Source organism: Globicephala melas, chromosome 12 (genome assembly GCF_963455315.2).
Source record: "Globicephala melas chromosome 12, mGloMel1.2, whole genome shotgun sequence".
In the NCBI taxonomy this organism is placed as follows: domain Eukaryota; kingdom Metazoa; phylum Chordata; class Mammalia; order Artiodactyla; family Delphinidae; genus Globicephala; species Globicephala melas.
This window is the reverse complement of record NC_083325.1, coordinates 25897149-25963326: the sequence shown is the minus strand read 5'-3', so window position 1 is coordinate 25963326 and position 66178 is coordinate 25897149. Positions and strand designations below refer to the sequence as shown.

Genomic DNA, 66178 nt, shown 5'->3' with positions numbered 1-66178 from the left:
CTGCCCGTGTTTGCTCGCCAACACCCTCCCCGCCAACACCCGCTTGAGGGCCGGCCCGAGATCGCCCCAAGTCCTTCCTGCGAGGCGCTGCCCGTGGCCGTCCTCCCCGCCTGCGGCCCTCAGCCCTGCTCCTACCCTTTTCTTCGCGAAGGCAATGGCGCGGCTACCTGGCCCTTCCGGCTCTCCACGTCCGCCTGCACTGCGAGGGCGCCGCCCTCAGGCCGGGCGGCTCATTGCGGGCGCCGCCTCAGGGTCCACCTCAGGCTGCACCTCAGGCCCGCCTTCTTCAAGGCCTGGGTGCCAGGGGAACAACCCTTCCTTGGTGCTAAGGTAGAGTTTTGGATTTCTGTTGAGAATATTATGCTAAACCTGACATTTCGTCAAGCTACCCCTGCCCCATGAAGCATTCCAGTGGTACCCCCATCATGTTCCTGGGCTTAACCTTTCTCTTCCACGTCATTCATTCACTCATTCAGTCAGTCACTGTTTTTTTCTTCCAACTTTATTGAAATATAATTGACATACAGTACTGTATACGTTTAAGGTGTACAGCATAATGCTTTGACTTATATACATCGTGAAAGTTTTACCACAATAAGTTTACTGAACATCCATCATCTCACATAGATGTGAAATTAAAGAAATAAACAACATTTTTTTCTTGTGATGAGAGCTCTTAGGATTTACTCTCTTAACAACTTTCATATATAACATACAGCAGTGTTATTTATATTGTACATTACATCCCTAGCACTTATTTATCTTATAACTGGAAGTTTGTACCTTTTGACTGCCTTTATCCACCACCTCCCACCCCCACCCGCCTCCAGCTCTGGTAACCACTAATCTGAGCTCTTCTCTATGCGTGTGTTTCTGTGTTTTGGAAGTATAATTGACCTTCAACACTATGTTAGTTCCTGTTACACAACATAGTGATTTGGTATTTCTATACATTTCAAACTGAACACCACAATACATCTAGTTACCATCTCTCACTGTAGAAAGATATTACATAGTTATTGAGTATTCCCCACACTGTGCATTTCATACTTGTAACTCATTTATTTTGCAACTGGAAGTTTCTACCTGTTACTCTCCCTCACCAATTTCTTTCCATGCCCCCCACCCCCCTCACCTCTGGCAACCACCTGTGTGTTCTCTGTATCTATAACTCTGTTTCTGTTGTGTTATGGTTGGTTGTTCATTTGTTTTTTTTTTAGGTTCCACATATAAGTGAAATCATAAAATGTTTGTAATTCTCTGTCTGACAATATTTCACTTAGCCTAATACCCTCTAGGTGCATCCATGTTGTTGCAAGTGGCAAGATTTCATTCCTTTTTATGGCTGAATAATATTCCATAGTATATATATGTGTGTGTATATCTATCTATCTAGATAGATAGATATCTATATATGGCATCTTCTTTACCCATTCATCTGTTGATGGGCTCTTAGGTTGCTGCCATATCTCGGCTATCGTAAATAATGCTACAATGAACATAGAGATGCATATATCTTTTCTACTTAGTGTTTTCATTTTCTTCAGACAAATACTCAGGAGTGGAATTGCTGGATTGTATGGTAGTTCTATTTTTTCTTTGTTGAGGAATCTCCATACTGTTTTCCATAGTGCCTGCACCAATTTACATTCCTACCAACAGTGTATAAAGGTTCTCTTTTGTCCACATCCTTGCCAACACTTGTTATTTGTTGTCTTTTCGATAATAGCCATATTGATAGGTGTCAGGTGACATCTCGTTGTGATTTCAATTTGCATATCCCTGATATTAATAATCTTTTTTAAAAAATAAATTAATTAATTTATTTATTTTTGGCTGCATTGGGTCTTCGTTGCTGTGCACGGGCTTTCTCTAGTTGTGGTGAGTGGGGCCTACTCTTTGTTGTGGTGCGTGGGCTTCTCATTGTGGTGGCTTCTCTATTTGTGGAACATGGGCTCTAGGTGCATGCTTCTGTAGCTGTGGCTCGAAGGCTCTAAAGCACAGGCTCAATAGTTGTGGTGCACGGACTTAGTTGCTCTGCGGCGTGTGGGATCTTCCTGGACCAGGGCTCAAACCCGTGTCTCTTGCATTGGCAGGCGGATTCTTAACCACTGCACCACTAGGGAAGCCCAATATTAATAATCTTGAGCATCTTTTCATGTGCCTGTTGCCCATCTGTATGTCTTCTTTGGAAGAATGTCTATTTAGGTCCTCTGCTATTTTTTTTTCTCTGCCCATTTTTTAGCTGGACTGTTTTTTTTTTTTTTTTTTGGACTGTTTTTTTGATATTGATTTGTATATTTTGAATATTATTCTCTTATCAGATATATTATTTCCAAATGTCTCCCATTTAGTAGGTGCCCTTTCTGTTTTGTTAACACTTTTCTTTGCTCTGCAAAAGCTTGTCAGTTTACTGTAAAAGCTTTTCAGTTTGCTGTAGTCCCATTTGTTTAATTTTGCTTTTGTTTCCCTTGTCTGAGGAGACGTATACAAAAAAATTGCTGAGATTGATGTCAAAGAGCATACTGCCTGTGTTTTCTTCTAGAAGTTTTATGGTTTCATATCTTATATTTAAGTCTTTAATCTATTTTGAAATTACTTTTGTGCATGGTGTGAGAGAGTAATCCAGTTTGATTCTTTTGTATGTAGCTATCCAGTTTTCCCAGCACCATTTGTTGAAGAGACTGTCTTTTCCCCATCGTATAGTCTTGCTTTTTTTGTCATAGATTAATTGCCCATATAAGTGTGACTTCATTTCTGGGCTCTCTATTCTGTTCCATTGACCTATGAGATTGTTTTTCTGCCAGTACAATACTGTTTTGATGACTGTAGCTTTGTAGTATAGTTTGAAATCAGGGATCATGATATCTCCAGCTTTGCTCTTTTTTCTCAAGATTGTTTTGGCTCTTCAGGGTCTTTTGTGATTCCAGACAAATTTTAGAATTATATTGGTAGGGATTGCATTGAATCTGTAGCTTGCCTTGGGTAGTGTGGTCATTTTAACAATATTAATTCTTCCAATCCATTAACGTGGTATATCTTTCCATCTGTTTGTGTAGTCTTCAATTTCTTTCATCACTGTCTAATAGTTTTCCATGTACAGGTCTTTTACTTCCTTAGTTAGATTTATTCCTAGGTATTTTATTCTTTTTGATGTAGTGGTAAATGGGATTTTTTTCTTAATCTTTCTGATACAGTAGTTTGTTCTTAGTGTATGGACATGCAACTGATTTCTGTATATTAATCTTGTATCCTGAAACTTTACTGCAGCAGTGATGAGCTCTAGTAGTTTTTTGTTGGCATCTTGAGGATGTTCTATATATAGCAGCATGTTATCTGCAAACAGTGACAGTTTTACTTCTTCCTTTCCAATTTGGATTACTTTAATTTCGTTTTCTTGCCTGATTGCTATTGCTAGGGTTTCCAATACTATGTTGAATAAAAGTGGCAAAAGCAGACATCCTTGTCTTGTTCCTGATCTTAGAGGAAATGCTTCCATCTTTCCACCATTGAGAATGATGTTAGTTGTGGGCTTATCATGTATGGCCTTTATTATGTTGAGATATGTTCCCTTTATATGCACTTTGATGAGAGTTTTTTTATAATTTCTTTTTTCAGTTTATTTTATTTATTTTCTTAATCAATTAATTTATTATTTTTCAATGAGAGTTTTTTAAATCATGAATAGATGTTTACTTTTGTCAAACTTTTTCTGCATCTATTGAGGTGATCATATGATTTTTATTCTTCAATTTATGAATTTGGTGTATCACATTGATTAAGTTGTGAGTATTGAGTTATCCTTGCATCCCTGGAAAAAATCCCACTTGATCATGGTGTATGATCCTTTTATTGTATTGCTGAATTCAATTTCCTATTATTTCATTGAGGATTTTTGCATCTATGTTCATCAGTGATATTGGCCTGTAATTTTCTCTTTTTTTGGTGATATCTTTGTCTAGTTTTGGTATCAGGGTGATGCCTGATTTGTAGAGTGAGTTTGGAAGCATTTCTTCCTCTGCAATTTTTTCGACTAGTTTGAGAAGGATAGTTGTTAACTCTTCTCTAAATGTTTGGTAGAATTCTCCTGTGAAGCCATTTGGTCCTGGACTTATTTTAGGCGGGAGTTGTTTTGTTACTGATTCAATTTCATTACTGGTAATTAGCCTGTTCATATTTTCTATTTCTTCCTGGTTTACTCTTGGGAGATTGTACATTTCTAGGAATTTGTCCATTTCTTCTAGGTTGTCCATTTTATTGGTGTATAATTGTTCATTGTAATTGCTTATGATTCTTTGTGTTTATGTGGTGTCAGTTGTATCTTCTCCTTTTTCATTTCAGATTTTATTGATTTGGGCCTTCTCTCTTTTTTTCTTGACAAGTCTGGCTAAATGTTTACCAATTTTGTTTATCTTTTCAAAGAACCAGATCTTAGTTTCACTAATTTTTTTCTTTTTAGTTTCTATTGCATTTATTTCTGCCCTATCTTTATGATTTCCTTATATTAACTTTGGTCTTTGTTTATACTTCTTTTTCTAGCTCCTTTGGGTGTTAGGTTAAGTTGTTTATTTGAGCTTTTTTTGTTTCCTGAGGTAGGTTTGTATCACTGTAAACTTCCCTCTTGGAACTGCTTTTGCTGCATCTCATAGATTTTGTGTTGTTGTGCTTTTATTTACATTTGTCTCCAAGTTTTTAAAAAATTTCTTCAGTGATCCATTGGTTGTTTTGTAGCATATTGTTTAGCTTCCATGTGTTTGCATTTTTTTTCTTGTCTCATAGCATTGTGGTCAGAAAAGATGCTTGATATGATTTCAATTTTCTTAAATTTACTGAGGCTTGTTTTGTGTCCTAGCATGTGATATACCCTGGAGAATATTCCCTGTGCACTTGAAAAGAATGTGTATTTTGCTGCTTTTGGATGCAATGCTCTCTATATATCAATTAAGTGCATCTGATATAATGTGTCACTTAAGGCTAGTGTTTCCTTATTGATTTTTTTTGGAGGGTCTGGATGATCTGTCCATTGATGTAACTGAGGTGTTAAAGTCCCCTACTATTATTGTGTTACTGTCAATTTCTCCCTTTATGTCTGTTAATGTTTGCTTTATGGATTTAGGTGCTCCTATGTTGGATGGATATATATTTACAATTTTTATATCTTCTTGGATTGATCCCTTGATCATTATGTAATGTCTTTCTTGTCTCTTGTTACAATCTGTTTTAAAGTCGGTTTTGTCTGAAATAAGTATTGCTACCCTGGCTTTCTTTCTCTTTTTTTTTATTTAAGTATATTTGATTTACAATGTTATGCCAATCTCTGCTGTACAGCAAAGTGACGCAGTTATAGACATATATACATTCTTTTTAAAATATTCTTTTCCATTATGGTTTACCCAGGAGATTGGATATAGTTCCCTGTGCTATACAGTAGAACCTTGTTGTTTATCCATTCTAAATGTAACAGTTTGCATCTACCAACCCTCAATTCCCAGAAAGATATGGAACGCTTCATGAATTTGTGTGTCATCCTTGCACAGGGGCCATGCTAATCTTCTCTGTATTGTTCTAATTTTAGTATATGTGCTGATGAAGTGAGCACTACCCTGGCTTTCCTTTAATTTCCATTTTCATGGAATACATTTTCCCATCCCCTTACTTTCAGTCTCTGTGTGTCTTTAGATCTAAAGTGAGTGTTCTGTAGGCAGCATATATATTGGTCTTGTTTTTGTATCCATTCAGGCACTGTGTTTGTTGATTGGAGCATTTAGTCCATTTACATTTAAGGTAATTATTGATGAGTATGTATTTATTGCCATTTTGTTCATTGTTTTTGTAGTTCTTATTTGTTCCTTTCTTCTTCTTTTGTTCTCTTGTGATTTGATAACTATCTTTAGTGTTGTGTTTGGATTTCTTTCTTCTTTCCAGGTGTGCATCTATTATAGGGTTTTGGTTTGTGGTTACTGTGTGTGTGTGTACACACACACACACACATATATATATATTCATTGTAAGTTGCTGATCTCTTAAGATCAAACACATTTTAACAACCCTGCATTTTTACTTCCCCCTCCATGTTTTACAGTTTTTGATATCATATTTTACATCTTTTTGTTTCATGTATCCCTTAACTACTTATTGTGCATATAGACGACTTTACTATTTTTGTCATTTAACCTTCCTACTAGCTTTATATGTGATTGATTTACTACCTTTACTGTATATATGCCTTTATCAATGAGATTTTTCCTTTCATAACTTTCAAGTTTCTATTTGTGGCCTTTTCTTTTTCTCTTAGAGAAGTTCCTTTAACATTTCTTATAAAGCTGGTTTTGTGGTGCTGAACTGTTTAGCTTTTGCTTGCCTGTAAAACATTTGATCTCTCCATTGAATCTAAATGAAAGCCTTTTTGGGTAGAGTATTCTTGGTTGTAGGTTTCCCCCTTTCATCACTTTAAATATATCATGCCACTACCTTTTGGCCTGCAGAGTTTCTGTTGAAAAATCAGCTGATACCCTCCCACCCTTTTTTTTGACCAGTAAAGAATTTTATTAAGGTAGAGGCCAAACAACTTGCTTCTTTGAAAATTTTCACTTAGGAGACCAAAATTTAAGAATTCTGTATATGAAAATTATTTTTAAACAATAGGCCAAAAAGAAGAAAATGAAGAAATAGTACTTTCAAATGGAAAAGGCATTTGAAAATTGCCATTTCCCCTCTTCATATAATACAAACTCATTTAAAATATTTTTCCAAATGTTTTACTATTAAAGATGTATATAAATTGCCTAACACATTTTTAGTTTTTTTTGTAACATCTTTATTGGAGTATAATTGCTTTACAATGGTGTGTTAGTTTCTGCTGTATAACAAAGTGAATCAACAATACGTATACATATATCCCCATATCTCCTCCCTCTCGCATTTCCCTCCCAGCCTCCCTATCCCTCCCCTCTAGGTGGTCACAAAGCACCGAGCTGATCTCCCTGTGCTATGTGGCTGCTTCCCACTAGCTATATATTTTACATTTGGTAGTGTATATATGTCCATGCCACTCTCTCACTTTGTCCCAGCTTACCCTTCCCCCTCCCCATGTCCTCAAGTCCATTCTCTGTGTCTGTGTCTTTATTCCTGTCCTGCCCCTAGGTTCTTCAGAACCATTTTTTTTCCTTTTAGATTCCATATATATGTGTTAGCATATGGTATTTGTTTTTCTATTTCTGACTTCACTCTGTATGACAGACTCTAGGTGCATCCACCTCACTACAAATAACTCAATTTCGTTTCTTTATATGGCTGAGTAACGTTCCATTGTATATATGTGGCACATCTTCTCTATCCATTCATCTGTCAATGGACACTTAGGTTGCTTCCATGTCCTGGCTATATTAAATAGACTTGCAATGAACATTGTGGTACATTACACTTTTTGAATTATGGTTTTCTCAGGGTATATGCCCAGTAGTGGGATTGCTGGGTTGTATGGTAGTGCTAGTTTTAGTTTTTTAAGGAACCTCCATACTGTTCTCCAGAGTGGCTGTATCAATTTACATTCCCACCAACAGTGCAAGAGGTTTCCCTTTTCTCCACACCCTCTCCAGCATTTATTGTTGTAGGTTTTTTTGATGATGGCCATTCTGACTGGTGTGAGGGGATACCTCATTGTAGTTTTGATGTGCATTTCTCTAATGATTAGCGATGTTGCGCATCCTTTCATGTGTTTGTTGGCAATCTGTATATCTTCTTTGGAGAAATGTCTATTTAAGTCTTCTGTCCATTTTTGGATTGGGTTGTTTGTTTTTTGATATTGAGCTGCATAAGCTACTTGTAAATTTTGGAGATTAATCCTCTGTCAGTCGCTTCGTTTGCAAATATGTTCTCCCATTCTGAGGGTTGTCTTTTTGTCTTGTTTATCGTTTCCTTTGCTGTGCAAAAGCTTTGAAGTTTCATTAGGTCTCATTTGTTTATTTTTATTTCCATTTCTCTAGGAGGTGGGTCAAAAAGGATCTTGCTGTGATTTATGTCATAGAGTGTTCTGCCTATGTTTTCCTCTAAGAGTTTTATAGTGTCTGGCCTTACATTTAAGTCTTTAATCCATTTTGAGTTTATTTTTGTGTATGGTGTTACGGACTGTTCTAATTTCATTCTTTTATATGTAGCTGTCCAGTTTTCCCAGCACCACTTATTGAAGAGGCTGTCTTTTCTCCATTGTATATTCTTGCCTCTTTTATCAAAAATAAGGTTACCAGGGCTTCCCTGGTGGTGCAGTGGTTGAGAGTCCGTCTGCCAATGCAGGGGACACAGGTTCGTGCCCCGGTCTGGGAAGATCCCACATGCCATGTAGCGACTGGGCCCGTGAGCTATGGCCACTGAGCCTGTGTGTCTGGAGCCTGTGCTCTGCAGTGGGAGAGGCCACAACAGTGAGAGACCTGCGTACCGCAAAAAAACACAAAAAACAGAAAAACAAAACAAAAAAAAATAAGGCGACCATATGTGTGTGGGTTTATCTCCAGGTTTTCTATCCTGTACCATTGATCTGTATTTCTGTTTTTGTGCCAGTACCATACTGTCTTGATTACTGTAACTTTGTAGTATAGTCTGAAGTCTGGGAGCCTGATTCCTCCAGCTGTTTTTCTTTCTCAAGATTGCTTTGGCTATTCGGGGTGTTTTGTGTTTCCATACAAATTGTGAAATTTTTTGTTCTAGTTCTGTGAAAAATGCCCTTGGTAGTTTGATAGGGATTGCATTGAGTCTGTAGATTCTTTGGCTAGTATAGTCATTTTCACAATGTTGATTCTTCCAATCCAAGAACATGGTATATCTCTCCATCTGTTTGTACCATCTTTAATTTCTTTCATCAGTGTCTTATCGTTTTCTGCATACAGGTCTTTTGTCTCCTTAGGTAGGTTTATTCCTAGGTATTTTATTCTTTTTGTTGCAGTGGTAAATGGGCGTGTTTCCTGAATTTCTCTTTCAGATTTTTCATCATTAGTGTATAGGAATGCAAGAGATTTCTGTGCATTAATTTTGTACCCTGCTATTACCAAATTCATTGATTAGCTCTAGTAGTTTTCTGGTAGTATCTTTAGGATTCTCTATGTATATTATCATGTCATCTGCAAACAGTGTCATCAGCTGATACCCTTATGGGAGTTCCCTCATATGTAACTTGGTGCTTTTCCCTTGCTGCTTTTTTTTTTAAGATTTTTTTTTGATATGGACCATTTTAAAAGTCTTTATTGAATTTGTCTCAACATTGCTTCTATGTTCTGGTTTTTTGGCCCCAAGGCACTTGGGATCTAGCTCCCCAACCAGGGATTGAACCCACATCCCCTGCATTGGAAGACAAAGTCTTAATGACTGGACCACAAGGTAAGTCCCTCCCTTGCTGCTTTTAATATTCTCTGTTTATCTTTAATTTTTGCCATTTTAATTACAATGCTTCTTGGTGTGATCCTCTTTGAGCTGATCCTGTTTGGGAGTCTTTGTGCTTCCTGGACCTAGATGTCTGTTTCCTTTCCCAGGAAGGGAAATATTCAACTATTAGGTCTTCGGATATGTTATCTGCCCTTTTCCCTCTCTCTTCTCCTTCTGGGACTCCTATAATGTGAATGTTACTATCCTTGATGTTGTCTTAGAGGTCTCTTAAACTGTCTTGACTTATTTTTATTCTTTTTTTCTGTTCAGCCTCAGTGATTTCTTCTACTCTGTCTTCCAGCTCACTGATCCATTCTTCTGTATCACTGAATTTACTGTTGATTACTTCTAGTGTATTTTTCATTTCAGTTATTGTATTCTTCATGTATATTTGGTTGTTCTTCATATTTGCTAACTCTTTGTTTAAAACTTTTAACTTCTCATTCTGTTCATCCAATCCTTTCCTGGGTTCTTTGAACATCTTTATGATCATTACCTTGAACTATTTATTGGGTAGATTGTCTGTCTTCACTTCACTTAGTTCTTCTTCTGGGGTTTTATCTTGTTCCTTTGTTTGGAACATATTCCTGTGTCACCTCATTTTGCCTAGTTTGCTGTTTTTATTTCTGTGTATGTGGTAGGTTGGTTATATTTCCCAACGTTGGAGAAGTGGCTTTTTGTAGAGACCTCCTATGCATCCCAGCAGCAACTGCCCTCTGGTCACCAGAGTTATGCTCTGGTGTGCCCCCTATTTGTGCTGCATGGGTCCTTCTGTTGGGCAGACTATTGTGGGCATCCTGATAGGTGTGGCTGGCCCCCACTCTAGTTGGTTGCCAGGCTTGAATTGTGCATAGGTGGCCACTGGTGGGTGAGGCCAGGTTCTGGAGTGGGTGGTTGCAGGGCTGGAAGGGGGGGTTCCTGGATCTAGTGTCAGCCTGCTGGTGGGTGGGGCTGGGCCTCAGGGGGTCCCAGGTCTAGTGCTGGGTCACTGGTTGGTGGAACCAGGTTCCTGGGTCTCTGATTGCAGGGCCCTGTTGGTGGGGGGGTCCCAGAGCTGGTGTTGGGCTGCTCATGGGCAGGGCTGGATCCTGGAGTGGCTGACAAAAGAGCCCATGATGTCCCAGTGCTTGTGTTGGCCTGCTGATGGGCAGGGCTCGAGTCCAGAGTCCTGGGGCTGGTGCCTGCCTACTGGTGCATGGGCTGGGTCCTGATATGGCAGGCTGAGAGGCTGAGTTCCTGCACTGTGGTGGGTGGAGCCAGGTCCTGGGGTCTCTGGGTTCAGGGCTTTGGGTCCTGGAATTGGTATCAGCCCACTGGTGGGCAGGGCCAAGGCCAAGGGGTCCTGGGGTTGGTACCTACCCACTGGTGGGTGAGGCTGGCCACCGGGCTAGTGCCAGCCTACTGACAGACAGAGCCATGTCTCAGGGTCTCTGGCTGCAGGGCCTTGGGGGGTTCTGGGGCTAGTGCCGGCACACTCGTGTTCAGGGCCTGGTCCTGGGCCCTCTAGTGGACAGAACTGTGTCCAGGGGTGGCTGCAGGCTCAAAGGGTCTTAAGGCAGCAGGCAGGCTGGTGGGTGGGGCTGTGTCTCCACCTGGCTAATTGCTTGGCCTGACACATCCTAGTACTGGTGCAAAAAGGCTGGTGGCTGGGGCAGGATCTTGGTGCTAATAAATTGGAGGGCAGATTCCAAAATGGCACTTGGTAGCACCAGTGTCCACATGGTAGAATGAGCTCCTCAAAATGGCTGCTGCCAGTGTCTATGTCTCCAGTTGCCTCCAGCATCTCAGGGAGGCTCTCCAAGATCAGCAGGTGGGTCTGACTCAGGATACTTTCTTTTTTAAAATAATTAATTGATATTTGGCTGCATTGGGTCTTCATTGCTGTGCGTGGGCTTTCTTTAGTTGTAGCGAGCAGGGGCTACTCTTTGTTGCAGAGCACGGGTTCTAGGCCTGCGCACTTCAGTAGTTGTGGCACGCAGGCTCTAGAGCGCAGGCCCAGTAGTTGCAGTACATGGGCTTAGCTGTTCCATGGCACGTGGGATCTTCCTAGACCAGGGCTCGAACCTGTGTCCCCTGCATTGGTAGGCGGATTCTTAACCCCTGTGCCACCAGGAAAGTCCCAACATACTTTCAAATTACTGCTTCTGCCCTGGGTCCCAGAGCACGTGAGATTTTGTGTGCATCATTTAAGAATAGAGTCTCTATTTCCCACAGCCCTCTGGTTCTCCTGAAAGTAAGCCCTGCTAGCCTTCAAGGCCAAATGTTTTGGGGGCTCATCTTCCCAGCGCAGGACCCCTGGCTGGTGAGCCTGATGCGGGGCTTGGACCACTTGCTACTTGGGCAGGATCTGAGAACCTCTGCTATTGTAATTATCCTCCTGTTTGTGGGTCACCCACTCAGGAATATGGGTCTTGACTATACTGCATCTCCGCCCCTTCTACATGTCTTGTTGTGGTTCCTTCTTTATATCTTTAGTTGTAGAAGATCTTTTCCACTAGTCTTCTGGTTTTTCTCATCAATAGTTGCTCTGTAAATAGTTGTAATCTTGATGTGCCCAGGGGAGAAGGTGAGCTCAGAGTCTTCCTACTCTACCATCTTTGCCACTCCCCTAGTATAAGTCAGTCACTCTTTTATTCAATAAATATCTGTTGAGGGCAAACTATGTGTCAGGCACTGTGCTAGGACTGGGATATAGTGGACACACAAACAATGGTCCTTGCCTTCATGGAAGTTAGAGTCTGCCCTCAGAAAGCTCTTTTAAGTCTTTTTTCAAACTTCTACATTCCAAGAGGATCTGCCCCTTCTCTACTCATACTCATTTTCATTTACTTGCTGTTGATTCCTATAGTACCTCTGACAAAATCCAGTAGGGATAGGAGCCTCATGGTCCTCATCAGTTATCTGGTCTGGGTCTTCAACTCTATCTGGTTGAATGAGAATTCTTCTCTGAATTAGCCCACAGGAGAGGAAAAGATAATGCTAGTACCAAACCAGAAATGGGCAAACACTTTCTCCTGTTTCCGTCTTGATTATTGTTTTTTTACTCCTCTCAAGTTATTTGTTTGAGTTGCAGGTTGGGGAAGAGAAGGTCAGCTTACCAATGAGTGGTTCAGGATAGGTTAGAACCAATAGGAAAAGAGTTACTTGCTTATGTTCTAGTCTCATAACCACTTTTCTCCCCTCAACTGCTCCTCATTGTAAAACTAGAAATATTTAACCCAGGTGTCCCAGGTATTGTAATCTAATGTCCAACAGACTTCCTATGTTTCAATATAAAGGATAGCTTCTCAACAGGTCTTCTTTCATACATAGTCCAAATTTATATTCTTGTCTCTAATCTCCAGATTAGACACTTATGTTGGAAATATCTTTAAAAAATATATTTGGTCATGCCATCCCTTGACTTAAAAACTGTGTTTCCTTTTGGTTACAAGGTCTATTATAACTGACACCACCTCCAACAATATGCTTACTAACTCCGCACCATCCATTGCTCCTAGCTACAATAAATTTCTCTATGTCTCTCTATATCCATCTGAAGTAGCATTCATTGGAAAATGTGCCAAGGACTGTTCCATACATGGGGGAGTATGACTTGATTCCTTGAAGACCCCACTAAAGTCTAATCATACTTATAAACTTTTGCACAGTGAAGGAAACCATAAACAAAATGAAGAGACAACCTACGGAATGGGAGAAAATGTTTGCTAACAATGCAAGCAACAAGGGCTTAATTTCCCAAATATACAAACAGTTCAATATCAAGAAAACAAACACCCAATAAAAAATGGGCAGAAGACCTAAACAGACATTTCTCCAAAGAAGACATACAGATGGCCAACAGGCACGTGACAAGATGCTCAACACCACTAATTATTAGAGAAATGCAAATAACTACAATGAGGTATCACCTCACACCAGTCAGAATGGCCATCATCAAAAAATCTACAAACAATAAATGCTGGAGAGAGTTTGGAGAAAAGGGAACCCTCTTGCACTGTTGGTTAGAATGTAAGTTGGTGCAGCCACTATAGAGAATAGTATGGAGGTTCCTTAAAAAACTAAAAATACACCTGCCATATGATCCTGCAATCACACTCTTGGGTATATATGCAGAAAAACCCTCTAATTTGAAAAGATAATGCACCCCAATGTTCATAGCACTGTTTACAATAGCCAAGACATGCAAATTGGAGTTTTTGGAGCGACCTTTGCAAACCTGTCACTCAGGGTCCTGGAGTGACACGTCCAGCCCATTTTCGAGGTAGAACGCCCCACCTACCCCTGGGTCTAGCTCCCTCTCTCTCTGGCCTGGGCTTTTTCTCTCCTTAGTCAGACCTCCACGCAACCCCTACGGCTGAGGAGAAAATCAGCCCCATCATTGGTCCCTTCTTGAAGGGGTGGAGCCAGCTTGTGCTCTAACCCGCCGCCGCAGGCCCAGCCGCACCGAGGAGAGCAGAGTGGGACCGAAGCTGGTGGCGCCGAGGCTCCGAGGAGGCTGCGGGGCGCGCCACACCCTGGCGGCCAGGCGGTGGCAAAAATGCCGGCCTCTGTTGCGCGGCCCCGCCCGCGCCCGGGGCCGTCCCCGGCCTCGCCCTTACCCCTGCTGCTGCTGCTGCTGGAGGTGCTAAGCGGCCCGGTGTGTGGCCGCGTCCCCCCTTCGGTGCCCAGGATCTCGCTTCCTATCTCCGGTAAGGCGCGTGCGCCCTCGCCCTTATTCCTTCGCGCCGCGCCCAGACCCCGCTTGCAGGTACCCGGACCCACTTGCCCTTCCCACCCGGGAAGCCGCACCCGGGCCCCCACAGCTCAGCCCACTGCGTCCCGCGACGCCCAAGCCCCGCCGGGTTGCGGGCGGGACCCCCACTTGGTGCTGCTCCAGCGAGCCGGGCGACTCGGCTACTACGACCAGCCCGGGAGGCTCCCGCGGCCCCTTATTAAGGCAACCGCCCCTCACCGTGCAGACGCAGACCCTGAGGCCCAGGGAGGGGAATGGGGGTTGCCGGAAACCCTCTATTTCGAAGTTTCCTCTCCCTTATTCCGCTCTTCCCTCACATGCACCTGTGTCCGTCACGCCAGCGTGACGCCCATCGTGCCCTCAAACCCATCGGTCTTTCATACTACTCCAAACACCCATCCTTCTGATTACCAGCTCAGCATTTCCATCTGCCCACTTCTCAAATTCATTTGGTTATCATCAGTTCTAACCTCCTCCGAGCCTTTTGCCCCGTTCACAACCCTAATTTCCCTAACTCACTTACCAGTCCTCTCATCTTTGACACCAACTCCCATTTTCCGATCCACCATAACCCTCCTAACTTCCTCAACGTTCCCTACTCCCTCTACCCATTCCCTATATTGAGTAGCTGGGAAACGATTCAATGAGTTGATTTAAAATTCTTTTAAAATGATTTTCAAAGTCTTCAGAAGGAAAAAAGGAGGAGGGAGATGTCCTTTCAAAAGATGTGAAAGAAGCCAGGGGATGCCACAAGGTTAAAAGTGGTCATTGGAGTGATTCACACTTTAACGGCTCTTTGTTGAGGCGGGCATGAGTGTAGCTATGAACCTTGTGTTTTTCTCAGTGGGCAGTGAGTGTTAGCACCTTGGGCAGACAGAACCAGTGAAGCCAAGAGTACATCCTGTTGGGAAAAACTCACAACTGGGTAATAGTAATTTAGAGTTTTCTACATTACTTCTGTCATTTCAGACCAGTGACATATAGGGATGCTGTGAATCCAGAGGACAAAGTTGTGGTCAGAGCCTGGGTTTCACTTTGTGTTGGAGCAATAGCCACAACATGGAGTTGAGGTCGCCAGTCTGGGTTCATATCCAGGAATCCAGAGAGGTCTATATGACAAGGCGAGGCAGAGGCAGGGATATGAAGGGTGGTTGGGTGATCCAGGGCTTATACTAAGCATGGGATAGTAGTCAGGATACAGCACAAACATGAGTATGGGTGTGGGAGGATTGGGTGAGTGGGGTCCATACCTCAGCACATCTAAGAATGCATGGCCATTCTACTAGTCTTGAAGGTAGCTGAGCAGATGAAGCAGGTAGAGCAGAGCTGTATGTGTCAGATGCTTCCACATATGTTATCTCATTTAATTTTCAACAACCCTGGATGGTGGTGTTTACAGATGAGGAAAATGATGCTCAGAGAGGGCAAGTAACTAATTCAAGATCATACATCAGGTAAGTGAAAGAACCACATTTAAACTTGGGCTGATCCATTTCCAAAGCACATACTCTTCTTGCCCCCTCTACTCTCTTACCTCTTTGGGTAGAATTAGGGTGAGATCAAGGGTGGTGGAAGAGAGAGGAGATGATCTCCTAATGTGATGGTGAAAAGAGTGAGACATTTCCCTTCTAAGTAAAAAGGAGTTACTATTAAGTAGTGATTTAAGAAAAAAGGAAATTTACAGAGAAAAGTACTTGTACCTTTTACAGGTATTTTCAAATTATGTATCATGTTGCTATGAATAGAAATAAATATTAAATAGACTTAGTATTTATGCTATTTTAATGAAGTGTTCTATTTTTATAGAAAAAGCATACTTTATTGTGTGCTAAATACTCTGGCCTCATCAGTTATCTTTCCCTGGGGAAATTAAATGGATGGCCTGTCCAGGCTTTGTTTTTGCCCTTAAGGCTGCTAAATAAATGGTACTTGGAAGAAAACAAAAATTGGCCCCTTTGGCTTTGCCCTTGTGGACCCAACCCTTATGAAATGATGGCTGATATCACTCTTCACTTTCACCCTCTCTTCCTGCCAGAGGCTGACTCCTATCTCACCCGGTTCACCATCCCTCAGACATACAATTACTCCGTTCTCCTTGTGGATCCTGCTTCCCATATGCTTTATGTCGGCGCCCGGGACACCATCTTCGCTTTATCCCTGCCCTTTTCAGGGGAGAGACCTCGCAGGGTGAGAGATGAGAGTGGGGAGGACCTCAGATTCTAGAGCATGTGATTAGATCCTTCGTTTTATGGCATATGAAGAGGGGTGTTGTGGTAGGACGGGGAATGTTGGTGAAAAGGAATAAGGGTAGGTCGTCAACCTTATTGTCTCAGCTGAGGGTGATGGGGGTGGGTCATGGTGACTGGGGAGGCTATGAGGGAGGTTCATGATTATGGGGAGGAGGCCACAGTGACCAGGGTTCAGGTGGCAGTGGAATCATTAAAATCACATTACTCTAGGGCAATAACTTTCAAACTTTTTTGACCACCCCTTAGTAAGAAATATATGGTACATTTTGACATAGTACACCAACTATGTACTGAAAGAAAACTTTCTTGAAACAATATCTACTCTCCTATATGTGATACATTCTGATATATTCTATTTCATTAAAAATAATGTTGGTTGAGATTTCACAATTGATTTCATTACTCATTAATGGGTAGCGACCTCCAGTATGAAAAACAGTGCTCTGTGGTCGGGGGGTTGTCTCTGAAGTTTCCAAATTGATGGAGGTTGTAGAACTGTGTCACCTAGCCTGACTTGGGAGGAATTTGGGTGAGAATCTGAGAGAAATGGTCACTCTTCCTTTCTTAGATTGACTGGATGGTGCCTGAGGCCCACAGACAGAACTGTAGGAAGAAAGGCAAGAAGGAGGTAGGTATAAATCCAGGCCCTGGCCTGAATGTCAGTTGAGGCCTTGGCCCAGCCCTGACTCTGTGTCAGTCCCCTGCAATGCTCCCATCCCAATGGGCCCAGGCAGGGCCTCTAACAACATACCCAGACCTGCATATAACTGTCTTAACACTACTTTTCCTTGTACCTGCTGCTTCTGATTCTCTAACCATCTCTGACCCTTAGGAAGAATGTCACAATTTTGTCCAGATTCTCGCCATTGCCAATGCCTCTCACCTTCTCATTTGTGGCACCTTCGCTTTTGATCCGAAGTGCGGGGTTATTGTGAGTGACAGGGGTGGAAGGATGGGAGGGGTCTTCTGTGAGTGACTGTGACAGGGGTCATGCTTAAGGCAACCCTTGTGCATGATAAGCATTGGGGGTGAGGGATGTCCTCATAGGGTAGAGGCTTTGTCCACTGAGGGAGGGTATGAAAGGGAGGGGGAGGGAGGTTGTCGGTAGAAGGTAAGGAATACAAAGTGAAAAGAGGGACGTAGTGGGATGGTGAAGGAAGTGAGGATGCCAGCTGGCCTGTGGGGAGGAACTTCAGAGGCCAGTAGCTCATGTTTTCCTTGTCCTGTGTATGCTTTGTCCAGGGAGCCTGGGTCCATTTCTTAATCAGCACTGTCCATACCTGTTTCTTCCTCCCATGGCACGTGATTGTCTTTTACCACCTTCTCCACTTCCGCTGTCAACCTCATTCTGTGTGGGCTGTGACCCTTTGCTCTCACAGCTTCTGAGGTCACTGCGCATTAATGTAGTACCTGTTGGCCCCATACTCTGGATCTTGCCTTCAAGGTGGGCACTCTGTCAACCATGTTTTCTTCTTGGTCCTGTTCATTGCTGCTAAAGCCCTGGACATCTCCAACCTCACACCCAGGCAGGCTTGGGACATGGATACTCCTGATCACATCTAGGTTGGTCATGACCTCAAAAGTCCCTGGGATTGGTGACATCTTAGGAAGCGTGTTAATGTTTTGACTCCTCTCCTTTTCTCATCAGTTATCCAGTAGTCAATTACTGTTCCTCTCGCTGCACACATTTGTGACCAGGCCCTGGGAAGAGTCCCATGTCCTTCATATCACTGGACACTTTTTATCCCTTTCTGCTAGGGGTAGGAGGGAGTGCAACAACTCCCTTTCCTGACCCTGATCCTTAATGGTAGATCTTGACTTGATCCTTCTGCAGCCTGCAGTAGTCCTTGCCACATGGATCTAGTCAGTGTGTAGCTCCAAACCTCTTTGTTAAACATCATCCTTATATTTCTGACTTAAGAATGCTATAATTGTATATGCTTGATTGCCTTAGTCCGTCCCTCTGGGCTCTCCTTGGAGTTAGTTGCGTTTATGTTGAGTTATTTTCATAATGCTGGTGATGGACTCCCTTTTGAGGTGTGAATAGCTCCCTCATCCTGGGGAGGTTTCCCAGTTCAGGGTGGTGTTGAAAATCTCTATATTCCTTCAGGTAACGCTGAGGGCCTAGTTTCCCTACAGTTCTCACAAAGCTCACAGAAGTAGCAGTGGAACTGCCGTTGACATATTTGTCCTTTCCTAGTATACATAGGATCAGGGAGCCCATGGGTGTGAATACCAGAGCCATGGTTTACAGACGATGTGATTACTCCAAGTTAGTTCCCCAGGGCCTTCTATTCTTCTTTGGCTCTCTGAGGTGGGACCCTAATGGTTGTTAGATAAGTATCTAGACAGAAAATGTTCTGGACATACCTGTCAGGAATGGTGTGACTTGGACCCCTATCCATTTTCGAGGAATATCAGCAAATAAGAACGAAGCCAGGGGCCTGTGTACTGCACTCCTATGACTTTTAGCTCTTTTTCTGAACCCTCCTATCCCACAGGCTCATGAAATGAAGGACCATCCTTTGATCAAGTCTTGTTTGTAGGAGAATATAAGGTACAGCTAACAACTGTGTTAACCCTTTAAGCATCCTGAAACTGCTCTCTAGACTTCCTGAATGTTCTTTTCTGCCTTTGTCTTATCCTGCCACCTGGCAATCCCCATCTGCTTGAGCAAGTCCTTGCCTTATCCTTAGTGCTGAACTTCTCATGTCCCAGACGGATGACTTTGAGACTGTGTGTAACAATCTGAGAACTTGGACTAGCTGATCCAGATATAACAACTTGCTCAGAGTTGATTGCTCAGAGAAATGAAGGTTCTCACAAAAGGAAGTTTAAGCATAGGACCTACCAATTCCAACAATGTGGAGTGTTGCCCTTCAGTGACAGCTCATCAGACATTGGGGGAAAATATTTTAATTTGTTTTTCTGAGGGAGCTCCGGCAGTTAACAGAAAAAATGTTAGACTTATAGCAACAGCAACAACAACAATGAGAAGACTTCCCATTCAATTGAGTGTCTACTCTGTTGCAGGCTTGTTGCTTGATACTTTCACAATGGAGTTTAATTCTTATCACCATATCATGATATTTATTTATTATGATAGTGATGACACATCATGAGAGTATTTATTTCCAATTTACATGAATGAAACAGAAGTTCTGAAAAGTTAGGTAAAAGTCTGAGATATATAGCTGGCCGAGGCACAGCCAAGATTCAAACCCAGGTTCGTCTGGCTGTGCTCTGCTCCCTTGTCCCTCTAGTCCAGCCTGCACTCTAGAAGAAGACCTTAGCTGGCTCCAGTTTCTTGTGACATTTGATTTGTTTCATGTTAACAAGGATCACCTCCCCCTACCCCTCACCCCCAATCTCTCAGGAAAGGTCCTTTATATGCCTTGCACTCTTCTTAGCCAAAGTCAAAGGATGGGTTCTAACCCCACAGCTCAGTGAGAGCTTGCCTACATTGCTCTGGCTTTCAACTTGAGGGACTTGCCTTCACTACAACTCATGCTGATAGGACTGTGCTGACACAATGATATAATGAAGAATCTCAACATTCAGATAATGTGGTGGTGTGGTCGTATCCTTTCAGACCCTAATTAAATGTCACTTTGACCGTACAGTAATCATAACCTATGTAGTTAATCGGCTCCCTTGCTCAGAGGCTATAAACCTAGATAACGTGATGATGCCATTTGGGGAAACTGGAAGAGGACGAGTTTCAACATGTTCAGTTTTTTTTTTTTTTACCGGTATGCGGGCCTCTCACTTTTGTGGCCTCTCCTGTTGCAGAGTACAGGCTCCGGATGCGCAGGCTCAGCAGCCATGGCTCACGGGCTCAGCCGCTCCGCGGCATGTGGGATCTTCCCGGACCGGGGCACGAACCCGCGTCCCCTGCATTGGCAGGCGGACTCCCAACCACTGCGCCACCAGGGAAGCCCCATGTTCAGTTTTAATAGATCATCTCTGTGAGGAAAGGAAGTCCAGCAGTCAAGTGCAAACATGGACTAGAGTTTGGAAGACATCAGGCTTTAGAGAGTTTGGGGAATGATTTGCATAGAAAGTCTGGGCAGAAATGTGAAAATTAATGAGATCTTTAAAGTATATGTGAAAAAGACTAAGGATACATGGTTAGAGGCTGGAAAGGAGAAGAGAAACAACCAAAGGAGATAGAGAAGCAACAGATAGGAGGAGGGGCTCCAGGAGGGTAGAATTTCAAGAGTCAAGAAGTAGATTATTTCAAGGAGGAGAGTGAATCAAAAGTATCCAGTGGTGCGAAAAGATCAAAGAGAATGAGAACTGAGAAAAGGCTCATCCTTTATAAGTCCTTGGTGAAATGTGATGGAATAGTTTCAGGCATAATTTGTTTTCTAGGAATAACAGGTGATCCATGTTTGGTTAGAAGAAGTAGTAGTTTGGGATAAAGAGGCAATGGTGAGCCATTTTTGTCATTCTGTGGCTCAAACATTTATTAAGTCAGTGACTAATAGTCTAGGAATATTAATCTGGGGTGGGTATAGAGAGTAAATTGGGGGCAAGGCGAAGCAGTGTGGAGAAAAGGAGGCGATAAGACAGGCCACAGCAGCAGGTAATAACCCCATGTTCAGAGTGCCCAAATATCTTGGTAATCTCTCACTGAACTGTCATCTTTCTCCTCTGGCTACAATGTGCCCACCACCACACAGGGCAGATGATTATGTTTCTGTGGGGTCCTCCATTCTGGAAGATTCTTGACCCAGTATTCCCTTTGAGGGGACATCAGATCACATCTCATTTTAACAGGTCTTCTTCAAGGCTCTCTCAGTAAAATGAAACCCTGTTTGCCAACTACAGGAAATAAGTGAGCAGTCAGAATGGGCCAGTGGTACACTTATGCTCAGGGGACGTAGATCTATGTTGGTTCTCCAATTACCATCACAGCAATAAGGCTCCAGCAACACCATATGTCCATCCTAGTTTGTGAACTAGAGATATCATGCCTGGTACTTCGTGTCATAACTGATTCCTAACTGGCCATAGTTAACTTCCCTGTCAGTCCAGGTTGAAATCATCTGTGATTTTCATTTTTAGATGTTATCTTGAAGCCTCTCTTAGTGCTGGATGCTCAGCTAAGGTCATGTCTGGCTGGCTTTGTGGAACTCTTACACCTCTTGCCCACCCCCGCACCCCAGGTTAGTCCCTCTGGAGTCCCTGGATGAGGAAGACACTTACCAAATTCTCAGATTCTGACCTCAGCTTCAGTTCTTCACTGACTTTGTAGATTCCCTTCCCTCCTTCTGTGTATCCTTGACTCTGGTTCAGTCTTTTATTCGTGGAGTGGGATTAGGTGAGGGATGGCCCTTCTCTCTAGACCCCTGGGCTTCGGATGGTCCTATATCAGCCTGTACTTTTCTTTACCCTTCCTAAGTGCTCCAGCCCTCAGGAGGCCTGCTTTCTTCCCTGGTCCTCCTTATCCTGTAGCACGTTCTCCAACCAGTTGCAAAGCTGGCGGTTCAGCAGCATTTCAGAGGAAAGGTCTGCCTTTCAGCCTCTTGGTGTCTTCTAGTGCCATCCTAGGTGTTCCTTCATCAGAGCATGTGGGTGTTGGGAACTAGGGGAATTGAGGGAAGAGGAATAAACTGATGAAAAGAGGGATGGCAGAGGTAGGAAATGCAGGAACGAGTGGTGGAATCAGGAATAGCAGACTGGGAATATGGGGATGGTAGTGGGGGAATGGGAGATGAATGGGAATTGGGTTTTTTCTTCATCTGACCATCTTTGTAATTCTCACCATGGACTTCCCCATGACCTCTAAACCAATTGCCCCCTTCTGGTCTGTAGGATGTGTCCAGTTTCCAGCAGGTTGAAAGACCTGAGAGTGGCCGGGGGAAATGTCCTTTTGAGCCAGCTCAGCGGTCAGCAGCTGTAATGGCTGGTGAGTGGGGAGAGATAAGCACCTGTGACTTCTTGCTGTAATTGCCTCCTTCCCCGCCCTGCTGTTGGAATTTCTGTGTCCTTTCTTTACTTTCATCAGAATGTCTATTATTCCCACATCTCTTTCTGGCCTTTCCTATTCTTCCCAGAGTGCTTGTGTTCTCCTGCTTTTACCCACAGAGTATCATTTCTCTTGCTTTTCTCTAGAGAATATGTCACTGTTCACAGTAGACTGTGAACATTTCCTCTGTTAACCTCATCTCTGTTAGTCATTTTTTCCTGTTTTTAAGAGGAATCTACTACAATGCATATTATAATAAATTTGAAAAAAGTATAAAGAAGAACATAAGAAATCTTTTAGAACAGCATAGTCCAAAAGAACTTTGTGTGATGATGGAATTGTTCTGTATCTTCAATGTCTAATATGGTAGCCACTGGTTACATGTGGCTGTTGAGCCCTTGAAATGTGACTGGTGTGACTGAAGGGGAGAATATTAAATTTCATGTAATTTTAATTTAAATATAAATAGCCATTCATACCTAGTGACTACCATATTAGCACAGTTTTAGAGTATTCCTACTCTGAAAACCACTGCTAGTATTTTAGGATATTTCCTTCTAGCCTTTTTAATGTGTGTGTCCACATGCATATATACTCATGCACATATATTTGGCTGGCCACTCCTTTGTTGCTCAGAAAAATCAGTAATGACTATTAAAGAAATTCCTTCTGTTACTTCCTTCAAACAAACTATATATACATATAGAGTTGCTCCAGTGTTCAGTGGTTCTATCACAGACTATGCCTAAATCTTTTCTGGAGAATGATTGACTAATTCTTTGGTATCCACAAAGTGAACTGTTTGTGTGCCACATAGCCTGTATTTTAGGTTAGACTACTCCACATGCACTCTCCAAATTCAGTGAGAACCCAACGATTTTTCTCATGAGAGTATAAAACAAGCAGGTGAACAGAAATTTTATGAGTGTGTGTTTTATGAAACTTCTAAATGTCATGCTACAGGGATATAATTTTGAATATTTGTCATGTGACTTTATATCATAGGCATTTCTATATAATTAAAAAATTCTTTGTGAAGAAAAATTTTAATGACATTATGCTACTCAACCTGTGAGCATACCATAATTTAATTAAAGAATTCCAAATTATTTATGTAAATTTATTTTCAGGTTTATTTAGTTCACTTCAAAGTTTTTGCTATGGTCTCTAATACTGTAATGAACATTTTTTTTTTTTTTTTTTGTGGTACACGGGCCTCTCACTGCTGTGGCCTCTCCCATTGCGGAGCACAGGCTCCAGACGCGCAGGCCCAGTGGCCATGGCTCATGGGCCCAGGTGCTCCGCGGCATGTGGGATCTTCCCGGACTGGGGCACGAACCCGTGTCCCCTGCATCGGCAGGCGGACTCTCAACCACTGCGCCACCAGGGAAGCCCTGTAATGAACATTTTTGCACATAAATTTTTATCCTCATTTTAGGTTGTCTTCTTAGACTCCTGGAAATGGATGACTATATTAAAGGATGTGAATATTTTACAGCTCATTATCTGTTGCTAATTGAGTTTTTAGAAAGGGTATACCAATTTACACCCTAAATCAGCAGTAGATGAGTGTTTTTTCACATAAATTTCACCACACTGTTTTGTTGTCATTAAACATTTTTGTGTGTGTGTGTGTGCTGATTCAAGGCTAAAAATAGCACCTTTAAAAAATATTTATTTATTTGGCTGTGTCAGGTCTTACTTGTGACATGCAAGCTCTTCGTTGTGGCTGCAGGCTTCACTCTACTTGTGAGGCACAGGCTCTAGAGTGCATGGACTCAGTAGTTGCAGCGCGCGGGCTTAGTCGCCCCATGGCATGTGGGATCTTAGTTCCCCGACCAGGGATCGAACCCGCTTCCCCTACATTGGAAGGCAGATTCTTAACCACTGGCTCACCAGGGAAGTCCCAGCACCTTGTTTTAATTTGTATTTTTTTGAATATTAGTGAAGTTGAACATTTTTCATGTTTTAGTACTTATTTTTATTTCTGCTTTGGTCAATCCTCTGCTTATGTTCTTGGGCCAATTATCAGGTAGGATATTAGTATTCCAATCTACACCTTTTCCTTTGTGATTATATTTTTAAAGCTAAATCCTTCTTCAGTTAGAGAGCAGATAAAATTTTCCTTCTTAAAATTTTTTTTCCGAAACATTTTAACTCTGATTTATTTGAAACTTATTTTGAGAAACGGCATGAGAAGGGAATCAAAATTGATTTTTCCCAACTAACTATTCAGTTGACTTAGCATCATTTATCACACTGTTTTTTTCTTCCTTCATTAAAGTTGCTACGAACCTTATTATAAAATATTGGACAATATAAATTTTAATTTAAATATTGCACAATATTTTATGAAAAACAAAAATTGGGATATAAGATCTAAACTTAAACTTTGTTGTTGTTGTTATGGACCATTTTTAAAGTCTTTATTGAATTTGTTACAGTATTAATTTCAGTTTTATGCTTTGGCCTTTTGGCCACGAGGCATGTGGGATCCTAGCTCCCCGACCAGGGATCGAACCGCACCCCCTGCATTGGAAGACAAAGCCTCAACCACTGGACGCTAAACTCTTTTCTTATGCATGACTTTATTTGTAGGAAAAGTCTTAAAAGCTGCACAAATTAAATCACTCTTGGGCTTCCCTGGTGGCACAGTGGTCAAGAATCTGCCTGCCAATGCAGGGGACGTGGGTTTGAGCCCTGGTCCGGGAAGATCCCAGATGCTGCGGAGCAACTAAGCCTGTGCACCACAACTACTGAGCCCTAGAGCCCACAAGCCACAACTGCTGAAGCCTGTGCACTTAGATCCTGTGCTCCTCAACAAGAGAAGCCACCACAATGAGAAGCCCGCACACCACAACGAAGAGTAGCCCTCGCTTGCCGCAACTAGAGGAATCTCGCACACAGCAACGAAGACCCAATGCAGCCAAAAATAAATATAAATAAAATAAATAAATTTATATATTAAAAAGTCACTCTTATTCAGTTAATGATTTACCTTTTCTGAAACGTAATGAAATAACAAAAGTTTTTGAAAATGAACATAAAGTATATATCTAGTAAATACGATATTTGAGTTGTCATTTTTATCATTCATCTACAGTTGAAGTCAATGAGACCTTGTTTATACGCATACATATTTGAATAAAAGTTTAGTCAATAGTTTATTTTTCTTAGCTTTATATCAAGCATCTTTGGCAAAACGCTGAACCAGTCATTAAGATCATTCAGAAAGATTTCACAGGTTTAGCAGTTATGAATGTCTCTTGATTCTACATAATTGTTTATCAACAAAATGACTTCTCAATTGCAACAATCTGAAATAATTAAAATACTTTGTTTCAAGCAGTATCTTTAAGTACATTTAACCATCTGTGTGTAATTTCTCTGTGTTCTCTCAGCAAGTGGAACACAGCATGTAGTTTAAGAATACAAATTTCATAGATAAGATAATTGTATAACAAAGAACATTTTCAAACAGGTTAAGTCTTTTTTTCCCCCAGGTAATGAAATTTAGTGTTGCCTTTCAGCTGATAATTGGTGGAGGTGTCAGAAATCACTTTCTAACAGTTTAGAATGGCTAGCTCAAGACATAGAACCCCCATGGCCTTTTCTGTCTCAGATCCAAGTCATAGTCAATATCAATATTATAAGTTTTCCTCTGAAGTTCTTTATAGGGCTATAATTTAAATTTTTTCTTGGTCTGACATAATGCCAATATTTAGTTGGAATTTTTTTTTTTTTGCGGTACGCGGGCCTTTCACTGTTGTGGCCTCTCCCGTTGCGGAGCACAGGCTCCGGATGCGCAGGTTCAGCGGCCATGGCTCACGGGCCTAGCTGCTCCGCGGCATGTGGGATCTTCCCGGACCGGGGCACGAACCCGTGTCGCCTGCATTGGCAGGCGGACTCTCAACCACTGCGCCACCAGGGACGCCCTAGTTGGAACTTTTAATGTTGATCCATTGTGTCCTACTGGCCCTTGTTTTGAAAATAGCAGTATAGAAGATAGTGGCAATGTTATTTAAGAATTAGAACCAAAATTCCCAGTTAGGAGCTATACAAATGTCCTTAAGGATAATAGACATATTTTGAAAGAAAAGAACTTTTAGTAATGAAAATATTAGAATATAATGGCAGGAGTATTTCTTATTTTAAATTATAAAAATTGCAATGTGCATTGTGGAAAATTGAGAAAATATAGAAATGTATAAAGAAGAAAGTGAAAAGTTTATTGTAATTCAGTCATCATCAGGTAACCACTATTATTATTTCGGAGTATTTTCTCATACTGTGTGTGTGTGTGTGTGTGTGTGTGTGTGTGTGTGTGTGTGAGCGCGCGCGCATGTGTGCGTATTTATAATAAATTGGAATTGTCATGCATGTTTCACTTATTGTATACTGAACATTTTCTCATCATAGAATTTGTTTAATTATTCAAAACTTGATTTTTAGTGATTGTATACTTTTTCATCGTGTGAATGTAGCACACTTATTTAATTATTCCCATATAATTATACATTCAGATTTTAAAATAAATTATTGCTTTTATAAATAATGCTGCATAAGGAATCCTTTTACATAAATTTTAATGTAAATCCTTTACATGAATCTAATTAATTGCATGAGTCAATCCAAAAAGTAGGATTGCTGGGCCAAAGGATATAAAAGATTTTTATAGTACTTGATGGGTTTGGCCAAATTTCTCTCCAGTGAGTCCTACCAGCAGTGATGAGAGGGCCTGTTTCATTACAGCCAGTTAGCCCCCAAAATATAGTTAATAAACGTAAAACAGTGACTTTCTCCAGAGTCCAATTTGATGTTTTTGATTTACATTTCCATTAGTGAGGTCGAACAGCTTTTCATGTGTTTATTGGCACTTGTATTTCTTTAGGAAAAGGTCTCAGATATCTTGTCTTCAAATTTGACATTTATCTGTACTCCACTGAGATAAAATTAACAAAAGTGATCTCAGTGTCTCTATTTGCGCTATTCCAATTCGGAAAAATGCAAATATTTTGACAGTAACGTTCACATTAGCCTAAGAACATCCGCAATTCCTTCTCAGTCTTCTTTGCAGCATCTTTGTTTTCTGCTCATCCTTTAAATGTTCCTTAGACTTCCACCTAAGATCCTCTTCTCTTGCATTCTTTGTAATTGTGATCTCAGCCAGCTCCATGGATTCTGTTTGCACTGCATTCTGATGTCTCCCAAATCTGACGCCTTCCAGATCTGCCAAAACTAGCCCCATGGATTCTGTTTCTACCAGATTCTGATGCCTCCCATACATTATCTGGAGCTACAGACCACATATCCAGCTGCCTTCCAGACATACATCTCCACTTAGATGTCCCACAGGAATCTCAAAGTCAGCATGTCCCAAACTGAGCTTATCATCTTCACTCACCTCCCCCAAACCTTCTCCTCGACCCGTGTCCCCTTCTCTGAGTGCATAGTGCCATTACCCACCAAGGTACCCAAGCTAGAGGCAGTGATTTGTCATCTCTGGTCCTCCGTATCACATTCAATAGTAAATAGGGCTCTTATAAAGAAGAGCAGAAGAAGGAGCTTTTGCTTTCTCTTTGGGAACCCGTCTTGTGTTTTTCTTGTCTCCTTTTGGTCTCATTGCATCTTGTGATTACTGCATCTGCTAAGGAGCCCTGTATGTGCACTGGGTGCTGCCAGCATTTTGCGGTCAAGCTTATCTCTTAAATCCATGAGTGTGTACCCCAAGGCTGCATTCACACATCGAAACAAGACAGTTATAAATCCTATGTGCCAGGAGAGGAAAAGGTAGAGTAAACACTGCATCTCCAGTGATCTGTAATTATGTCCTGATAATAGGCTGTTTAAAAAAAAAAGAAAAAAAAGGTATCTAGCTGGCATAAACCTTAGATAAGGAAATAGAGAATATTAGGTCAGGAGCTGTCTATCCTGCAAAGCTCTGACCATGAGAAGAAAAGAGAGTGGAAGAAGGCAGGCTAGGGCATGTTAAAAACCCTCTTTTTAAAGATAATGAGTGATAATTCCTATTATAAACCTTCTTTAAAAGTGAGCATTTTGATACCAGAGTGAAAATTTGAACCCCTTCAGGGTGTAGTGAAATATTCACTGCCATGGCTTATATCCTAGTCTGTCAGTGTTGGGTTGCTAACATATCTGGGAGGTCTATGTTCGCAGGCTTTACATCTGAGCAAGTAGAGATCTATTTCTGCACATAATTGTCATTTTTCTTTGGCTGTGATTCTTCATCTTTGTGGCTTTCAATCTTGTTTTTCCTCGTATTTCCAAAATGACAGTATTTTAATTTTTGGGGTTATAAAAGTAAAAGGTGCTAACTACAAAAAATGTTCAGTGAATACAGAAAAGTAGAGAGGAGAAAATAAAAATCACTTGTAATTTCATTAGTCAGAAACAAACATCAGTAACACTGTCCAGTTGTAGCTCCTTCAATCTTTCCTGTGCCTACAGACGTATATACATATTTTTTAAAAATAGGGTTGAATTATACCATGTGTTTTTTTCTAACCACCTTGTTCACTAAACTCAACACCGTGGGCATCGCTCTCTTTGGCATATCATCTTTTGCCAATAGCAGATGTATGTTTTCATGTTTGCTAGCTTGATCTAGTCAGTAATAACTTGCCAAACAACTGCACATACAGGGATATTTTATTATATGAACAGTACAACAGAATATTTGAAATTGACTGTTCTGGAAAATTCAGGGCATGTGGTGATCTTGTGTCCTCCTGTGTCCTCCTGCCCTCGTAATTGTGATGGCTGTCATTCCTTTTCCTCTGTGTGTGTGTGAAGATTGTGTTGTAAGCCCCTTAGTACTCATGGAACACCTGAAGCCCTGCTACTCCCTCCCAAAGTGTCTGATCCCTCCTGCTATCCCTTTGTGACCCTCGGCTCTCTCCGCTGAGTGAGTGTGCTCTTCAGCAATCCTAGGCTCCAGAGTTGCTGACTGCCCCCATTTAACCCCTTAGAAAGTTTTGGGACTTCACCTCCGTCCACCACTGGGTCCTTGCATTGTTGTCTGTGGTCCTTTACCGTTTCCAGAATATTTATGAGTGTTCTCCCTCAAACACATCAAGTCATGCTTCCAAAATATTCATAACTGTCTCTTCCACCACATCTCCCCCATTCTCAGGGTATCCATGACACAGCTTCTGTCAATAGTTTCAGTTTTAGAGTGTTTTGTGTATAATGCTTTTAGGAAAATTTTTATTCCAATTCTGGCTTCTGTGTCATGTTTTTCCCCCTGGAACTACTGAGGATTGGCTTATTTGCTGCTCCATTAGCTGCCAGAAACTTTGCCCCAAATCTGATTTTCTCCCTCATGAAATACTCTGGAAGGGAATGGGATGCCATTTTATAGTTGTGGCCCCCCTACCTTATGGCAACAAATCAAGCATATGGCCCCCTGAGGTTCCTAACACATATTGAATGCCAGCCGGATAATTGCCTAAGATCATACTACTACTAAGTATTCAAAGTTCAAACCCAAGCTTTCCTGACTCCAAAGTGCTTGGATTCTTTTCACAAACTCGAGTGATAGTATAGTCTTCCCTCCCACCCAGTAAGGAAGGGGGTTTCTAATTCTTTACTATTGCCCTCAGAGGGCTCCTGACCCTTTTCTTGCTTTGCATTAAGTGTTTTTAAGTGTTGGTGGTTATCATTTCAATGCCTGAGACATGCAGCTTCACAGGAGCATCTATGAGCCCAGGACGTAGTGCTTCCCTCAAGATGGCCCTGCCCTCTGCTGCCTCCCTCAGTGCACATGACCCCGCGGCCCTTGCTGGGGTTTCTGGGCACCAGCCTCCAGCACTCCAGCCTTCTTGCTTCTCCAGCCTCTCTGACTCTTCTGAGTCAGTGCTCTTCTGAGTTGCCTTCAAATGATGGTGCCCCAGGGCTCCCTCTCGCTTTCCTTTTCTCCCTGGCTTTCACATTCCTGTGGTAACTTAAGCATGACTCCTAGGTTGCCTGATTCTGGCCCTATGGTCCACACCCTTCTGTTCGATTGCCTTCCAGCGACTCCAACCAGATGTCCCAAAGGTGCGTCAACCTTAGTGGGTCCAACAACTGAACTCACCTCCTCTCCAGCCACCTTCTTTATGAGCCTTATGTCATTTCTTTGCTTGGTTCATAATATCATAATCTACTATTATCCGTCTTATAAGCGGAAACCTTAGAGACATTATTTTACTCCATTCTTTCACATCTCATATTCAACTGATGTTCAAATCTTGTTAATGGGCTCTACCTCAGAAATATCTCCCAATTCCAGCCCCTTTCTTTCCTCTACCAGTGCCTTAGTCCTTCTTTGTTCTTGCCAGGACTGTGTGAAGGCATAACTAGCATTTTCTTCCTAAAAAACAAAACTAATTACATCATGTCTCCTCAAGAAAATCTCTGCAGTTTTGCCCTCACCTTTAGGATAAAGTCCACATTTTCCTGGCACGGAAGAGCAGATTCATCACAATTGGGCGCCTATCTCTGCACCTCTAGCTCATCTCTGCTCACTTGCCCAGCAGCCCCTGTGCCCCGCTGGAGCTCCAGCCATGGGGAGTGCCCCACATCCCTGAACATGGCTCCCCTCTTCCCCACTTGCCTGTCTTCCCCCCGAAGTCCTTCTACCTGGCAAATTGCTCATTCTTCAGAGCCAGCTCAGATGTGACCTCTGAGTTGCTGCTCCCCCAGTTAGATGTGGCTGGGTCCTCCTCTGTGCTCCTACACACATCTGTGAGTCCACGCCTCTTGGTATCTGATTACGTTTGTCTTCTGGACTCAAATGGGAATTCTTGGGGGGGACAGTGATGTGCTTAGCAATCAGTGCAGTGCCTCTTACGTAGTAGGTGGTGAAGGAATGCTTCTCTGTTCTTCTCTGTTCTCTCCAGAGTCCCTGTGATACTCAAGACTCCACCGGGGGTTTGTGACCTTCTTGTTCCCTGAGTCATTGTCTCCACTGTCTGAGCCCTTGGCAGTGTTGCTCAGAGTGGCTATAGTTCTTTCACATTCAGCCCACAGAACTGCACCTCCCCTTCCTTCCCAGAATGCCTCTGATTTCTCTCTTTTCCAATCCCCACCATTCCTAGAGCACCTCTGCACCTCCACTGAACCAGGAGGGAGGATCTGATTCCTCGTTGTTTCCTCTGGCTGGCTGTGAAATATCCAGAAATCCCCTAGGTTGGTGTTTCTCAAAGTGAGGTCTTGAATCACCCACATCAGAGTAACTCTGACTGCTTGTTTGAAACGTAGTTCTTGGGCCAACCCCCAACCCTACTGAGTGAGAATTGCTGGGCCCGAGGCCCAGGAATCTGCATTTTGATCAATTCCCTAAATGATGCTAGTATACCCTAAAGTTGTGCCTTGTTCCAGGGCAGTATACACCCCCTAATACTCAGAAAGAACAGTAGTTCCCTCAGACATTTACCGTAGTGGGAGAACTTAAGTAAGATGGGAACATGCTGCAAAGCAAACCTCTTCCTGGAAGGTTACCACGTAATTATAGGGTAGAAAAGTCCTTAAAAATGACAACAGCAAGAAACAGACCAACAAAAAAAATCTTGCTTTCCACAGGGATAGCTTCTATTCTTCCTTCATATACATGAACATTCCAGCAGTTTTTCCTTAACACCGGTTCCCGTTACTGCCCCGGAGCACTTTATTTCTGTTTATTTTAAGTGAGGTAATGCATGTTGTGCTTAGCATTGCCTGGCACTTAATGTGTGCTCAGCCCCTGAGGGTTCTTGCCCCTGCTTTGCTCCCTGCTCTGCCTGTGACCCTTTCTGAAAACTTCCTCAGTGAGTCTGACAGTCCACTTCCTCCCTGTCACCCTGCAGGGGGCATCCTCTACGCTGCCACTGTGAAAAACTACCTGGGGACGGAGCCGATTATCTCCCGGGCTGTGGGTCGTGCTGAGGACTGGATTCGGACAGAGATCTTGCCATCCTGGCTTAACGGTGGGGAGAGGGCAGAGGGGGGGTGGTGCTGCTCTGGGGACAGAGTAGGTGGAGGCTGGGTGGCCCCAGGCTATATCTGTGGGATCTGAGACCACGGGTCTCCCCAGCCCCAGCCTTTGTTGCAGCAGTGGCCTTGAGCCCAGCCGAGTGGGGGGATGAAGCCGGAGACGATGAAATCTACTTCTTCTTTACGGAGATTTCCCGAGCTTTTGATTCATACGAACACGTTAAGGTCCCCAGGGTGGCCCGTGTGTGTGCGGTAAGACCCTGATCCCAGCTGTCTGTCTTGTTTTCTGCTCTGCCTGTCCTCCTGTCTTTTCCTCTGGTCTCTGTCTTTGTATTTCTCCTCTGTCTTCTTTTTTGATGGGTCGTGACTACTTTTCTGGGAGCTTGAGGAATGTGGCGAAAGGGCTCTGGCCTCTTTTACCTACTTCTTATCCCGTGTGACACGGTAGTGTAGAGGTTAAAGGCAGGAACTGTTGACAGACCTGGGTTCAAGTCCCTGCTACACTGCTTACTGCCTGTGTGACTCTGGCAGTGTCGATTTGAGGACTAAACGAGGTAACTTACGTAAAGCATGTAGTGCAGAACTTTATAAGTGCACAATAAACACAATAAACATCATTGTGGTGATCCTGCCCACCCCATACCTCATTGTCCTTCTCAGTTACTCTGTATCTCTGTCCTTGCATTTCTATGCATCTGTCTCCCTATCTGTCTGTGTCTGGGGGAAACTTGTATTGGTCTCCACAGTCCTCCTCTAATGTTGGTCTTCTAAAGAGAGCTTCCTATGTACTTGTCACCCCAGGGGGACCTTGGGGGCCGGAAGACCCTCCAGCAGAGGTGGACGACCTTTCTGAAGGCTGACCTTCTGTGTCCAGGGCCTGAGCATGGCCGGGCCTCCAGTGTCCTGCAGGACATGGTCATTCTTCGACCTGAGCATGGAGCGGGGACGCCCATCTTTTATGGCATCTTTTCCTCCCAGTGGTGAGGGGGTCCTGATGTGGAGAGTTACAGGGTGGGAGATACCTGGGGTTGCTGCAGGTCAGTGCGGTCTCCTCCAGTGGGGGTGGACTCTCCGTGGAGCCCTGCTCCTTCTGCCATGAAGCAGGCTGCACAGCTCCCTGTGCGTTTCTCATGGGTCATCTCATTTGACAGGGGATGAGTTGCTTCCCCTAGTTCCCTCTAAATATCCAGCTCCAACCTGTGACTCTTCCAGGGAAGGGGCTGCCATCTCTGCTGTCTGTTCCTTCCGACCACAAGACATTCGGACAGTGCTGAATGGTCCCTTCAGAGAGCTTAAACATGACTGCAACAGGGGACTGCCTGTCATGGACAATGATGTACCCCAGCCCAGACCTGGAGAGGTGAGGGGGCTGGGGCAGTTCTTTACCTCACGCCTGAATTGCCCCATTAGGACAAGAGCCCAACTAAGCATCACAGACACTTCCTGGCCCCTGGGAAGCTTTGTCACTCATCCTGTGTTTCCTTTAGTGCATCACCAACAACATGAAGCTCCAACAGTTTGGCTCGTCACTCTTCCTTCCTGACCGTGTGCTCACCTTCATCCGGGACCACCCACTCATGGACAAGCCAGTGTTTCCAGCTGATGGCCATCCCCTGCTGGTCACTACAGATACAACCTACCTCAGAGTCGTGGCCCACAGGGTGCCCAGCCTCTCAGGGAAAGAGTATGATGTGCTCTATCTGGGGACAGGTATGTTTAATAGCCAAGCAAGTTGCCCATCCAATGCACACAGGTTGTCGCCATAGAGAGGGTCCCATGCATACAGGTGTCAGAGTCCCAGGCACAGGCACAGTTATGTTATTATGTCTTGCCCCTTGCTTGCTTCCTAGAGGATGGACACCTCCACCGAGCAGTGCAAATTGGAGCCCAGCTCAGTGTTCTTGAGGATCTGGCCTTATTCCCAGAGCCACAGCCAGTTGAGAATATGAAATTGTATCAAGTGAGTTGTAGATTTTGGCGAGTCTGGTGGGGAGATATCTGAGTCCAGAGCCAATCTGTGACATTGAAGTCTGGGAGATCCAGCGTGTTTCTCTTCCTCACTCCCTTTCTGTAGAGCTGGCTCCTGGTTGGCTCCCGTACTGAGGTGACACAAGTGAACACAACCAACTGTGGCCGTCTACAGAGCTGCTCAGAGTGCATTCTGGCCCGAGACCCTGTCTGTGCCTGGAGCGTTCGGCTAGCTGCGTGTGTGGCCCACACTGGAGAGCATGAAGGGTGAGGGTGGTGGCACTGGTTCCTTGCCTGATGTCCCCAGGCTCTGGCCTATCCATATGTCTGTGTCTGTTTCTCATGGGTTAATGCTGCCCTCTCTCTCTCTCTCTCTCTCTCTCTCTCTGTGTTTCTTAGTGTCACTTGTGTGTCCATCTGTCAGTCCATACTAACCATCTCTCTGTCCTCATCAATGTCCCTGCCTCCCTGCTGGACCTGCCCTGACCATGTGGTTGATTTCCATGTTGCCATACGCTTCTCAGTTTTCATTTTCTTTTTTTTTTGGCCGCACCACGCGGCATGTGGGATCTTAGTTCCCCGACCAGGGATCGAACCCGCACCCCCTGCATTGGAAGCGTGGAGTCTTAACCACTGGGCTGCCAGGGAAGTCCCTCAGTTTTCATTTTACAAGTGCTCTTAGAAGTGTTTTCACAGTTGACAACTCCCCTCCTTCCTTCCTTGAAAAACTCTATCCTGTTGCCTTCTATGACTCTGCATTCTCCTGGTTTTTCTCCCTACCTCACTCTCCAGTCTGTCTCCCTTACTGGTTCCTTTTCCATCCAGCTTCTGAATGTTGATATTCCTCAGGGTTCAGTCCTTCTCTTTACACTTTCATGCACTCTCTAGGTGATTTCATTCTCATTGTATTCAGTACCAACTGAGTGCTGGTGACAACCACAGATGTATCTTTAGCTGAGGTGTTTTGTGAAACAGAAAGTCATCTCACTGACCCTCACAGAATTTTGATTAGCTTTGATAGAAAAGAAGTTTTCTCTTTCTCTTAACAGAGAAAATTTTTAACAGAGATTTCCAGAGAAATTTTGTGGTTGTGGACCACCAGCTATACTTCTTGGAAGGTTCCTGTGTTTCTTTCAAAGTACCCCACCAAACATCTTTCTGACAGACCTAGTGCAAATTTAATTCTCTGTAGTCTGCTAGAAATATTTGTAGAATTTGGCATGTCATGAGTATAAGAGGTATTGGGGAAAAATTTAGTGATGAAGAGAATGTTGACTGATAATTCTAGAGGTGACTTATGAGATGATGGGCGGTGCAATTGGTGAGTGAATGTTCGGTACGGAGGAGGGTAGAGGGGGTGTTGACACTGGATTTATCAAGTATTCTCTTCTTTATAGGCTGGTTCAAGACATAGAGTCAGCGGATGTCTCTTCTTTGTGTCCTCAGGAGCCTGGAGGTCTGTATGGTTTAGGGAACGTGGGTAGAGTGGATGTAAAGGGCCTAGAAAGTCATGTTTTTGGACCTAGTTTAAAACGTGTATCCTGGAAGTTATGGCAGCCTTACCCTCTTTGGGAATCCCCTTTTCAGCTTGATGCACTATGGCCCCTTCTCATTTCTCGTGTCACCCCACATTTCTCTCTAACACCTCCAACCTACAGCCTCACCACCTTTTGTGCTTTTGCTGTCTCTGCAGAACACCCAGTGGTGTTTGAAGTTCCTGTGGCTACAGCTGCACATGTGGTCTTACCATGTTCCCCGAGCTCAGCCTGGGCATCCTGTGTGTGGCACCAGCCCAGCGGAGTGACTGCACTCACCCCCCGGCGGGATGGGCTAGAAGTGGTGATATCCCCAGGGGCCATGGGTGCTTATGCCTGTGAATGTCAGGAAGGCGGGGCAGCTCGTGTGGTAGCTGCTTACAGCTTGGTCTGGGGCAGCCAGCGGGGTGCTCCAAGCCGGGCTCACCTAGTGGGGGCTGGACTGGCAGGCTTCTTCCTGGGAGTTTTTGCAGCATCCCTGACTCTCCTTCTGATTGGTCGGCGTCAGCAGCGACAACGACAGAGGGAACTTCTGGCTAGAGACAAGGTGGGCTTGGACCTGGGAGTCCTACCATCTGGGACCACAAGCTACAGCCAGGACCCTCCCTCTCCCTCTCCTGAAGATGAGCGGCTGCCCCTGGCCCTGGCCAAGAGGGGCAGTGGCTTTGGTGGCTTCCCTCCACCCTTTCTGCTTGATCCTTGCCCGAGCCCACCCCACATTCGGTTAACTGGGGCTCCTCTAGCCACGTGTGATGAAACATCCATCTAGGGCTGGGCAAATAACCACGAGTGCATGAGTGACCACTGGATGGAATGACCATTGGGACGCTGGGGCTCGATGGTCATGGAAGATCGTCGTGGCCTCTGAGTTTTCTTTGGCTTTTGAATGATCACTTCAAATGCCCTGTCTGCCTTTTCTGGGCCTGGATGGGCTCAGGGCCAGGGCTTTGCCTGATTCCCATAAGAGATCAGAATTGCTCTTGCAGTGAATCAGGACTTTTCCTGCCCCTGCCCTCTCAACCCCTATGACCCCTTCGGCCCACTATCTTGGGCCCATTAGTTTGGGGCTAGGCCCCAGGACATCGCTGTGACTTTGCTTTCCGTTTGGGCCCTGGCCAGAAGGAGGAGCCGTGGAAGTTCTAGGGGGTTAATGTGTGCTGACTCCTTTTGCTGGTTCTCCCAGTTTATCTGATTCTCTGTGGAGAGTGCATGATTCCCAAACTGCAACGTGCAATCTCTGCCCTGAGATCTACCCCATCCCAGTTTTCCTTCTTCCATGAAAGAGCATGTGTAAATACACGGATGTTCATAGGTGACCTGGACACATGTGCATGGATGACTAGGCCGATGCTCTGGTGTATTCATGGGAGGTTGAGAGGGTCAGGCTGGAATGAGGGCAATACCTACAGGACTTTAGACCCTGTAGCCAGTGAGGGAATGGCTCTCCTTTCTAAAAGGAGAAAACCACTTCCCTGTCTCCATCACCCCTCACAGCCCTTCTGTTGAGTAGAGAAAAACTCCCAAAGTGACCTTCTGGGTGGGAAAGGCAATGGTACCTCTGACCACATCTTTCTCTTTGTTTTTGCCTCCTGGCTGCCACCACTGCCATGCACAGCTGCTCTTTCTCTGGCTAGAGCCCTTTCCTTGGCTTCTATTAAAACTTCACAACATTCTAAATATCAGGGGATGAAAAAAGTGGAACAATCGTGGGAAATACAAGCCGCACAAAGATAGGTTTATATCAGTGACTTTATGACTTTACTCAGGTTGATACCCTTGCTCTAAAGCAGGAGTTCACCTGGGGTCCATGGCCTCCCTGAAATCGCATGCAAGATGCTGTCTGTATATGTGTGTCTGTATTTTTCTGGTGGTGGTGGGGCTGGGTTTGTGACTCTCATTAGATTCTCAAGCCTTAACAAAGTTAAAGGACCACTGCCCCGAGGTCACCACATGTTGGCCAAGCTGAGGTGGTGACAGGCAGGGGTAGCTCTTCCTGCCCTTTGGCCAGCCCCTGGACTGGCAGCCACTGGATACCTTCTTGTTGCTCCATTTCCTGGAAGGTGGGCTCTGTGCATATTTGAAGACACTGTCAGCTCTCACCAAATGTAAAGACCTCTTCCTGCTTCACAACTCTCAGACACTCTAGGCTTCTCCTGCTCAGTTCCTGTCTTGGCCTGTGAACGTGCCTCATTCATCCCTGCTGAGGGACTCCCTTGAGCTCCAGTGAATGGTCCAGCCTTTCCCAGTTGAAGTTTTCAGCTCTACTTGCCTTGGCAGCAGCCTGTGAACAACTCAAGAGTCCCCTTGGGTTTTGAATTATCAATGGTTTTGCCATTAATAAGTGTATGTTCCTCAGCAAGTAATCTAACCTTGGAACTATGGTTTACACATCTGTAAAGTGGAGATAATAGTACCTACCTCAGGGTTGCTGCAAGGATTAAATGAGAGAACATGTAAACAATAAAACGCTCTCTATACCAGTAGAGGTTGTTATTGTAAAAATTGGCCTATTCTACCATGATCATATAGCTTAACCATCTGATAAGCATGACACATGCAGTCACTTTAAGCCTCATTTGGTGGGAGGAGAGTCATTGCCTCACACAGACATCCTGTCCTGGGGCATCTCTGGTGAGCTCTTAGCTGCTAGTGTCTAGGTTTTGGGAGGCAGGGGCTGTCATTTTCATAATCTTCAGATGTCTTGGCGACCTTATTGGTCTTTCTATATGGGAATGGAGGGGGGCTCTGTATTCTTTGGTTTATCCTCACTCACTCTGCTCTCTTGAGGTTATGGGTTAGTTTCATTTCGAGGAATGAAGGGAAATGGGAGATTTCAGTAGGATCTGGGATCTCTGTGAAAAGGAGAGAAGAGTTTCCCAAGGAGGGGGAACCAGATCACAGTGGATTTGGGGCATTTGGTCCTTGGGTAGTGGCTCTGGTTGGAGGAAGATGGAATGAGGAATGTAGGAAAACTGAGGAAGGATGGAAATAGGCATGAAGGGAGGAGAGCCACGTCTTAGGCTGTGGAAAGTTCAAGCCCCAAGAGTGAGTGATAGCATGGAAATGTGAAACCAGATCCCAAAGAGATAAGTGTGAATAACTGATTGCATTATCTTTGGACTGTGGGGGTGTGGGATGGGAGAGGATCCAATGATAAGGGAGGTGAAGAAGGATGCAGGGTTCCTGCAGGTAGAATTGTGAGGATTCTGGCAACCAGAGACCTGACTGGCTTTTGCACATAAAAGCAGCCAGGGAGAGGGTTGGAGATGGGGCTTGTGTTTGTGTTTATCTCCAAACTCTAAAGATTGCCCACTTTCTGGCCTTCACTCTGAAATTCCCCTCTGTTTTTGGTTCTGGTCCCTGGTCCATAAATTGTGACTGTCAGCTTGTCACCCCTAACCAGTGGTCTGCTGCTACCCACGTGACCTTACTGAAAGCAGAGCCAGAAAGAGATGCTCCCTGTTCACTCTCGTGAACCAAGTGAATTCCAGCATACCGCTGGCCCTAACCCAACAGGAGGCAGACTCACATCTTTTCCCAGGAGTCTCCTGGCTCCCTAGCTTTCTGCAGTAGCCCCACAAGTGATGGCAGGAGAGGGCTCCTTTAGGTATCGGCTGGGCCTTGTCCCTCCTGGCTACTCTGCCCCTGTCAGAGGGGGGCGGTCATGGCTACAGCAGACTCTTCTTGGTCAACTGCACAGAGATCCTATCTCACAGGTGTGGGGATTGAACTTGCCTTTGGTTGTAGTAGAGCCAAGGTTGGAATTTTTTTGTTTTTGTTTGTTTTTGCGGTACGCGGGCCTCTCACTGTTGTGGCCTCTCCCGTTGCGGAGCACAGGCTCCGGACGCGCAGGCTCAGCGGCCATGGCTCACAGGCCCAGCCTCTCCGCGGCGTGTGGGATCTTCCCGGACCGGGGCGCGAACCCGTGTCCCCTGCATCGGCAGGTGGACTCTCAACCACTGCGCCACCAGGGAAGCCCAAGGTTGGAATTTTTAAAGATCATTTTCACCAACTGGAGGAAAAGCTAGCAATCAAAGCAGTAAGAAATATTTCTGCAATTTTAAAATTCTGTTTGATGGGTCCCAGGGACAGACCTTGCTGTGACATGGCAATTTGTATGACCAGTACAGAGAAGGTGTGGTCCCAGAGAGGTCCAACTGGAGTGATGTAAAATACCAGGTCCTGGTTGAGGTGGGGATGGGCAAGCAACAGAGCGAATGACCTAGCTCCCTGAGGATGTTAGGTGGAGTCAGGGGCGTTTGGAAGAGCCAAGATGAGTTTTAGAGGGCTGCTTCAGGTCCTGTGGAGAAATAAATGGAAGCCCGGAACTGTCTTCCTCTTTTTTTCCAAGGGTTCCCAGTCCATGGGACTAGCTTTTCCCTAGACACACTGGGCCTAGGGTTTAGGGCTACGGATGAATCTGCTGCCTGCTGGTGGGTATGGCACCTGTCTCATGGACTCCAGAGCTTGGCAGTGCTGAATCCCAGGCTAAAAGCTTTCACCACCTGCAGCTGGAGCCATGGTTGAGAAGGAGGAGTCATCAACTGACGCTGGATCCAAAGACCAACATCACGTCCTCAGCTTCAAGCAAGTCCTTTGGGTTGAGAGGCTGGGAATACGTCCTTCCAGGGCTGAGGTTCGCTCCAGGGACTCTCTGAAGGTTATGTGTCGAGGAGGCTGATCAGACCTCTCTGATCAGAGGCTGAGGAAGAGAACTCATGGGAAAAGCTCAGGCTTCAGGCCTTTGTAGGCGTGCTTCATATCTGTCAGGTAAGGGGTTCTAATCAGCCTCACGTGGATTCACTGAAATTCTCTCCTGCAAGCCCAAGAGTGCACAGACTTGGCACACGCTCTCGACACTCTCCTTTCAAGATACGCCGAATTGTGTGTGGTAGGTAAGCTACTCCTTCCTTTATAAGAAGTGAGGAAGCAGAAGTGGCCCTTCCCTGAGGTGAGGATGGAGATGGATGTTTTGTCCTTTAAGTGATGTAGAACTGTGTCCTGCTTCCATGCAGCTTCTCCAGCGCTCTGGTGGGATAGAAGGTGTGGATGCTGGAGACAGTCAGGCCTTGAGGGTTATGGGGAGGTGTCCCCATGCTTTGGTGTGGAAGGATGGATCTGCCTATCCTTTGTGTGAGGTCGGATGATGAGCTTCTCAGCAGCAATCATAGGAACCAGAGGCTCTTCTTCCCTTTGCTGGGAGCCACACAAGTCCTCTGAATGCTTGTTCAGTTCTAGGGAGAAGGATGACCATCCCCAAGATGGCTGAGATAGAATATTTTCCCCCTGAAGTGACTGGGAGTTCAGAACCAGGTTAATTTGATTTATGGAAATAAAGTAATATTTTTGTACCTATAAGTGTGTGGAGAAAAATCCATGAGCACTATAACTAATACCAGCATTTCTAAAACTAGCTGAGTCCAGAGTGCCTGCATTATGAACTGTCCTATAGATCGAGAGAGCAGAACTGACTGTAGATAGATTAGAGCTGAATGACCACTAGTTGTCTGAAATGAGGATGAGGGCCTTCTTCCAACCCTTTGCAGGAGCTATTCCCCCTAGTGTAGCTTGTCTGCATACATATCCACCAGATTAATTTTTTATCAGACTCAAAACCCATCACCTCTCAGATTTACTGGATTTTGGCAATTTGTCTGTGGTCTCGTCATAATACTATAGCTCATTGTATTGTGAGCACCTTGTAATTCCCAGGTAAACATCCTTAGAAAGAAGGGAACGTGAACCTGCTCCTAGCTGAAAAACCAAGGTGTCCACATGCTACCGCTACCAAGGTTTATGACAAAGCTGTCCTTTGAAGAGTTGCTAGATAAGTTCTTATTCTTTTGGGTACTTATTGCTGTACTAGTCAGGACAGGCTTTGTTATGACACAATAACATACAACCCCATACTCTTAGTGGTTTAAAGCAACATGTTTCTTATACTACTTAGAAAGGAAGGAAGTTCTGACATATACTACAACATGGATGAATCTTGAGGACATTATGATAAGTGACATAAACCAGTCACAAAAATATTGTATGATTCCACTTATATGAGGTACTTAGAGTAATCAGATTCACAGAGACAGCAAGTAGAATGGTGGTGGCCACGGGCTGGGGCTCAGAGGAATGGGGGTTATTGTTTAATGCATATAGGGCTTCAGTTTTACAAGGTGGAAAGAGGTCTGGAGATGGATGGTGGTGACGGTTGTACAATATTATGAAAGTAATACCTCTGAGCGGTACACTTAAAAATGGTTAGGATGGTAAGTTTTATGTGATTTTACCACAATTTTAAAAATTGGAAAAAATGAATAAGACACAGTCTCTGCCCCTTTGAAGCTCTTAATTCTGTGGGGAGGCAGATATACACTATGAAAAGCACTATTGTGAAGGTATGTCCCAATCCCAAGAAACCTATGGACACCTCATTCATCTTATATCTCTCTTTTTTTTAAACTTTTTATTTTATATCGGAGTATAGTTATTTAAAAATGTTGTGTTAGTTTCAGGTATACAACAAAGTGATTCAGTTATACATATACATGTATCTATTCTTTTTCAAATTCTTTTCCCATTTAGGTTGTTACACAGTGTTGAGCAGAGTTCCCTGTGCTATACAGTAGGTCCTTGTTGGTTATCCATTTTAAACATAGCAGTGTGTATATGTCAATCCCAAACTCCCTAACTATCCCATCCCCCCCAGTACCCCTACTAACCATAAGTTTGTTCTCTGAGTCTGTTTCTGTTTTGTAAATAAGTTCATTTGTATCATTTTTTTAGATTCCACGTATAAGTGATATCATACGATACTTGTCTTTGTCTGACTTACTTCACTCAGTCTGACAATCTCTAGGTCCATCCCTGTTGCTGCAAATGGCATTATTTCATTCTTTTTAATGGCTAAGTACTATTCCATTGTATATATGTACCACATCTTTATCCATTCATCTGTTGATGGACGTTTAGGTTGCTTCCATGTCTTTGCTATTGTAAACAGTGCTGCAATGAGCATTGGGTGCATGTATCCTTTTGGAGCATGGTTTCCTCTGGATATATGCCCAGGAGTGGGATTGCAGGATCATATGGTAGCTCTATTTTTAGTTTTTTAAGGAACCTCCATACTGTTCTCCACAGTGGCTATACCAATTTACATTCCCACCAACAGTGTAGGAGAGTTCCCTTTTCTCTCCAGCATTTATTGTTTCTAGGGTTTATTTTGATGATGGCCATTCTGACTGGTGTGAGGTGATATCTCATTGTAGTTTTGAGTTGCATTTCTCTAATTAGCTATATTGAGCATCTTTTGATGTGCCTCTTGGCCATCTGTATGTCTTCTTTGGAGAAATGTCTCATTAGGTCTTCTGACCATTTTTTTTTTTTTACATCTTTATTGGAGTATAATTGCTTTACAATGGTGTGTTAGTTTCTGCTTTATAACAAAGTGAATCAGTTATACATATACATATGTTCCCGTATCTCTTCCCTCTTGCGTCTCCCTCCCTCCCACCCTCCCTCTGACCATTTTTTGATTGTGTTGTTTGTTTTTTTGATACCAAGCTGCATGAGCTGTTTGTAAATTTTGGAGACTAATCCCTTATCTGTCACATCGTTTGCAAATATTTTCTCCCATTCTGTGGGTTGTCTTTTTGTTTTGTTTATGGTTTCCTTTGCTGTGCAAAAGCTTTTGAGTTTAATTAGGCCCCATTTATTTATTTTTGTTTTTATTTCCATTACTCTAGGAGGTGGATCAAAAAAAACCTTGCTGCGATTTATGTCAGAGACTGTTCTGCCTGTGTTTTCCTCTAAGAGTTTTATAGTGTCCGGTCTTACATTTAGGTCTTTAATCCATTTTGAGTTTATTTTTGTGTGTGGTATTAAAGAGTGTTCTAATTTCATTTTTTACATGTAGCTGTCCAGTTTTCCCAGCACTACTTATTGAAGAGGCTGTCTTTCCTCCATTGTATAGTCTTGCCTCCTTTGTCATAGATTAATTGACCGTAGGGGCGTGGGCTTATTTCTGGGCTTTCTATCCTGTTCCATTGACCTCTATTTCTGTCTTTGTGCCAGTACCATACTCTTTTTTTTTTTTGCGGTACGTGGGCCTCTCACTGTTGTGGCCTCTCCCGTTGCGGAGCAGAGGCTCCGGACGCGCAGGCTCAGCGGCCATGGCTCACGGGCCCAGCCGCTCCACAGCATATGGGATCTTCCTGGACCGGGGCACGAACCTGCATCCCCTGCATCGGCAGGCGGACTCTCAACCACTGCGCCACCAGGGAAGCCCTCTGGAGAGTTTTTATCATAAGTGGTGTTGAATTTTGTCAGAAGCTTTTCCTGCATCTATTGAGGTGATCATATGGTTTTTATTCTTCAATTTTTGATGTGGTGTATCACACTGATTGATTTACGGATGTTGAAAAATCCTTGCATCCCTGGGATAAATCCCACTTGATCATGGTATATGATCCTTTTAATGTATTGTTGGATTTGGATTGCAGGTATTTTGTTGAGGATTTTTGTGTGTATCTCCACCAGTGATGTTGGCCTGAAATTGTAACTGTGATTTAAAAACCCCCAACAAACAAAAGTCCAGGATCAGATGGCTTCACAGGCGAATTCTATCAAACATTTAGAGAAGAGTTAACACCTATCCTTCAGAAACTGTTCCAAAAAATTGCAGAGGAAGGAAAACTCCCAAACTCATTCTATGAGGCCACCATTACCCTGATACCAAAACCAGACAAAGATACCGCAAAAAAAGAAAATTACATCTGGTCTAATGTGTCATTTAAAGCCTGTGTTTCCTTATTGATTTACCTTCTGGATGATCTGTCCATTGATGAAAGTGGGGTGTTAAAGTCCCCCATTATTATTGTGTAGCTGTCGATTTCTCCCTTTATGACTCTTAGTATTTGCCTTATATATTGAGGTGCTCCTATGTTGGGTGCATATATATTTACAATTGTTATATCTTCTTCTTGGATTGATCCCTTGATCATTATATAGTGTCCTTCTTTGTCTCTTATAACAGTCTTTATTTTAAAGTCTATTTTGTCTGATAAGATTATTGCTACTCCAGCTTTCTTTTGATTTCCATTTGTGTGGAATACATTTTTCCATCCCCTCACTTTCAGTCTGTATGTATCCCTAGGTCTGAAGTGGATCTCTTGTAGACAGCATATATACGGGTCTTGTTTTTGTATCCCTTCAGTCAGTCTATGTCTTTTGGTTGGAACATTTAATCCATTTACTTTTAAGGTAATTATTGATATGTATGTTCCTATTGCCATTTTGTTAATTGTTTTGAGTTTGTTTTTGTAGGTCTTTTTTCCCCCCTTCCTCTCTTGTTCTCTTCTCTTGTAGTTTGATGACCATCTTTAGTGTTGTGTTTGGGTTGCTTTTTCTTTTTTGTGTGTATATCTATTGTAGTTTTAGGGTTTGCTGTTCCCATGGGGTTTTGTTATAGCAGTCTATATATGTACAAGGTTGTTTTAAGTTGCTGGTCTCTTTCCTGCCTAGAGAAGTTCCTTTAGTGTTTGTTGCAAAGCTTGTCTGGTGGTGCTGAATTCTCTTAGCTTTTGCTTGTCTGTAAAGCTTTTGATTTCTCTGTCGAATCTGAATGAGATCCTTGCTGTGTAGAGTATTCTTGGTTGTAGGTTCTTCCCTTTCATCACTTTAAATATATTGTGCTGCTCCCTTCTGGCCTGCAGAGATTCTGCTGAGAAATAAGCTGATAACATTTTGGGAGTTCCCTTGTATGTTATTTGTCATTTTTCTACTGTTGCTTTTAATATTTTTTCTTTGTCTTTAATTTTTGTCAATTTGATTACTATGTGTCTTGGTGTGTTCCTCCTTGGATTTCTCCTGCCTGGGACTCTCTGTGCTTCCTGGACTTTTCTTTCCCACATTGGGGAAGTTTTCAGCTATTATCTCTTCAAATATTTTCTCAGGTCCTTTCTGTCTCTCTTCTTCTTCTTCTGGGACCCCTATAATGCAAATGTTGGTGCATTTAATGTTGCCCCAGAAGTCTCTTAGACTGTCTTCATTTCTTCTTTTTTCTTCATTCTGTTCTGTAGTGGTGATTTCTACCATTCTGTCTTCCAGCTCACTTATCCGTTCTTCTGCCTCACTTCTTCTGCTATTGATTCCTTCCAGTGTATTTTTCGTTTCAGTTATTGTATTGTTCATCTCTGTTTGTTTGTTCTTTAGTTCTTCTAGGTCTTTGTTAAACATTTCTTGCATCTTCTTGATCCTTGCCTCCATTCTTTTTCTGAGATCTTGGATCATGTTCACTATCATTATTCTGAACTCTTTCTGGTAGGTTGGCTAGCTCTGCTTCACTTAGTTGTTCTTCTGGGGTTTCATTGTGTTCCTTCATCTGGGACAAATTCCTCTGCCTTCTCATTTGACTGACTTTCTGTGATTGTGGTTTTTGTTCTGCAGGCTGCAGGATTGTCGTTCTTGCTTCTGCTGTCTGCCCTGATGGATAAGGCTGTCTAAGAGGTTTGTGCAGGCTTCCTAATGGGAGGGTCTGGTTCCTTCTCAGTAGTGGGTGGAGCTGGTTCTTGTCCCTCTGGTGGGCAGGGCTATTCTCAGGGAGATTTTAAGCCACTTTTCTACTGATGGGTGGGGCTGTGTTCCTGCCCTGTTGGTTGTTTGGCCTGAGGCATCCCAGCGTTGGAGCCTACAGGCTGTTTGGTGGGGCTAATGGCAGTCTCTGGGAGGACTCAAGCCAATGAGTACTTCCCAGAACTGCTGCTGCCTGTGTCTTTGTCCCCACAGTGAGGCACAGCTCCTCCCCACCTCTGCAGGAGACCCTCCCATACTAGCAGGTAGGTCTGGCCCTGTCTCTTATGAGGTCACTGCTTTTTACCCCTGGGTCCTGGTGTGCATGAGACTTTGTGTGCCCTCCAAGAGTGGAGTTTCTCTTTCCCTCAGTCCTGTGGAAGTCCTGCAATCAAACCCTGTTGGCCTTCAAAGCCAGATTCTCTGGAGACTCCTCCTTCTGTTGCCAGACCCCCAGGCTGGGAAGCATGATGTGGGGCTCAGAACTTTCACTCCTATGGGAGAACTTCTGTGGTATAATTGTTTTCCAGTTTGTGTGTTTCTCACTTGGTGGGTATGGGATTCGATCTTATCACGATTGTGCCCCACCTACCGGCTCCTTGTGGCTTCTTCTTTTTTTTTTTTTTTTGCAGTACACGGGCCTCTCACTATTGTGGCCTCTCCCATTGTGGAGCACAGGCTCCAGACACGTAGGCTCAGCGGCCATGGCTCACGGGCCCAGCCACTCCACAGCATGTGGGATCCTCCCGGACTGGGGCATGAACCTGTGTTCCCTGCATCAGCAGGCGGGCTCTCAACCACTGCGCCACCAGGGAAGCCCAGTGGCTTCTTCTTTGTCTTTGGATGTAGGGTATCTTTTTTGGTATGTTCCAGCGTATTTTTGTCAGTGATTGTTCAGCAGTTAGTTGTGATTTTGGTGTTTTCGTAAGGAGGGGGTGAACTCACATCCTTCTACTCCACTATCTTGAGCTAATCTCCTCTTACATCTCTTCTTAACTGGCAGCTAGACAAACAGACTTGAGACACCAACAAAAACTTTGTACCTCTAAGTGGACTCCCCTGAAGATACTGAGACAGTCTAGACATATATATACCTTATATGGTCTTTTTTGTGTATTCAATTTTACATAATAAAACTAATAAAAACAAGATGTTTTTCTGTCTGTGAAACTAGCAAAGATTTAAAAAAAGGTGGATGATACTTTGTGCTGACAAGGGTTTGTGGGGAATTGGGTATTCTCCTATCCTATTGTTGGATGTGAAATTTGTACAAATTCTATGGAAGGCATTCTGTCAATATCTATTAAAAACATAAAAATGTATGTATCATTTGACCTAATAATTACACTTCTGGATATTTATTATTTTTAGGAAATAATGGCATAAGTGTGCAAAGATGTATTTCTAAAGGTTTTCATTTTAGTATTTTATATGCCTAAAATATTAGAAGAATCCAATTATTCAATAAGAGAAATTTGGTTAAATTAGACCCAATATTGACTTGAAAAAAGGTCCACAACATTGTTAAGTTAAAACAAAGAGAAAACCATAAGAAAGAGAGGAGCAGCCCCTGACAGCCAGGAGCTGGCCTGACATCACTGTGGGGACCTGGAGTTCTCCTGTTTCATAGAACATCAACATCAAGTAAGGCCACTCAGCAATGTGATGGATGGGACAAAAACAAGACCACTCTGTAATCGTGTCTGCACACAGACAAAACTGGAATATTGTGCAAACCACAAATATGACCAAACATCTACCTGTCCCTGCTAATAGAAGTGACTGCTACTTCTTTACCTGTTCTTCACCAGCTTTAGCCTAGCTCCAGTCATCTCTCCTTCTGGGTGAGATTTATAAAGGTACCCAAGCATAGAATTATGCTGCTTCCTGGCAACACCCAATCTAGAGCAAAGCCCTGCTTCCTTAAATCCTCCTGCAAGCCCCTTAGCACAAGCGTGAATGCTGTAAGTTCTTCCTAACAGTCTCTTACTGAAACACCCCACAGTTCCCTGTGCTGTGCATTCTCCCTCACTGTAGAATGATAAACCTAGATACAGCTGTGTTCCTGGTGGTCTTTGGCTGGAGATCAATGACAGTTCAGTCCATTATTGTTTGTAATAGATACTTACTTCCATTGTCGCAAAAATGTATGGAATAATACACACCAAGCTGTTGGCAATGGTAACCTGGTGAGGGAATTTACTTTTTTTTTTTGCGGTACGCGGGCCTCTCACTGTTGTGGCCTCTCCTGTTGTGGAGCACAGGCTCCGGACGCGCAGGCTCAGTGGCCATGGCTCACAGGCCCAGCTGCTCTGCGGCCTGTGGGATCTTCCCGGACCGGGGCACGAACCTGCGTCCCCTGCATCTGCAGGCAAACTCTCAATCACTGCGCCACCAGGGAAGCCCCTGGGATTTTACTTTTGATTTACTATTGTTTTTGGAGGGGGGAAAGGGAAGAAAGGAAAGAAGAAGGAGAAGAATGAGGAGAGAATGATGACGATGATGTGATGGCAGTGGCTGTAAATGAAGTATTAAGTGTTGATAATGATGTTATTGGACTATCTTTATTCTTTAAATTTTCTACAATTAATATGCATTACATTTGAATGAAAAATTATAGAAGTTACTTTTTTTTTTACATCGTTATTGTAGTATAATTGCTTTACAATGGTATGTTAGTTTCTGCTTTATAACAAAGTGAATCAGTTATACATATACATATGTTCCCATGTCTCTTCCCTCTTGCGTCACCCTCCCGCCCACCCTCCCTATCCCACCCCTCTAGGTGGTGACAAAGCACCGAGCTGATCTCCCTGTGCTATGCGGCTGCTTCCCACTAGCTATCTATTTTACGTTTGGTAGTGTATATATGTCCATGCCTTTCCCTCGCTTTGTCACAGCTTACCCTTCCCCCTCCCCATATCCTCAAGTCCATTCTCTAGGAGGTCTGTGTCTTTTTTTTTTACATCTTTATTGGAGTATAATTGCTTTACAATGGGGTGTTAGTTTCTGCTTTATAACAAAGTGAATCAGTTATACATATACATATGTTCCCATATCTCTTCCCTCTTGCGTCTCCCTCCCTCCCACCCTCCCTATCCCACCCCTCCAGGCAGTTACAAAGCACCAAGCTGATCTCCCTGTGCTATGCGGCTGCTTCCCACTAGCTATCTACCTTACGTTTGGTAGTGTATATATGTCCATGCCTCTCTCTCGCTTTGTCACAGCTTACCTTGCCCCCTCCCCATATCCTCAGGTCCGTTCTCTAGTAGGTCTGTGTCTTTATTCCTGTCTTACCCCTAGGTTCTTCATGACATTTTTTTCCTTAAATTCCATATATATGTGTTAGCATACGGTATTTATCTTTCTCTTTCTGACTTACTTCACTCTGTATGACAGGCTCTAGGTCCATCCACCTCATTAAAAATAGCTCAATTTCGTTTTTTTTTTTATGGCTGAGTAATATTCCATTGTATATATGTGCCACATCTTCTTTATCCATTCATCCGATGATGGACACTTAGGTTGTTTCCGTCTCCTGGCTATTGTAAATAGAGCTGCAATGAACATTTTGGTACATGACTCTTTTTGAATTACGGTTTTCTCAGGGTATATGCCCAGTAGTGGGATTGCCGGGTCATATGGTAGTTCTATTTGTAGTTTTTTAAGGAACCTCCATACTGTTCTCCATAGTGGCTGTACCAATTCACATTCCCACCAGCAGTGCAAGAGTGTTCCCTTTTCTCGACACCCTCTCCAGCATTTATTGTTTCTAGATTTTTTGATGATGGCCATTCTGACTGGTGTGAGATGGTATCTCATTGTAGTTTTGATTTGCATTTCTCTAATGATCAATGATGTTGAGCATTCTTTCCTGTGTTTGTTGGCAGTCTGTATATCTTCTTTGGAGAAATGTCTATTTAGGTCTTCTGCCCATTTTTGAATTGGGTTGTTTGTTATCGAGCTGCTTGTAAATTTTGGAGAGTAATCCTTTGTCAGTTGCTTCATTTGCAAATATTTTCTCCCATTCTAAGGGTTGTCTTTTGGTCTTGTTTATGGTTTCTTTCGCTGTGCAAAAGTTTTGGCGGTTCATTAGGTCCCATTTGTTTATTTTTGTTTTCATTTCCATTTCTCTAGGAGGTGGGTCAAAAAGGATCTTGCTGTGATTTATGTCATAGAGTGTTCTGCCTATGTTTTCCTCTAAGAGTTTGACAGTTTCTGGCCTTACATTTAGGTCTTTAATGCATTTTGAGCTTATTTTTTGTATGGTGTTAGGGAGTGATCTAATCTCATACTTTTACGTGTACCTGTCCAGTTTTCCCAGCACCACTGATTGAAGCGGCTGTCCTTTCTCCACTGTACATTCCTGCCTCCTTTATCAAAGATAAAGGACATTTAACATTTAACATTTAACAAACATTTAGTTATTTCTATCCTGTTCCATTGATCTATATTTCTGTTTTTGTGCCATTACCATACTGTCTTGATTGCTGTAGCTTTGTAGTACAGTCTGAAATCTGGGAGCCTTATTCCTCCAGCTCCATTTTTTGTTCTCAAGTTTGCTTTGGCTATTCAGGGTCTTTTGTGTTTCCATGCAAATTGTGAAATATTTTGTTCTAGTTCTGTGAAAAATGCCATTGTTAGTTTGATAGGGATTGCACTGAACCTGTAGATTGCTTTGGGTAGCATAGCCATTTTCACAATGTTGATTCTTCCAATCCAAGAACATGGTATATCTCTCCATCTGTTTGTATCGTCTTTAATTTCTTTCATCATTATCTTATAGTTTTCTGCATACAGGTCTTTTGTCTCCTTAGGTAGGTTTATTCCTAGATATTTTATTCTTTTTGTTGCAATGGTAAATGGGAGTGTTTCCTTAATTCCTCTGTCAGATTTTTTGTCATTAATGTATAGGAATGCAAGAGATTTCTGTGCATTAATTTTGTATCCTGCTACGTTACCAAATTCATTGATTAGCTCTAGTAGTTTTCTGGTAGTATCTTTAGGATTCTCTATGTATAGTATCATGTCATCTGCAAACAGTGTCTGTTTTACATTTTCTTTTCTGATTTGTATTCCTTTTATTTCTTTTTCTTCTCTGATTGCTGTGGCTAAAACTTGCAAAACTATGTTGAGTAATAGTGGTGAGAGTGGATAACCTTGTCTTGTTCCTGATCTTAGAGGAAATGGTTTCAGTTTTTCACTATTGAGAACGATGTTCGCTGTGGTTTTGTCATATATGGCCTGTATTTTGTTGAGGTAAGTTCCCTCTATGCCTACTTTCTGGAGGGTTTTTATCATAAGTGGTGTTGAATTTTGTCAAAAGCTTTTTCTGCATCTATTGAGGTGACCATATGGTTTTTATCCTTCAATTTGTTAATATGGTTTATGACATTGATTGATTTGCGTATATTGAAGAATCCTTGCATCCCTAGGATAAACCCCACTTGATCATGGTGTATGATCCTTTTATTGTGCTGTTGGATTCTGTTTGATAGTATTTTGTTGAGAATTTTTGCATCTATGCTCATCAGTGATATTGGCCTGTAGTTTTCTTTCCTTGTGACATCTTTGTCTGGTTTTGGTATCAGGATGATGGTGGCCTCATAGAATGAGTTTGGGAGTGTTCCTTCCTCTGCTATATTTTGGAAGAGTTTGAGAAGTATGGGTGTTAGCTCTTCTCTAAATGTTTGATAGAATTCACCTGTGAAGCCATCTGGTCCTGGGCTTTTGTTTGTTGGAAGAGTTTTAATCACAGTCTCAATTTCAGTGCTTGTGATTGATCTGTTTATATGCTCTGTTTCTTCCTGGGTCAGTCTCGGAAGGTTGTGCTTATCTAAGAATTTGTCCATTTCTTCCAGGTTGTCCATTTTATTGGCATAGAGTTGCTTGTAGTAATCTCTCATGATCTTTTGTATTTCTGCAGTGTCAGTTGTTACTTCTCCTTTTTCATTTCTAATTCTATTGGTTTGGGTATTCTCTCTTTTTCTCTTGATGAGTCTGGCTAATGGTTTATCAATTTTGTTTATTTTCTCAAAGAACCAGCTTTTAGTTGTTTTGATCTTTGCTATTGTTTCCTTCATTTCTTTTTTATTTATTTCTTATCTGATCTTTATGATTTCTTTCCTTCTGTTAACTTTATGGGGTTTTTTTTGTTCTTCTTTCTCTAATTGCTTTAGGTGTAAGATTAGATTATTTACTTGAGATGTTTCATGTTTCTTGAGGTAGAATTGTATTGCCATAAACTTCCCTCTTAGAACTGCTTTGGCTGCATCCCAAAGGTTTTGGGTAGTCGTGTTTTCATTCTCATTTGTTTCTAGGTATTTTTTGATTTCCCCTTTCATTTCTTCAGTGAGCTCTTGGTTATGTAGTAGTGTATTGTTTAGCCTCCATGTGTTTGTATTCTTTACAGATTTTTTTCCTGTAATTGATATCTGGTCTCATAGCGTTTTGGTAGGAAACATACTTGATACATTTTAATTGTCTTAAATTTACCAAGGCTTGATTTGTGACCCAAGATATGATCTATCCTGGAGAATGTTTCATGAGCACTTGAGAAGAAAGTGTATTCTCTTGTTTTTGGATGGAATGTACTATAAATAACAATTAAACCATTCTTGTTTAATGTATCATTTAAAGCTTGTGTTTCCTTATTTATTTTCATTTTGGATGATCTGTCCATTGGTGAAACTGGATTGTTAAAGTCCCCTACTATGATTGTGTTACTGTCGATTTCCCCAAATGCTGTTAGCATTTGCCTTATGTATTGAGGTGTTCTTATGTTGGGTGCGTATATATTTATAATTCATATATCTTCTTTTTGGATTGATCGTTTGATTATTATATAGTGTCCTTCTTTGTCTCTTGTGATAGTCTTCATTTTAAAGTCTATTTTGTCTGATATGTGAATTGCTACTCCAGCTTTCTTTTGATTTTCATTTGCATGAAATACCTTTTTCCATTCCCTCACTTTTAGTCTGTATGTGTCCCTAGGTCTGAAGTGTGTCTCTTGTAGACAGCATATATATGGATCTTGTTTTTGTATCCATTCAGCCAGTCTTTGTCTTCTCGTTGGAGCATTTAATCCATTTACATTTAAGGTAATTATCGATATGTATGTTCCTATTACCATTTTCTTAGCTGTTTTGGGTTTGTTATTGTAGGTGTTTTTCTTCTTTTGTGTTTCCTGCATAGAGAAGTTCCTTTAGAAGTTGTTGTAAAGCTGGTTTGGTGGTGCTGAATTCTCTTAGCTTTTGCTTGTTTGTAAAGGTTTTAATTTCTCTGACATTCTTGCTGGGTAGAGTAATCTTGGTTGTAGCTTTTCCCCTTACATCACTTTAAATATGTCCTGCCACTCCCTTCTGGCTTGCAGAGTTTCTGCTGAAAGATCAGCTGTTAACCTTATGGGAATTCCCTTGTATGTTATTTTTCCCTTGCTGATTTTAATATCTTTTCTTTGTACTTATTTTTGATAGTTTGATTAATATGTGTCTTGGCATGTTTCTTCTTGGATTTATCCTGTATGGGACTCTTTGCACTTCCTGGACTTGATTGACTCTTTCCTTTTCCATATTAGGGAAGTGTTCAACTATAATCTCTTCAAATATTTTCTCAGTCCCTTTCTTTTTCTCTTCTTCTTCTGGGATACCTATAATTCGAATGTTGGTGTGTTTAATGTTTTCCCAGAGGTCTCTGAGACGGTCCTCAATTCTTTTCATTCTTTTTTCTTTATTCTGCTCTGCAGTAGTTATTTCCACTATTTTATCTTCCAGGTCACTTATCCGTTCTTCTGCCTCAGTTATTCTGCTATTGATTCCTTCCAGAGAATTTTAAATTTCATTTAGTTTGTTGTTCATCATTGTTTGCTTGCTCCTTAGTTCTTCTAGGTCCTTGTTAAACATTTCTTGTATTTTCTCTATTCTATTTCCAAGATGTTGGATCATCTTTTCTATCATTACTCTGAATTCTTTTTCAGGTAGACTGCCTATTTCCTCTTCATTTGTTTGGTCTGGTGGGTTTTTGCCTTGCTCCTTCATCTGCTGTGTGTTTCTCTGTCTTCTCATTTTGCTTAGTTAACTGTGTTTGGGGTCTCCTTTTTGCAGGCTGCTGGTTCGTAGTTCCCATTGTTTTTGGTGTCTGCCCCCAGTGGGTAAGGTTGGTTCAGTGGGTTGTGTAGGCTTCCTGGTGGAGGAGACTGGTGCCTGTGTTCTGGTGGATGAGGCTGGATCTTGTCTTCTTGGTGGGCAGGACCGTGTCTGATGGTGCATTTTTGGGTGTCTGTGACCTTATTGTGATTTTAGCAGCCTCTCTGCTAATGGGTGGGGTTGTGTTCCTGTCTTGCTAATTGTTTGGCATAGGGTGTCCAGCACTGTAGCTTGCTGGTCTTTGAGTGGAACTGGGTCTTAGTGTTGAGATGGAGATCTCTGGGAGAGCTTTCGCTGTTTGATATTGTGTTGAACTGGGAGGTCTCTGGTGGACCAGTATCTTGAACTTGGCTCTTCCACCTCAGAGGCACATGCCAATGCCGCTGAGCCTGCGCATCTGGAGCCTGTGCTCCGCAACGGGAGAGGCCACAACGCGGTGAGGGGCCCGCGTACCGCAAAAAAAAAAATAAAATAAAATAAAAAAAAATAAAAGAAAATAATTAAAAAGTAATAAAACAAAAGAAAGAAAGAAGAGAGCAACCAAACCAAAAACAAATCCACCAATGATAACAAGCACTAATAACTGTACTAAAAAAAATCCAAAAAAACCCCACAAAAAAACAAAAAAGAAAATGGACAGACAGAACCCTAGGACAAATGGTAAAAGCAAAACTATACAGACAAAATTGCACAGAGAAGCATACACATACACATTCACAAAAAGAGAAAAATGAAAAAGATATATATATATATATATATAAAGAAAAAGGAAAAGAGGCAACGAAATCAATAAACAAATTTACCAGTGATAATAAACTCTAAATACTAAACTAAGATAAACATAAAACCAGAAACAAATTAGATGCAGAAAGCAAACCCCAAGTCTATAGTTGATTCCAAAGTCCACCACCTGAATTTTGGGATGATTTGTTGTCTATTCAGGTATTCCAGAGATGTAGGGTACATCAAGTTGATTGTGGAGATTTAGTCCACTGCTCCTGAGGCTCCTGGGAGAAATTTCCCTTTCTCTTCTTTGTTTGCACAGCTCCTGGGGTTCAGCTTTGGATTCGGCCCCACCTCTCTGCATAGGTTGCCTGAGGCCATCTGTTCCCCGCCAAGACAGGACGGGGTTAAAGGAGCAGCTGATTAGGGGGCTCCGGCTCACTCAGGCCAAGGGGGCGGCAGGGTATGGAATGCGGGGGAGCCTACGGAGGCAGAGGCCAGTGTGACAATGCAACAGCCTGAGGTGAGCCGTGTGTTCTCCCTGGGAAGTTGTCCCTGGATCGCAGGACCCTGGCAGTGGCAGGCTGCACAGGCTCCTGGGAGGGGAGGTGTGGATAGTGACCTGTGCTTGCACACAGGCTTCTTGGTGGCTGCAGCAGCTGCCTTAGCGTCTCATGCCTGTCTCTGGTGTCTGCGTTGATAGCCATGGCTTGCACCCGTCTCTGGAGCTCATTTAGTCGGTGCTCTGAATCCCCTCTCCTCATGCACCCTGAAACAATGGTCTCTTGCCTCTTAGGCAGTTCCAGACTTTTTCCCGGACTCCCTGCTGGCTAGCTGTTGCACACTAGCCCCCTTCAGGCTGTGTTCACGGAGTCAACCCCAGTCCTCTTCCTGGGATCTGACCTCCGAAGCCCGAGCCTCAGCTCCCAGCCCCTGCCCGCCCCAGCAGGTGAGCAGACGAGCCTCTCAGGCTGGTGAGTGCTGGTCAGCACCGATCCTCTGTGCGGGAATCTCTCTGCTTTGCCCTCCGCACCCCCGTTGCTGTGCTCTCCTCTGTGACTCCGAAGCTTTCCCCCTCCACCACCCGCAGTCTCTGCCCGCAAAGGGGCTTCCTAGTGTGTGGAAACCTTTCCTCCTTCACAGCTCCCTCCCACTGGTGCAGGTCCCATCCCTATTCTTTTGTCTCTGTTTTTTCTTTTTCCTTTTGCCCTACCCAGGTCCATGGGGAGTTTCTTGCCTTTTGGGAGGTGTGAGATCTTCTGCCAGTGTTCAGTAGGTGTTTTGTAGGAGTTGTTCCACATGTAGATGTATTTCAGATGTATTTGTGGGGAGGAAGGTGATCTCCACGTCCTACTCCTCCGCCATCTTGAAGGTCTCTCTGCCATTGGAGTCTTAACCTTTATTTTTTCATGGCTGTTTGACCTTCACCTTGAACCAATATCTAGTACAACTCATTTGCTGGGGGGCCCTTTTAAAATGTCGTGATTAAAAACTTAAGCTTTAAAGAAAGACATGCCTGGGTTCTCATCCTGGCCCCCTCTATTACTAGCTCTGTAGCCTTGAGCAAGTCTCTCCATTTCTCTGAGTATGTTTCCTTATCTGTAAAATGGGTATCATGATAGCACAAACTTCATGGGATCATTGTAAGGATCAAATTAGATAATGAAGGTAGAGTGTAGCACCTGGCATGTGGAAAATGCCCAACAAATGTTAGTTATTTTATTATTATTACTTAGCCAATGAGAATGAGGGAAAATGATTGTTAAGGGACAAATATTATACAATGAGCTGACATAAGTGAATAAAAACTATAACTTGTCTACTAATGTGGGCTGGATTCACACTTAACCAGACATCTCCAACAATGCTCCCAAGTAGCAGAGCCCCAACTGCCTCTACAGTGGTCGCCAGGTTTGTCCCATCCCATCCTCTCTCCTTCGTCAAACCCAGCCCACAAGCCTTACCTTCATTCCTGAAGGTCAGGATTCTCTTCTCTTCAGTTCCTCCCAACACTGCAGATGTCCTTGTTCTTCTTCTTCTTTTTTTTTTTAAATTTATTTATCCATTTATTTTGGCTGTTCCAGGTCTCAGTTGTGGCATGCGGGATCCTCATTGTGACATGTGGGATCCTCAGCCGCAGCACGTAGGATCTTTAGTTGTGGCATGCGGACTCTTAGTTGCAGCATGTATGTGAGATCTAGTTCTCCGACCAGGGATCGAACCCAGGCCGCCTGCACTGGGAGCACGGAGTCTTACCCGCTGGACCACCAGGGAAGTCCCTGGATTTCCTTGTTCTTTTATCCTTTGGTTCTTCAATTAGCTTCGTTCAAATTATGATCATTTTCTCTTCATAACCACTCAGCCTAGATGAGCAAAGCTTGCAAATGTGTGGGTGAATTTAGTTTGAGGGTCAGGATGAAAGGAGAAGTAAATTCATTCAGTTCAACATTCAACCACAAGTGACATTTTTTTTGTTGTTGTTGTACGCGGGCCTCTCACTGTTGTGGCCTCTCCCGTTGCGGAGCACAGGTTCCGGACGCGCAGGCTCAGTGGCCATGGCTTACGGGCCTAGCTGCTCCACGGCATGTGGAATCTTCCCGGACCAGGGCACGAACCCACGTCCCCTGCATCGGCAGGCGGACTCTCAACCACTGCGCCACCAGGGAAGCCCACAAGTGACATATTTTGTAACGGAAATTAAAATACCAATTAGGTGCCATTTTCTCTTTGTCAAAGACAAGGAAAGAATGACTATATACCTTGAGTAGGTGAGGAATATAAATTGATATAATCTTTCTGGAGAGTAATTTGGCAATGTGTATTGAAAGTATTAATATTTTCACATACTCTTGATCTTAGCAATTCCACTCCAAGGAATTTAATTGAAAATGAGAGCAAAGATTTACAAACTTGTTCATTACAGCAATTGCTTAGATATAGTGAAAAAAATGCAAATGACCTAAATGTTCAAGAGTAGGGGACTGGCTAAGTTGAGACATCCTTGTACAAGATCACTCTGTAGTCATTATGGATAATGTTGTATAAATCTATTTATGGACAATGAAAGATGTTTGTCACATGTTATCATATTAAAAAGCAGATTAGAAGGCAACGTGTACAGTGTGTTATCATGACTACTTATATCTTTTTAAAGCTTCAAAAGACATATACCAATTTATATACTAGTATCTTTGGGTTTGAAAATTACAGAAAAATTTCTATTTTCTTTTTGCTTCCTTATATTTTCTGATTGACCTATGTTTTCTCTATTTTCTGAATGAGTGTCATATAATTATAAGCCATTATAATTTGCATAAAAATTACTGGGAACACATTTTAGGCTTTGGGGATTCAAGAGTGAGTAAAAGGAAGAAAACTCACATTTGATGAAAATTTTAAATGTGCCAGACACTGAACTAAGGCCTTTGCATAATTTATTTCATTTACTTTTCACCATAATTTCATGAGATATGATGGTCTCAGCTTATAACTGAGGTTCACAGAAAGTTAGAAACTAGCCGAAGATCATACATTTGTTGGGATTTGAAACAGGTCTGACTCCAAAGTACATATTGTTATATACACACATTTAAACACTTTCCATGACACCGTAGAAGTGTGAAGTCTGGAAGGGGCTTAGAACCGAAGTTCTAGGCAGACCCAGATTAGTGGCATAAGAGTGACACAATAGAGGGCCATGCAGTTGCAGAGAGAGGAGTCCTTCTGACTGCTATAATCAGGACGGAGATCTGGTGTGGACTTGATGTCAGATTTCAGTAATCAACAACTGGGGCGAAGACCTTTCCACAAGACCAAAGCATATGGGTGCAATGGCAACGAGGGCCAGGTAGGAGCAGATGGAGAGTCTGGAGTAGACAAGGGGAGGCTTCTGGCACAAGCAGTACTGGTCTAAGGTTGTCTGGATGAGGTTTGCTGACGCATATTTCATGGTTGATCCCTTTGTACCTCATTTATTTTCTAGCAGGGCAGCTTTTGTCTCATTGATTTTCACTCCTGGGTTTGTCTATTTGTTTGAAATCTCTTCATTTCCCTTTGATTAGCCTTTATGCTCACTGAGTACTTTGAGGGTTTCCACTTCACACTCATCAAAGAGCTAGATGAGAAGGGAAGACAGCTTGTCTGCAGGGACCAGGTAGAGGTTCCTAGAGGCAGTGGCCAGGCATGGTCCCTGGTGTATCACTCCCTCTTTTCTACCACCTGGAAGCCCCCAGGACTGGAAGCACTAGATAGGAAGAAAAGGAGAGGAGCAGAAGGCAGAGGTAGAGACTGGGGAAAGGGACTGGACTTTGGGGGCAGAATCCTAGGCCAGGCCTAGCAGGGCAAGTCTGGCATCTCACCTTTTCTACTACCAGGCATTGGGTCAACTAGGGATTCATTTGGGTTATATTTTTAAATATGTCTTTGAAAAATAAATGCAATTCATGATCCTGGATTGAATTCTGGATTGGAAAAAAGTTGTTACAAAGGACTGGGCAAATTTGAATGCAGACTATATATTTTATAACAGTTTGTTATCAGTGTTAAACTTTCCTATTTAAAAAATTGTATTGTGGTATATAAGAGAATGTCCTTGTTCTTAGAAGATAGATGCTGAAATATTAGGGGTTAAGGGGCATGATATGTGCAACCTACTCTCAAAGGGTTCAGAAAAAAAATAATGATGTATGTATGCATGTATATAGCTATCTATTCAGAGAGAATAAAATAAATGAGGCAAAATATTAGCAATTGATGGATCTAGGTAAAAGTGTATGTAAGCACTCATTGTACTATTCTCACAACTTTTATGAAAGTCTGAATTATTTTGAAATAAAAAGTTGAAAATTTCTCTAGGAGACTTCTGATCTGGCCAAGATGGAATAACAGGTCCAGATTTACCCCCCTTCCCGAAACAACAACAACAACAAAAGTTAAAAACAAACAAACAAAAGAAAAGTAAAAAATATGTGGAACAATGGTTTTCAGGACATGGACATCAGGCAATGAAGGACAGGGAGAATGTGAGAAGCAAATGAGGTGAGGCCTACAATTGTTCCAGCTCACTGCCTTGAAGGAGTTTCCAGGCTACAGCACAGGGAGGGGGACCCAAGTGGAGCCTGGCAAACTCTTTGAGTTGAAGAAACAGAGACCAAAGTGACTAGAGTTTGCAGAACAGAGTACTGGAGAGGAGAGAGCTGCAAAAGAGAGAACTCTGGAGATCTGCAGAGGGTTCTTCTCAAGAATCCAGCTGAGTAGTGATCAGCATGTGCGTGTGAAGAAAATACCTGAGAGAATTACAAGTAACAGCATTTAGTGCTCATGCAGGGCAGGGAACGGTGCCCATTCCCAGCCAGATTGGGAATGATTCATAGAGAACTGAGTGGTGTACATGGAGCACTAGGTAGTGGACACGGAACGGCCTTGCTTCAGTCGTGGGGAGCAAGTAGCCTTAGACTGAATGAACACTTCTCAGGACTCCCCTAAAATATCACAACCCAAAAGGATCAAACTATTTCCAAATAAATGTATCCTGGAACTAAGCTCAAGAATATTTATAGGAATACAATAATATCTAACAACCAACAAGGTGAAGCTTATAATGTCTAGTATCCAATCAAAAATTACCAAGTATGCAAAGAAACAGAAAAATATGACACAAATAAAAAACTGTGGCCCCATGCCTGTCAGCAAAGGCCAAGTAGGAAGGATCTAAACTTCTACCCTCATCTAGCTGTAGTGAGGGATCCCACCACTTCCCAGCAGGGGTGGTGTCCCCCATAATGACCCCCGCCATGATGTCTGTGAAGGCCATGCAGGGAGGTGGAATTCTCATCGCCCCCACCCCCAACAGTAACAAGATGCCCCTCCCACACTGGAGTGTCAGTGAAGGCCAAGTGTGGAACGTGGACTTCCTTCCCACCTGTCCGTAATGAGGCAGCAACTCTCTTTCCCTGATGGCCTAGTGTCAGAAGTAGCCTGCTAAACAGAACAGTTAAATAAGATCTAGAGTCTTATAAGTCCCCAAATATCCAGGATATAATAGGAAATCACTCACCATGTCAAGAGACTAGGAGAATCTCAACTTGAATGAGAAATGACAGTAGATGCTAACATCGAGATTTTGCAGAAGCTGTTATAAAAATTCTTCAATAAGCAGTTATAAACATGCGTAAAACAAATGAAAAATAGAATGTCTCAGCAAAGAAACAGAAGATATAAAAAAGAACCTGCGAATTCCCTGGCAGTCCAGTGGTTAGGACTCCGTGCTTCCACTGCAGGGGGCACAGGTTTGATCCCTGGTTGGGGAACTAAGATCCCACATGCCGCACAGCATGACCAAAAAAAAAAAAAAAAAGATATAGAAAACAATCGAATGGAAAATTAGAATGGAAATAGATTTTGGTTCAATAGAATAAAAATAATTCTAAGAAGAATTAACAGTGCATTTCCAATATTGTGCATGTTTAAGAGAGCTTGCTAACTGTCTCTAGAAATGTGGGATTTATGAGTTGTATAAAGAACCTAAATTTTAGGTCCCTTCAGGATGTGGCCTCTGGGGGTATCCGACCTCATTCTCATCTGTAGCACACTCCTCCCCTCTCCTCCTTTCTGCTTGTCCTCCCTTCTGAACACTTTCCTCAGGAAACCCTTCTCTCTATCCTTGCTCCATGAATCCTCCTCCCTGAAGGATGAAAGCTCCCTCTCTCAGGTGTTCTTTGTCCCTCAGTCAGCCTTTCTCTGAGTGTTATCCATGGACCTCCTGCATTGGAAGAGCTCCTGTTGACCCTGAAAGTTCTGGGCTCCATATCAGACCTGAGGAATCAGAATCTCTGGGGGAGGGACCCTGGAATCTGCCTTTTAACAAGGTCTCTCCGTGTCCCTCTGCATCTGGGAGTTGGGAAGCTCTTGTTCAATGGTGACTGAAGTTGCTCAGAATGGCCTTTCAGAATCTTCACCTACTTTCCCTCCTTCCTCAAGTGGCGTAGAGGTGTTGGGTTTTCCATTGTCTTCCACTACAGATGTTCAGTATGTGATAGTTGGTTTCTAGAGTCTGCCACAGGACCTAATGACTAGAACCAGATACGACAGGAAAATGAGCTTGGAACTCTAAACAACGCTTGAAAAGTTAAAAAAAAATATCTTGGGAACAGAAGCCATGAATTGCCTGGGGCTACCTGTGCAGTTATTGTTGAAATTACTGGAGCTGTTGAATATTCGGAAATCAAATCCCAGAAGCAAATTGGTCGTGCCCCTCAGTCATAAAAATATCTGGCCCTGGGAAGTTCTGATGGGTAGGGACAAACAGGGACATGGGAAGAGAATGGGGAGGTTCAGGACTGCATGACTGAGTAGAAATGTTTGGCCAGCAGGCCAGGAGCAGCTGCTCCTTGGGAACTGGGCACTTGAGACTTGCAGAGGGAGAGACAAGGTCTCAGCTAGCTGACGTCATCGAAACCACTCGCTGGAGGCGTGGGTGCAGTTCATTGGGAAGGCGAGTGGCTGTCTGTCACATGAAGGGTTTTGCTGATCTCTGACACTGGATATTTCCCCTTCCCCTGCTGCCAGGAACCAGGGGAGAGAGCTATCTGGGGCCTGAGACAGGGCCAGGAATGCCAGGCACTGTCAGGGAAGGAGCCAAAGAAGATGATCCTTGTATAAACCCTGGCCGCTTGGGGTGGAAAATAAAGCAAAGAGAAGGAATCGAGATGGTTAGGGTAGGAAGTGTGCACTCACTCACCCCACCTGTTGCTGTGCATCAGGCACCCTCACTGCGCAAGGCCAGCAGCAGCTGCTCTGCCACTCCTGGGGGGCAGGCCAGGAAGAGGGGGGAGCCTCCTCTCTCAGTGTTAGACCTGGGTTCAAGTCCCAATTCTGATACTTTACTTACTAGTTGTGTGATGCTGGCAAACCCAAGTTCTTTCTCAGATTGCTTCTTTATCAGTAAGATGAGGATGGCTAAAGTACCCGTATGTAGGGTTACTGCAGAACTTGAATGGAGGTCATGTGTGTAACATGCTTAGTTTAGTGTCTGCTCATGGTTGACATTTGATAAATGTTAGTTGTTATTATTACTATTACAAATCACAAAAGAAAGATCTTCAATGAGATATTTGGCCCCAAGTTATCAATTCTATCCTTAATCTCTTTCCCTAGAGATTGGGATGGACCTGCTATCAAGAGTTTAAAGAAATGTCATCTTGTTTCCTGACTCCTTTCAGTGAAAAGTGTTTCTTCTCTGAATTTCTTTTCTACAGAAAAGAAATTGAAAGAACTTTTAGAGAACTGACATGTTCAGTCTTGAGCTTCACAGAGCTCTCCATCTGCAGGGAAGAAAGAGGAAGAAAGAAATAATTTCAGTCTGTGGGGGAGCATTTCAAAAGGGGAGTGTGAGGGGCTTGGGCTCAATTATTAATAAGTCATGAAGAAAAGTTTTGTCATGAAGAAGAAAAGGCTCTATGTGTATTTCTCTCAATTTCCTTGAAATTTGGAGGTCTGGTTTTAGGAAGTTGCTAAAACTTGAAAAATTGCAGGCGCTGCATAGATTTTTGACAAAAGGTTGTAAAATGTGTACTCATCACGTTTAAAAGAATTATAAAGGCAACAGCGATATAGTAAGAAGAGCCTTGGTCTTGGGGAGAGAAGAGGTGGGTGTGCATTCTGGTCTACTTGCTGTATGATATAGGATAAGTCACTAAACCACCCTGAGCCTCAGTTTATTCATCTATAAAATGGGGATGAGGACATCTACCTCCCAAGACAATGGAAGGATTACATACAGTTGTGCTCAAGATAACTGTAAAATGATGAACAAACAGCAGTTTAAAAACCAGAATCTTCCAAGCAACAAAATGCTGAATATAGCAAAATCTAGTTCAGGTTTAAAAGACTAATATTTGAGTACTTACTGTGTCTAAGCATAGTAGACCTATTTCATTTAATTCTCATAAATAACCTGTGAGATAATGCTCTTGTATCCATTTTATAGATGATAAACCCAAGGCACAGAGAAGTGAAGTAACTCATCCCATATCCCCCAAACTAGCAAGTATCAAAGCCTGAATACACACATGGGTGCTTTGAGCTCAGAGCACATCCTCTTTTTTACACTGCATGCACTCATGTGCAGTATCTCACCTAAAATGCACAACAGTCCTATGAGAACTGTATTATCACTTCCATTTAGTAGACGAGGAAAGTAAGGCATAGAGAGAATAAGTGACTTTCTTAAGGCCACAAAGTTAAAAAGTTTGAGTCAGGATTTAAACCAGGCAGCTCAACCTCAGGGTCTATACTCTTAACCATCACTCTAATGGAATTGTTCTAAAATTATTTTTAAAATAATCATTCACTTTCAAAATCATGGTATTGGAATGCCTGAAGAAAGAGTCACTGTGGCACAGAATACAGGGTAATGAGGTAACCCACTGGGCTGTGAGCGACCCAGATGTACTGGGCTGTGAGCGACCCAGATGATGACCACCGGTATGTCACAGGGGCCACCCTGAGCAATTTAGGCACAGGGCAGAGCCAACCGTGATGGAAATCACAGTGACATCATGGAGGTGGCACTGGTAACACACCAGCTCTGACACGTGTGGATCAGTTACATGCTTTGGTGGGGAACATTTGTTTTATAGCACTAAACTGCATCTGTGCAAACATATATCATCAATCCCCTTCCAAGTCCACAAAATGGAAAGACAAACCAAAGGGAAACCTCCAGAGGACCTGTGGAGGCTAGATCAAGTCTTTTGTCAATTGTTGTGCTCTTTGGAATTAATATATTTAAACGTCAGTAGTTCCAGTAATCTGGAATATACTCTATCCTGTCCTGAAATCCTCTTTCAGTCACGGGTCACACAACTACAGTGCGCTCAATTTCTCCTTTCACCTGAAGGTGGCAGCACGAGCACCGATCGCTGTCTGGTGAGTACGCTCGGGGCTGTTGAGTCCCTGAGAGAGAAAATTGGGAATAGAAGATAAGAACGGGGTTAGATACAGAAATAAGACCCATGAACTCCGACTTCGGATAAAACATGTCATTCATTCAAACCCCTCCAGTCTAGCTGAACTTGAAACTCCCCATGAGCAGGCCTTGTGGGCCCAGTGCGGGGCGGTGCCCTGAGCAATATCCTGCGTGGATATCAGTCCCTTCGCGGCCAAACTGCAGCGCGAGGGCCGGCCCCTCGCATTTCCTAAGACCTGACAGAAATGCATCCCCTGCCACCGTGGATGGGGCGGGTCAGCTGCCCTCCCACGTGCTGTCCCCCCAGGGCACGGGCGAGGCCTGCAGCTCCGCATGTCCGAGGGCTGGGCGCCTGCGGGCTCCACTGCGCTTCCTTCCCGCTTACTGCAGGAGCCCGCAGAAGCGGAGGGATTGGTCCTCGCTCAGCAGTCTCGGGACAGGAGGCTTTTCCCTTTAGATCAGACCAGTTATTTTGTTCCCCACTATTCCTGGCAGGGACTCATTCTCCGTCTCTTTCTATGCCTTCTCTCCTCCCCTCAAATGAATGCTAATCACATTCAAACCCAAAAGACTGGAGATTAAATGTGGCCTTCCTCAGGAATACTTACATTTGTAAGAAAGGAACTGGATACAACTGCATGATATATAATGGTGTCATTTCAGGCGTGTGGACAGGCTTTTGGGGCAGATCTTTTGGGGCAGTAGTTTTCTTTCTAGGATTCCTCACGTTGCATCTCCTAACTCAAAATCGGCTCAAGCCTTCCTTATGGCCATATGTATGTGGCCGAGAGGAAAGTCTGACTTCCTGGCAAACCTTCTCTTCGATGAAGTATGGGTGACCTTATTCATCTGAATAGCAACTTAGAGCTTCAAAATAGAAAAGGCATAAAACTAAGAAACTTCCTTAATCAAAGCTGACTCTCCAGAAATT

At 43.1% G+C, this 66178-nt stretch overlaps 1 protein-coding gene and 1 non-coding gene across 5 annotated transcripts; one reads left to right on the top strand and one right to left on the bottom strand.

Annotated features, from left to right (window-relative positions):
• Positions 1 to 5492: 5492 nt before the first annotated feature.
• LOC115864230 (U6 spliceosomal RNA) lies at positions 5493 to 5599 on the bottom strand. The gene has a single exon (XR_004043865.1). It is a non-coding gene; the product is annotated as a U6 spliceosomal RNA (small nuclear RNA).
• Positions 5600 to 13855: 8256 nt separating this feature from the next.
• On the top strand, positions 13856 to 38318 carry SEMA4F (ssemaphorin 4F). 4 transcript variants are annotated; one of them, XM_060309708.1, is made up of 15 exons: positions 13982 to 14105; positions 15549 to 15603; positions 16185 to 16336; positions 16967 to 17026; positions 17231 to 17329; positions 22219 to 22312; positions 32218 to 32337; positions 32445 to 32596; positions 33146 to 33324; positions 33557 to 33704; positions 33832 to 34054; positions 34195 to 34304; positions 34419 to 34579; positions 35710 to 35768; positions 36006 to 38318. In XM_060309708.1, the coding sequence occupies exons 3-15, from the start codon at positions 16265 to 16267 to the stop codon at positions 36614 to 36616; spliced, it is 2088 nt and encodes a 695-aa protein (XP_060165691.1). In that variant the 5' UTR covers positions 13982 to 14105; positions 15549 to 15603; positions 16185 to 16264; the 3' UTR covers positions 36617 to 38318. The 4 variants fall into 4 exon arrangements, with proteins under 4 accessions (XP_030733538.1, XP_030733539.1, XP_060165692.1 ...); XM_030877678.2 differs by lacking the exon at positions 15549 to 15603 and having other exon boundaries at positions 13856 to 14105; XM_030877679.2 differs by lacking the exons at positions 15549 to 15603; positions 17231 to 17329 and having other exon boundaries at positions 13856 to 14105.
• Positions 38319 to 66178: the final 27860 nt, after the last annotated feature.

What these genes read in the sequence shown, in the direction of transcription:
- SEMA4F (XM_030877678.2), top strand. Translation starts at nt 13,955, where the DNA reads ATGCCGGCCTCTGTTGCGCGGCCCCGCCCGCGCCCGGGGCCGTCCCCG. An exon ending in CCCAGCCCAGACCTGGAGAG is followed by an intron (nt 33,705 to 33,831) that starts GTGAGGGGGCTG and finishes TGTTTCCTTTAG; the next exon opens with TGCATCACCAACAACATGAA. An exon ending in GTGTCCTCAGGAGCCTGGAG is followed by an intron (nt 35,769 to 36,005) that starts GTCTGTATGGTT and finishes CTGTCTCTGCAG; the next exon opens with AACACCCAGTGGTGTTTGAA.